The sequence below is a fragment of the Paramormyrops kingsleyae genome, chromosome 5 (genome assembly GCF_048594095.1).
Source record: "Paramormyrops kingsleyae isolate MSU_618 chromosome 5, PKINGS_0.4, whole genome shotgun sequence".
NCBI lineage: Eukaryota > Metazoa > Chordata > Actinopteri > Osteoglossiformes > Mormyridae > Paramormyrops > Paramormyrops kingsleyae.
The window spans coordinates 33,873,968-33,946,056 of NC_132801.1; the positions used below are offsets into that span (position 1 = coordinate 33,873,968).

At 43.5% G+C, this 72,089-nt stretch overlaps 3 long non-coding RNA genes across 3 annotated transcripts; 2 read left to right on the forward strand and 1 right to left on the reverse strand.

Moving 5' to 3' along the window:
• Positions 1-33,746: 33,746 nt before the first annotated feature.
• LOC111847755 (uncharacterized) lies at positions 33,747-39,505 on the reverse strand. Its single transcript, XR_002839163.2, has 6 exons — positions 38,316-39,505; positions 38,155-38,206; positions 35,739-35,851; positions 35,098-35,215; positions 34,558-34,694; positions 33,747-34,114 (listed from the first exon to the last, which is right to left on the reverse strand). It is a non-coding gene; the product is annotated as an uncharacterized lncRNA (long non-coding RNA).
• Positions 39,506-42,535: 3,030 nt separating this feature from the next.
• LOC140590998 (uncharacterized) lies at positions 42,536-44,316 on the forward strand. The gene is made up of 2 exons (XR_011991883.1): positions 42,536-42,712; positions 43,150-44,316. It is a non-coding gene; the product is annotated as an uncharacterized lncRNA (long non-coding RNA).
• Positions 44,317-66,749: 22,433 nt separating this feature from the next.
• On the forward strand, positions 66,750-67,883 carry LOC111847707 (uncharacterized). Its single transcript, XR_011991882.1, has 2 exons — positions 66,750-67,025; positions 67,439-67,883. It is a non-coding gene; the product is annotated as an uncharacterized lncRNA (long non-coding RNA).
• The last annotated feature ends 4,206 nt before the right edge of the window (positions 67,884-72,089 follow it).

Here is a 72,089-nt window from a genome sequence, read left to right on the forward strand (position 1 = left end):
AGAATGACATGACATGGCAGTGAGAAACTTTCAGCTGAGATAGATTGATGGTTGGTCTAGGAAAGGAAACCCCATTATGTAATATTCCTGCATGCAGAAACCTTGCTTTGAAGTTGAATGTCACACTCAGTGTACCGTAGATCTATGGAAACGGTTATTGTACAGACTCAGATAGTCGCAGCAAAGTAGTTCAGGAAATTCCACAATTTCAGAAATTCAAGGATGTCGCAGTAAAAGCAGAATGTGAATTCCTGATAGTTATGAGGTTCATTTTGATGAGAATTTACAAGCTCCTCAAAGTACCTTCCCCAAACAGAAGAGCCAGATTGCTATCGTTGTAGATGAGATTGCGAATCGTAGATCATTTAACTTGCAAATGACACTTACTGTATAACAAATAAGTACAACTGGTTTATTGTGCCATATTAACATTTACTGTGACAATGTTTTGTATGTGTTCATTTTTGGCCCTTGCTTGCAATGGACTGACTTTTTTTTCAAGATAAATGCTATTTTTTCTGTTCCAATAGGTCACTGTCAAGCAGCAGTGTGTTGCCATGCTCTAGTGAAAAATTCCTTCTGCACATGTACTTAAAAAGTTTTTGTTTCTCGTGATTGATATTTTTGGCTCATTTTTCCCACCACAGGAAAGAGAATGAATAGTTTTATATAGTTAATTTCACACCAGTATAAGTAGAATAAGGGAACACAATTTGTATAATGTGTATTTTCAAATTAACGCTTATGGAGTCATTTTATCAATCTGAGGCACTGTTAAAATGATCTCCATTACAGGGCCGCCCCAGCCTATAGGCGACATAGGCTCAGTAGTAAAGCACCAAAACACCCGGGGACTCCATCAGAGTCAATTTAACACTTGCAGTTTTACTGTGCTTGGTTTACTTTAAAATTGTAATTTTGGGTCTGATCCCAGTTAATCAAATCCAGCAGTATGCCTCATCTGCAGCCAAATCCTGCCAGCTTTCATTTACCAAATGGCTTAGCTGACAGGAACAGACATAAAAACAAAAACAGAAACCTTTAACCTTTAAAATCAGATTAACTCTGCACCACATAGGCAAGATATTATACAGAATTTTATAGTCTGCACAAAAAATGAGAGAGTAGACTGTATTCTAACTACTGACTGTGTGTTTTGCAAACATCCTCCTGAGATCCAGGGAAAGAGGTTTGCAGGGTCACAGTTCCAAAGCCCAAACTGTCCTCTTTACGGGACGACAGCACTAATAGGGTGGCAGATATAGTATGAGAGAAGAACAATGTAATGTCCTCTACAGAGGACAAAAATTAATTGCTGGATCTCAAGAGCTTGTATAGTATTATGTTGCCTAAGTTTTAGAAAAAATATGTCAACACTAATGTTTATTACGGTTCAAATACTTGAGACAAAGTGAATCCAATGAATCAACTTCAAGTGCAGCTCTGGTGCATGAATAGAATGACATGTATGTGTAATGCAATAATTGTAAGTCTTTTCTTGTAAGTTTTTGGGTTCCAAATAATAACAAGACACAGCAAACATCAGAACAATCACAATGCTGTGGGATTTTCCATTAAGCTCCTAAACAATGTGTCTTCTGCCTGCTTTGTACAGCTTGTGGCCTGTCCGCAGCACAGGCAGAGCTGGTCAATGCAGCCCCAGAATAAGCTCCCTTGACGGTAACAGGGATCGCCGTCTTTTCACACTTTGTGGCGTTTGTCTCTCTCACAGCATGGGGCCGTTTAGCAGCCTTTCCACATGCAGAGAGCTCCGATATTCTAAAAGCCACCCGGTGACATTTAATGGTGTCGCTGTAACGCACGAATCCAGCAGTAGGTGGAGCGTGGGGGGTAAGTTCAGCCAGTTCACTTCTAAATTTCTTAGCATATGCTAAGAGATGAAGTGACACGATCAGGGACCACACAGAGGTTCTGACCCAGCAATGAACCAAGTGGAGAGCTTTGACCGGCTCTGAAAATCCTTGATCACTTGACCCCAAATGCAATTATCATGGTCCTTTTTTAATATCATAAAATTTAATTCACTTAAATAAATGGCATTGTTGAGTTATATTTTGTAGCGAAAAAGAGTGCTTTTTATTGACTAACATGTGAGGCATTTTGCATACTTGCAGATATATGTACCATTTTAATGAAAGTTTGCTCCAGCCCGATACCAATCACTTAATTAAATATTAATAGCAGGTTATGGGAGTTACTCTGTGTTTCCAAGGTATACAATGTGACAAAGGAAGGTGAGAGTACAGGCGAGAGAGGCACTCCGAGTCCTTACACCACAGGTAAGGATGGCAGGTCTGGCTTTCTGGCAACGAGAGATGGACAGCAAGTGCAATTATGGAAATTAAAGTGTGTAAACCAAGATGCCTGCGGTATGGCAGTGAGACAGAATTACCATATATTATATTAAGGAATGTGTTAATTTATGTTGTAGCAGAGTTGTGACACTGAAGTTCAGATATCAAGGAGCTTGGTTTTGTCACACACTCGGGTGAATTTTTACTCCGTCTTGACTTGGACTCCAACACTCGTGACACAAAAAATCTTCCCTAGTCCATCCAAGTCCAGAGACGTATCATGCCTGACGCCCGTAAGCAGGTTTAGCACCCACAGATTCTTATAATAGCTTCAGTATTTATCAAACATTGTGCACAAACCCACTGATCAGCAGTTATTCGCTTTGTGTACAGTCACTCTTCAGCCCCCCCGGAGTAGTTATGCTGAAACGTTTTAGAGGAGATTGTGGACAACTGATGAACAGGGTCAGTTTAGGCTTGGGTGGTATCTATTTTTTTTTACTGTAGCATGACTCAGACATTATACTGCAGTGTACAGAATTTTAAAAGCAACACCACTGTAGTATTTTAAAATTCTTGGCAATAAAATTGGCTGATCGGGGGTCCCCTGCAATAAATTTTCCAAAAATAAATATATCCAAAATTCCATGGTATAGGCCTACTGTATTACCTTGGTACCACCTAAGCTTATGTCAGTTGTTGAACAGACTTTTAAAACACCTAAACGCCAAAGAAATTGCAACTTGGCATGTGACAGTGTACAAAATTCACGGCTTTTATGTAAAGTTTTTTTTTAAATATATTAAAAGTCTTTTCAATTGTCCCCAGTCTCCGCCTTCAAGGACTAAATGGCGGCATGATTGATCTGCTGGGAGTTGAGTCAAACCAGGAACTTTTCAGATACAGGAGTCTTAACCTGCTGAGTCACACAGCAACCCTTGGCTAAACACATTTAATGTTACATAGCTACACATTGTTATCTACATTGTTAAATAAAATTTTTGTCAACGATGTTGCTCATGATGGCAACTACCAGCTAGGTAGCTGTAAAAATGATGCGATGCCATCATAATGAGACCACATCATGCACGTTTAAGGCATAAAATGCTGACGGCGCTTACATTTCTGAAAAGCAATATGCCATCGATGTAGTGTGGAGAGTCCCAGTCATGACAGAGGTCATGCATAGTCTTACATAATTCTGTGTGCACTTTATCTTTAGCTACATTGCTAATAGCTTTAGCTACAATAAAAAAAAACCCTTTAAAGAAAACTTTGTATTGTTTTATGCATATTCTTCTGGTTCCAGAAGCTATTTTAAATGAGAAAATTTGAGGCATTTGTTTAGTCTTCAGTTTATGTGTTTTGCATTCAGATTCATACTCCAGAACTGAACTTGCGTTTCTCTGGACTCGAATTCTAACTCGGCTACCCAGCTCTGATAGTAGGCATGGTCTTGGCTTGGATTCGCCTCCCTGTTGCACTCGTTTTTGACTTGGACTCGATTTCTTAAAGATATGGTCTTGACTCAGACTTGACTAAGGTGGACTCGAACACGACACTGAGTCGTAGTTCATAGTTCCGGTCCTGAGTACCCAATCTGCCTTGTGTTTTGCCCCAAATGTCTTAATTAGCGAGGTTTCGATCCACTGATGCAGATGTGACACATTGGAAACTACTGTAGATGCTGTGGGTCCACACATTCAGATGTGTGTTTGTAGAATTTGATCATTTATTACCCAGAAACAAACCAATGGTAAACTTAAATTAATCGTAAAAATATTAATCTTTTATAGCTTTCTGAAAGCCTAATTAAGTTACCACTGGCTAGCTAGTTAATTTTATGTCTAAGGTATCTGCAAAAGAAACAGACACAAACTGAATGATTTAAAAATAATTCAACAAATAAATAAATATGTCATAATGCAGAAGCACTTGCCAAAATCACACTTGTAATTTCATCAGCAGTTTGGCGAAGCTCAATTAATTAGCGGCTCAGTTGGAACAAAGACCTGTGGACGCGTGGGGAATTGAGGACTACGATTAGGAAGGCCTGCTTACAGATAGCAAACACATTATTCAAGAGCTGCATTATCGTTTAATTCAGAAATTATTTCAAGGTCGGTCTCAATATTTTTCGACCTTGTGAGGTCATTCATTTATTAATGGAAATCTGTGTTGTTATTTACCTTGATATATCAGTAAAATAGGCCTACAGTTTTTTGCTTTTGAAAACGCCGTCATTCCAATGAATGGTGGTGATGTTGTGTGACCTTTCAGGTGAAAATGACAGATACCAATTAACATTATAAGGAGGGCTTTTAAAAAAAATATGTAAATTTGGGGGCTCAACAATTTTCATCTTAATTGCATGCTTTGGTCGGCAGAGGAGCTGAAAGATTGTAAATGAAAGAAAGTCACTTATAGCGATAATTCATGCAGAACTGGTAAGGCGTGCCTAGCCCAGTCATGTGACCTGCCCAGCCGCTGGCACTCGGCAGATCTGCCCGTGCTCTCGGGACCGTGTACAGGTGATTAAAAATGACTGCACGCCTTCTTTACAGCTCACCCTGTGTGCCTGAGGTCAGAGGGGCGACTCTTCATCTGTAACCCGACGAAGCTATGAAATATTAAGGTGCCCTCCTTTTCATAACATCGGCGTGTAAACAACTGTATTATTTGCATGATTGACACCGTATCTCCTCAGTGCTGGCCTTTGAAAGCCTATATCCGTGTAATAATGAAAAGGGGAGCACAGGGGACAATTAAATGAAACTGAATGCATTTTGTGCTGAATAAAATGGCTGAGGGCCTCGAGCAGCTAGGGAAAAAGATAAGAAGCATGTCTTTTGGCTCTCTGGTGGCCAAAACCCAGGTGATCAGCCCCTAAACAAGTGACCCTGGTACACTGATTAGACCCAAGACTTATCTGCTGGGCCTTGGGAAAGACCCACAGCAATGCAGACACACCCTCAAATTTAGGCCCCCAGAGAATTGCCTGTCTTTTTTCCATTTAAAGATTAATGCCAATAATGACCGAACAGAGACTGTTCTCTGCTTTGATGGTGTGGCTGTAATGGAATTACAGTTTCCTATTCACAGAAACATGACATGATATAAGATGACAATTACCTGATAATTGCTACCATTTTACTGACCATTAAAAGCTGTTGCATGAATTTCTCTCTCTTTTTATGTAACAACGTGCTTTTGGCTCTCACTATGGACACTTTTAAACACTACAAAATTTTCATTTTAAATGTTTAGCACGAATTCCACTACAACAGGAATACGATTTCTGAAAAGAAAAAAAAAAAAACACTGAATGGCCATAAAAAAGTCACCGTTTGAATTAAAATCAGCAAGTACTTAAGAGCCAATTATTGGATAATTATTACAGCTCAGCAATGTTATGCAGCAAAAAAGGAAGTCAGCTGTGTATCTGAATCTACTGAATGGCCAGGTTATCCCATCAATGGATTTATTCTTACCTAAAGGCATGGACATATTCCGGGATGATAACGCCAAGATTCATCGGGCTTGAATTATCAAACAGTGGTTCAGGGAGCATGAGGAATCATTTTTACTTATGAACTGGCCACCACAGAGTCTTGACCTTAACCCCATTGAAAGTCTTTGGGCGCTTTTCCACCGCATCAAGTACCACACAATACTTTTGGTACGGTACTTTTTGTACTTTCGCTTTTCCATTGACTTCGGATCCAGTACCAGCACCAAAAGTTCCAGTACCAAAAGTGCCAAACCAGCTTGGGTACTTCTTTGATACTTCGGTACTTTGGGTTGGGATTTGAAACACTTTCTTTGTCGATTGGTTATGCAAATAGCCTGCCTCTGAAACACAATACAAGAGCGTATACCGAATTGAAAGTAAGAAAAAGCCTTATTTTAATCTGCCTGACTAGTGATGTGAGAAGTGGAAAACCAACACCTTGAAGTACCAAACTTTTGGTACTTTCCCTCCATACTGTACATGGTGCAGTAGAAAGGCACCTTATGTGCTGAAGAAGACTTTATGGAGTTGTTCAACTCACTTATCATCAATACAAGATCTTGACGAGAAATGGATGCAAATCTGGATGAAAAATGTTGCGTAAGCACTTTTTTTACTTTTTATATTTAAGGGACTAAGTTTTCTTTTCCTGGATACTCTGTAAATATGCCAGAGAGCATAAATGTCTTGTATATATTTAAACATGTATGTTGCTTTAAAAAAAAAAAAACATATTCAGCAAACTAAGCAGAGCTTAGTATCCTCGTCGCACTTTCTGGTTATAGACTAGGGCATGCAAAATATGCAGCTGTATAAATACTTTGACAATGAAGAGTGTCAGGATCAAGATCGGCCTATTACAGCAGAGGAAAACAGAGCTGATGGAAGGGTGATTGAACGGAATTGATGCTGATGGATTCTCCAAACGTGTAACCGGACAGCTCGAGCGGGAGGGTCCTGCAAAGACAGTAGTCAGGCGGGGAATGTGTGTGAAGTGGCAACACCAGTGACCTTGTTGTTTGCGGGGCCCGTATCCGTCAAACAGACAGCGGACTGATGACAGCTGGAGAGCAGGTGCAGGCAGACAGACCATTAGGCCAGAAGGAGCTGGCAGGGTGGGTGTGCAAACAGGGTAATGAATTATAAGTGGTTGCTTGGTGACACACTAACTACAAAGTAGCTTCTGGAAACCTAACAATGTTTTCATGTATACTTTCATGCGTAAACTAAATTAATGATTTCTCATAAAATGATTCAACCTCTTTTCTCCTCCAAAATTTGGAAGCTATTCAGCCTCTTCAAAGGTACCTCATTTGGCACTAGTGTGAAATTATGCATGCCAATTTTTAAGCATTTATATTTCAATTCAAAGCCTGAATGCCAAAATTAAACCTTCCTTTTGGAAGCTTTAATTTTGCGGACATTGTATTTGAGTCGATTCTCTGAAACATTTGTCTGGACTAAAGTTCAGGACTGGAGTGGCAGAAGGACGAAGAAGCAATTGTCCTTCAGTTGCCCCTCTAGAGTCGGCGATTGAATCCCTGAGAAACTCAAAAAAAAAAGACCGGAAAGCTGTCTGTCTTTAAGGAACTGTCCACAACATTAGAAGATCTGCACAAATTGGAGGGGAAATGCCGCTACAACCAATGAATCAGGTGCTCACTGGTAAACTGGGTACTTACTGGCGAATCGGGTGCCTACATGGAACACATTACGGTCTGCAGATCTACATGCTCCTTGGTAAGACCCCACCTAAAATATTGACAAAAAAATTGACATTGCAGCCTTAGAAAGGCTTCAACGTAGGGCTACAAGAATGATTCCTGGTCTTAGAGCAATGTCTTATGAGGAGACTAAGGAGGGACATGATCCAGATATATAGGATTCTAACAGGTCTGGATGCTGTTCAGCCAAATGGCCACTTCAATATTTATTTAAATTCTAGAACTTGTGGCCATAGGTGGAAATTAGCGGGAGAACATTTTAAACGTACGGAAACGTAAAAGTATGGAATAGTCTTCCTGTTGGTGTAGAGCAAGCTAAAACCTTGGTTCCTTTAAATCTGAGCTATTAATTCATTTCTCCCCTGACGAAATCGATGGGCTGAACTGCCTCAGCTCGTTTGTAAATTTCTTACGTTATTATGCTATCAAAACACTTATTTTTATTTACATTCGGTGGTGAATGTCAGACAACAAAAAACTATTACCCTTGAATTGAATTGCTTTTAAAACTGGTCTTAAAGGAATTTGTACTTTGCAGAAACGTGACAACAGGTAGGGGGCAGAATGTTTTCATAAAGCCAGCATCTCCTGAGGTTACTCAAGGAAAAGCCTCCTATCCAGACGGCCAAATTTTTCCTCCAGCAGACAAACAAGTAAAAAATTTAAAAAAAATCAAAGTTATGGAATTTTTGATGATGATGAAGGGAATGTGAACTAAAAGCAAGTACATTTTCAGTACAATTCACACCCATGTTATTCTTATCCAAGATACCAGACTGATGACAGACACATCTGTTGAAATGCAGCCCTGAATCTTACACATACATATACTGATAGGTAGTGGCAGCAGACATTTATACAGTTAGGCTAGTCAGGTTATTTTTCGCGCCTTCAGAGTCAGGCATAAAAATAATATTTGCTGACAAATTTACGCCCTTTCTCTGGCCCCTGGTACCTCTCGCTCCGAGTCACTGCTGCCCAGCCATGATCCTTCAGCGGGTCTATTGGAGCAGAGAAATGTCACACATTCAAAGGAAATCGTCTGTCACAGCAGTATGAGAACTTCAGGCAAGGGAATCCATCTCCCAGAACATTTCATGATAACATCTGTACTTTTAGAGAATTTCTGGTAAAAAGAATTTGATGAGCATAGGCATTATATCTTAGTGTTTATAACATCCACTGTACAATGGCATATCTTTGCTGCCGATCATCCCAGCTGCCATGAACATATTAAAACCAACAACAATGGAGCATGGAACTCATATAATAGGATTATGACATGGGTTCTGTGAAATGGGGAAGTTCTGTATGATTTTGGACAACCTCTGCAACTCAGGCACACAGAGCAGGGAGGGAGGATCAATCGCTCTTCTTGCCTCATGATACAACATAGCAACTACTTTGCAAGACAATCCCGAACACGACTATACAGTCATGTGCCGCAAAACAATGTTTCGATCAACGATGGTGGTCCCGTAAGATTTTAATGGAACTAAAAAATTCCTATCGCCTGGTGAAACTGTAGCACAGCGCCTTTCTCACGTGTTTGTGGTGATGCTGGTGTAAACAAACCCACTGCTGTCAGTCATGTAAAAGTATAGCACATATTAAATAAGTATTACGTAAGTGCATAATACTTGATAAGGGTAATAAATAACTATATTACTGGTTTATGCATTAACTATACTGTCCTTTTTGTCATTATTTTAGAGAGTACTCTTTCTGCTTATAAAATAAAGTTTACTGCAGCCTAGGTGAGTAGTGGGCTATCCCATCTTGGTTTGTGTAAGCACAAATTATGGTGTTTGCACAATGACAAAATCGCCGAATGACGCACTTGTTAAAACATATGCCTGTTGTTAAGTGACGCATGACTGGATACTGTTTCAAGAAAAGTTCAGGTAATGGTTCTGAGCAATAATTTTGAAATGTTGCAGCTTTTCTCCCATGATTTTTCGGTCGAAACCTGGGTTACTGTCTCTACATGCTTTTCGTTAAAAGTTTTTTTCCACCTGATGCTTCCATTTCCGATCAGGCAGGTGGCCCTTTTGTCGTGACTAACGAAACGGAATTAACGTAAACTGGCAGAATAAATATTTTCCATTAATTACGGCAGATGTGTTGCAAAGCGGATGGAAAACTCATTAAAAAGCGGGATGAATAATTGAGAGGTGAGTGGTGTAGAGGTAGATCTGCTTACATCTTCGACAGGTCCGTGCACGGGTCTCTGGGGGGGGGGGGGACAAAGGCAGAGCTGAGAGGGGCCGGCAGCGGGCCAGCAGGCCAGTGAAAGTGAGGAGAGGGCCAGCTTCATTACCGGAAGATGGAAACTGGCAGCTCTGGCCATAATGGCGCTTTGTTGTGGGGGGGGGGGGGGGGCACAGGAAGTGCATGGAGCCACCAGAAACGGAGACCTCCGATCGTCAGAGGAAGCGGCTCCTTTGGTCGCCGTTCGGTATTCTGTGACTTTATTTGACACCATTTCGTGCCTCAGTGAGTCGTAGCAGAGCAAAAGCCAAGCGATTTTCATGCCAGCTGGCCAGGGTCACACCTGGGGGGCGAGGGGGCCCGGTATATACGTGCCTTTCATTTTGCCACTGACACTCTGCAAGTTCATATGGGTTTTTCTGTGTTAAAATTTTGGGAGTTCTGCCTTCATTCATATAGTCACATGTCTGCGGGCAAAAAGAGAATTTCCCCATGGGGATCAATGAAAGTATAATAATAATAATAATAATAATTTTATTATTATTATTATAAACATTTGAGATAGAATTGGACTGAAGTCCTCCATGTTATGAAACAGTTTTACAGTTTTTTTTTTTGCTCCACGTGAAAGACTTTAAATACATAAATAAAAATGAAACAATATCTGATAAAGTTCATGCCCTTTAATACCTAAGACACACTAATGAAAGCCAAAGAAGAACATGTTGCATTATGGGATGGTCAGCAGAGCCAGAAAAAGTTAACTGTCTGCTTACAGTTGTGTGTATACGTGTATGAGGCAGGGTTAGAGTTATGGGCTGATTAATCATGATTTTTACCTTTACGAAGGCCTGTGTATTTACATGGTATTAGTGTGAAGTCAGGAATATGGCACCTGGCATAAGAACTGGGTTTAAATGCTCCTTCTGGGAGACAACCGTCTGCCACCAGAGTCCTGTCATCCAGGCCAGTGACAGCTGGACCTGGCGTTGTCACAGCAGGGCCACCGCTATGTCACGCTTGCATTCGCTTGCCCCAGGGTCTTCCTTGCTGCGGGCTGTTTGCATGGGTGCCACCTGTTGTGGATAAAGGACAGGAGGGGGCCCCTACCACCCGCTGCCCAGGTACCACTCCATACCCCGAATGCATCTGTGACATAAATTTTTAGCACTAAGACTGTTCTCTGGCATAAAATGAATTATTTGATGAATAAATCAAATGTGATGCAAATGAGAGATTTGGAGATAAAAAAGCCTGTATCTTATGCAGAGGGAGCTGATGGGAGTCGACCCCCCTGCACAGGTGAAAATGGATCCTCCGAGGTAAACTAGCAGCATCCTTGCCATGCTGCCTGTCCTGAGAGCGTGTTGCTGGGGGCCCACAGCAGAGGGCATGTACCCCTTCCTGGGTAGAACCAGATCATCACTGCCTGAGCGGACCAATCAAAGAGCAGTGGCAAGACGCCGCTCAAACAGGCAGCCGCATTCTTACAAAGGGGAGAGACCCTCATTTATACATCTCTACATATTCATGAATGATTTGTGCAAATCCTCCGGCTGGAAGTCATATTGCTTTTGGGTTTAACTTAAATAACCTCAAATAAATGGTTGACCCTGTGCTTGAACCCGCAGCTTCGCTCTGAGCTGTATGCGTGTGTGACTCAATGGAGAGCAAGATGGCAAATGCAAACCTGTACCTGGTGCCCAGGGGCGTCACTAAAGATTTTGGGTCCCATGAAAGCATATCATATTGGGCCCCCCAGTCCAGACCAATCCAGTTATTTCCCAAATTTTTAGGGCTCCCGCCTGTACTCATGCTTGCATAAATGGCAAATAAGTATAATTAATTTATAGATTATAAGCACCTACAGACGTGGACAAATTTGTTGGTACCTTTCCACAAAAAGACACAACTATATCTGAAATCACTGGAAACTCACAAAATTTTAATGGCATCCCTTATTATTTATTCCACATTTAACACAAATCAGACTTTGCTTTTGACTGTTGATACAGTTGAATGTTTTATATAATTAAACAAATGAAAATGGCATGGACAAAAAAGATGATACCCTTAATTTAATATTTTGTGGTACCACCTTTTGCGGTGATCACTGTCAACAAGCGATAGCCTTTACCTTTAACATGGTTATCTATAATCTTCTTTCTGAGCTCCTCAGACACCTCTCTCCTTTGCTGTCTCTGGTCCATGTTCAGTGTGGTGCACACAATGATACCAAACAACACAGTAGCATGTTCTTTCCCTTTAAATAGGGTGAATCCCTGATGAAAAGCTTAATTAAAGGATAAACACTTGCCTCCTCTCATTTGTAAATTTCTTATGTTCTTATAATGCAAGGATAAACAGTCTCTTTAGGGGTACATACAAATCTTTCCATACAATTTTAGCATATCTTTGTAAACTAAACAACAAATCATTTCATTTCACAATTTTATTGGTACTAAAGGCATACAGGTGTACATTAGACAGTTGCTTTTAATCGAATCACTTTTCAGGAGAAATGAGGCATTGTTTCAATGAGCTGTAAGGGTACAAGTTTGTTCACGTCTGTATGGTTTTTGAATACGAACTGGAGTTACCAAATTGCCCATAGGTGTGCATGTGTGAGTGAATGGTGTGTTAGTGTCCCCTGTGATGGGTTGGTGCCCCATCCTGGGTTGGGTTGGAATAGGGTCCAGACCCCCTGCGACCCTGAATAGGACAAGTGGTTATAGAAAATGGATGGATGGATGGATTAGTTTTTGAATACTAGCTATGTCTGTGTAGAAGATATTCGTGAAAGAGCTGCCAGTTCCCAGTGTAAATCCATAACTTAGCAGACAGGTTACTCCCAGGGGTAATGCTGATAAGGGATGAATGCTGAGAATGAATGAATGTCTCATTCAGTAGTTTGCATGCACTGAAGTACAAGCTATACAAACTAGTATATAGTATATAGTATATAGTGCTGGACTACCCCGGCACTAGCCACTTTATCCAATGGACAATGCACAAGACTGCACCTTTTAATATGTCCCTGTTACATCTGCTGTATTTATTTGTTTGTTTGTTTCTATGTATGTATATATTTATTTGATTATTTTTTCGCTTATGTCATCAAGAATATGTGAGCCGAGTGGTAGCTCTGTGGCTAGGGATCGGTCCCAGCAATCGGAAGGTTGCTGGTTTGAATCCTGCGAATGCCAGCAGTGATCCTACTCTATTGGGCCCTTGAGCAAGGCCCGTAACCTGCAATTTCTTCATCCTGGGTATGACGTTAATCTACATCCAGCCCTGCAAGGAGGTCCTCCAACTTACAGGGAAAATTTGGGGGTTGGTGGAAGGATTGGCTCTCCAGTCACTGGAAAAAACTCGCATTCAGACTCACCCACCACAGGGCTGCACTAAGGTTCTCATCCCTGAGGTGGTTTGCCGTGTGGTGGGTGTGGCAACACACTGTAATCAGCATGTGCCTCCTCTCGTTTGTAAATTTCTTATGTTCTTATAATGCAAGGATAAACCTACCTTTATCAAGATTTCTTTCTCTTATATTGTATGGGTATCCTTAACTCCCTTTTGTATGTATGTATTTTCTCTATTATTATTATTCTCCTTTTTTTCCCTCTCCCTCATGTGTCACACTTTTCTTGTTTCCACTCTCAGCACTTTCTGTATAATATACTGCACTGCAGTCCTGGGAACGTTCTTTCATGCCGCTGTATGCCGTTTGTAAATAAATGGTATGAGAATAAAGATCCACTTGACTATAGTTTCTGTGCTACTTGTGACTTCCGCTTTAAATTTCTATAAATGTCTAAAAACGTCTTATTTCTTTAAAGGTTAGTGCTTTACTCCAAGTAGACAGACTTTTAACTCTGGCATACTTTTATTAATGACATGGTCTTTGACAGCATTACGAAAATGCTTGTGCCACTCACAAAAAGGAAATGTATTTTAAAAAATGGTGATGTAAACAGATCTGTGTGGGTATAGCTACAACATGAAAAGAGTCAGCACCTCTTCCAGGAGACAGTGAATACTTTCTTAAAATATAAAAATGGCAAGCAAAGTGTCCTATTTAGAAACCTTTAGATCTCTGGATGGGTCACTCAACCTTGTTATGAGTTAAAGAATCTCTCACCTGCAACTAACCTAACAGAATCCATGTAGCACAATCAGCATACACCAATGATGGATTAGTAAACTATTTATAAAAAGTGCAAGCCATCTGAATTAGTTTGGTTGTGTTGCATTGTCGATGAACCGATGGTATCAATCACCTGAGAAGGCAGAGCACAGTGTTTTAGGTTTTCTTCCTGAACATCGTCATATTCAGTCTAAGAAAGTTACAGCCTGATTAATATGCACTTTGACTGCACAAGAAAGCCATCTCATTTCCATCCCGGAAATTCATATCACAAATAAACTGACTTTGCCATATACCTCTTTCTTTTGTTCTGTTCTGTGACCATAGGTCCGCCAGGAATTCTCCTTCATTTACCCCTCGGAGACATTTCAAGGAGGAATTTGAAGAAAAGCATTCATAAAAGAGTTTTTATAAAGGAGTTGAGGTGAGGTGTTTGTTTCTTTTAAAAAGGTATATTCCAGTTCATCAAGTCTTCCTACATTTACTCTCTTTTACACACTCTCTTTCCCGTCAGCAAAAATAGGAAATCTAATCTGAAGCGAATCCAGCCTCTCTTCAGATCAAAAGTAATTGTGTCAGACAGAGAGAGAGAGAAAGGAGCTTCACTTTTCTGGACTGTGGAGCTCTCAGTTTTAAATGTCAGGCGAGTCGGGGTTTAGGGATGTGGTGCGCTGCACTTTGGGCTGTCTGGCGGGGTTATTATCGCTGATAAAAAGTTAAACTAAAACTAAAAGAAAACATTTTTTTAACTGAAATAACATGAAATACAACGGAAAAACAACAACTAAAAAACTAAACATTTCTTCTGAAACTAACTGAAATAAAATATAAGTCGAATACTTTTCTGTTCCTGTTTTTTTAAAATACAATTTAGCTTGCTTTTTCTACTGCTCTCTTGCAGTGTTACTTGTAAACCATTAATAATAAAACATGTTTTGCCCATTTTGAGGACATAAGTACATACTATGCATTGTCTAAAGATCAGACACATAAAAGAGCCTTTCAGTCTATCCCTAGAAGTAAAATTTTTAACACTAAATGGAAAGACATCGTAAAAATAAAAACTAACAAAACCACATTGAAAACGAGGTAAAACAGAACTGGGTTTGGAACACATATGTGCATGAATGGTGTATGTGTGCCCTGTAATGGGTTGGTGCCCCATCCGGGGTTGTTACCTTGCCCCCATAGCCTTTAGGATAGGCTCAAAACCCCCCATAACCCTGAATAGGACAAGCAGGTACAGAACATGGATGGATGGATGGATTTAAAATAAAATAGAAAAATAGAAACTAAATAAATTTTAAAAAACTATAATAATACTGTGCTGTATTACAGGAAGTGAGTTGGAAAGTGTCAAATTTGGCTTGGCTGGTGTGTGAATCCAGGCTTTTGTGAACAAGCTGTCAGGCTTACCTATTGTGTTACCTTAGTGTTTTGCACTTATCAGTTATGCTACCCTGATTGCCCTCATGTGCTCCACCAGTGGCTTATCCTTTATATGTGAAGGTGTAGGCCAGAATGGGCCAGTCGAGCATTAGTGGTGTGTGGTACTGGTCGGTGTCAGTGTTAGTGTTGGTATCGGTGTTGGTGTCTTTGGTCATGGCCTCTGTGTTCCCTTGATGGTATTAATCGACCTTGTGTGTGGCTCAGTAAACCCCATGACCTTGCACCTATTTCCTGGAGACCCTGCACCTTTGCCTGGCCGCGATGCGACACAAAGCATGACTACCCCAGCCAAAAGATGCAGCGAGTTCAGTTCAGTCCTGTTGTTGCCGGCCCCTGCCTTCCATGTAACTCCTGTCTCCAGTGTTGTCGAAAGCCCCAGTCCTGTTGCTAGCCCGTGGCCACCTCAGGCCAGTAATCCAGGGACCCCAGGTGTACTCCATGAATTAATGCACACCGCTGACTCAGAGGAGTCACCCGCTAGGTGGTGTTGCTTTACGGTCTTTGCTTTGCTTTGGGAAGGGAGATACTGTGAGGCTCACCAATCGTGTAACTCTAGTGTGGCTCGTGATTATTGATTATCCTGCCTGATTGCCCTCATGTGCTTCACCTGTGTCTTACCATTTATAAGTGAAGGTGTAGGCCCTGGCAGGTGGAGCGAGCATTAGTGGAGCACATAGACAGTCCATGTTTTTGCTCCCTGCCTATCTGGGGGTCCCGAAGGACCCCGTTGAAAAACACAGTCATAGCCATAAGTGCAGCACTGCATTGGAACCATATATTCCAGGAGAGAACTTAAGAACAATGACAATTGAGCCCAAAATAAGTAAAGATGAGGCCTCAGATGAGAGCGATGTCCCTGTAGCATTATTACCAAACAAGTAAGCCATGACTGACTTGATGAGAAAAGCAAATGCAGAAGTTTTTGCCTCCAGGCAAGACCTGACCGAACAGTGATGAGAGATGACCATCCGCCAGAGTCCTGCTCACATGCTGACATAGGTCAAATGTTCTGATTATTGCATCTGTTTGATCACATGGGAACCAGGTGCTCAACAACATGCCCTGCCTGTGTGTCACACCACCTACAGCTTTAATATCTTGGTTACTCATTACACAGGCAGTAGCTGAAGATCTCTCCATGATCTGGACACCAGCAGGGCCTGATTTCCAGCGTTTCTATTTTTTCTATTTTGGGTTTGATGTGTCATGGATCGGTCTGCAACCCGAGCGTTAGGTATAATCAGATATACCTAAAACACAAGAAAAGAGATCCATCCTCCGTGTTCTGGCCGCCTAATTTGCAAAGGTTGTCCTACAGTTGGGGAGAAGTATGCAACATTAATAATTATGCTGGGAGGGGGTGCTGAATGTCTCCATCTTAATGAGATGAACGTCAGCTCCTAGTGGGTGAGAGATAGATGCACCACGCTCTACCTTCGAACCCTAAAAACAATGCTATCTTTCTCCTCACTGGAAGCAGGGAAGGAGCTATGGGTGCTGCTACTTTATTGTTTGTCTGGTCTGTGATATATCACATATCTTTGTTCATGGAGCACTTAACCCAACTTGATGAAGGCTTTCATATAGTCACACCTCTATTGGAGTTATCTAGTGGAGTTTACAGTCTTCTCCTCATGTCACTTGAGTTACCTCTTGGGGTCCAAAAACATGCAATTAGGCTAAGTTAGGATGACCAGATAATCCATGTCAGGAAGGACACTTTGAGCTACTTCAGGTTTTACAAAGTACTTTAGAACTGAAAGGCTCCTGTGCTTGGCTAAATGCTTCAGTTGTTCTTGACTGGTTTGTTTCCTTGATTGAAAGACTCATCCAGCTGTTTCACATTAACATTATTGTCACATACAACATGATTATAAGAGACTGACCAATCAACAGTCCCGTTTCCCTCGCCCGGACTAGGGTCACCGGGGCCCCACCCTGGAGCCAGGCCTGGGGGAGGGGCCCGTTGGCGAGCGCCTGGTGGCCGGGCCTTGGCCCGTGGGGCCCGGCCGGGCACAGCCCGAAAGAGGCACGCGGGACTGTCCCCAGGTGGGCCCACCACCCGCAAGGGGAATGTCAGGGGTTCGGTGCATTGTGGATCGGGTGGCGGCCAAGGGAGGCCCTGGCGGTCCGATCCCCGGCTGACAAAACTGGCTTTCGGGACATGGAATGTCACCTCTCTGGTGGGGAAGGAGCCTGAGCTTGTGCGTGAGGTTGAGAGGTATCGACTAGATATAGTCGGGCTCACCTCAACACATAGCTTGGGTTCTGGAACCAATCTCCTGGAGAGGGGCTGGACGCTCTTTTACTCTGGAGTTGCGGCGGGTGAGCGACGCCGGGCTGGGGTGGGGCTATTGGTGGCCCCACAACTTGGTGCATTAACAACGGAGTTTACCCCGGTGAACGAGAGGGCTGTTACCCTGAGCCTTCGGGTCGGGGATAGGTCTCTGACTGTCATCTGCGCTTATGCGCCGAATGTCAGTTCGGAGTACCCGGCCTTCTTGGATTCCCTTAGCGGTATGCTATTTGGCGTGCCGCGGGGGGATTCCATCGTTTTGCTGGGGGACTTCAACGCTCACGTGGGCAATGACAATGTGACCTGGAAGGGGGTGATTGGGAGGAACGGCCTCCCTGATCTGAATCCGATTGGTGTTCTGTTATTAGACTTCTGTGCAATGCATGGTTTGTCCATAACGAACACCATGTTCGAGCATAAGGGTGTCCATCAGTGGACATGGTACAAACATGCCCGGGGCTACAGGTCGATGATCGATTTTATAATCGTATCATCTGATCTGCGGCCTTCCGTCTTGGACACTCGGGTAAAGAGAGGGGCAGAGCTGTCAACTGATCATCACCTGGTGATGAGTTGGCTCAGGTGGCGGGGGAGGAAGCCGGTCAGACCTGGTAGGCCCAAGCACATAGTGAGGGTCTGCTGGGAACGTCTGGCAGAGGCTCCTGTTCGCTGGAGCTTTAACTCGTACCTCCGGCAGAATTCCGACTGCATGCCGGGGGAGGTCGGGGACATTGAGTCTGAATGGACACTGTTCCGGACCTCCATTGTGGAAGCGGCCGTACGGAGCTGTGGCTGCAGGGTGGTCGGTGCCAGTCGTGGCGGTAACCCCCGTACCCGATGGTGGACACCAGAGGTGAGGGGGGCCGTGAGGCTGAAGAAGGAGGCTTACCAGGAATTATTAGCCCGGGGGTCTCCGGAGGCAGCTGACGGGTACCGGCGGGCCAGGCGGAACACAGCTCGGGCGGTCGCAGAAGCAAAAACCCGGGCGTGGGAGGAGTTCGGTGAGGCCATGGAAAGTGACTTTCGGTCGGCCTCAAAAAGGTTCTGGCAAACCATCCGGAGTATCAGGAGGGGGAAGCAGCTCCTGGTTCCTACTATTTATAGTGGGGGGGGGGGGCTGTTGACCTCACCTGGGGACATCATCCGGAGGTGGAAGGAATACTTTGAGGACCTCCTCAACCCTGCTTCAGATACATCTACGCACACTGCCTTTGAGACATCTGAGGGCACAGAGCCCGAGGGTGCTAGGGAGGGCTTGCCCATCACTGGGGCTGAGGTGGCCAGGGTGGTTAAAGAGCTCCATGGCGGCCGGGCCCCAGGGGTGGACGAGATACGCCCAGAGTACCTGAAGGCTCTGGATGTTGTGGGGCTGTCGTGGCTGACACGCCTTCTCAACAGTGCGTGGAGGTCAGGGACGGTGCCGCTGGATTGGCAGACCAGGGTGGTGGTCCCCTTATTTAAGAAAGGGGACCGGAAGGTGTGTCCCAACTACAGGGGGATCACACTTCTCAGCCTCCCTGGGAAAGTCTATTCCGGGGTACTGGAGAGGAGGGTGAGATCGATAGTCGAATCTCGGATTCAGGAGGAACAATGCGGTTTTCGTCCTGGCCGTGGAACACTGGACCAGCTTTATACCCTTGCAGGGGTACTGGAGGGGGCCTGGGAGTTTGCCTATCCGGTCTACATGTGTTTTGTGGATTTGGAAAAGGCTTACGACCGGGTTCCCCGAGGTGCTCTTTTGGGGGTGCTTCGGGAGTATGGGGTCCGGGGTCCGCTATTGTGGGCGATTCGGTCCCTGTACGAACGGAGCAGAAGCTTGGTCCGCATTGCCGGTAATAAGTCGGACATGTTCCCGGTGCGGGTTGGGCTCCGCCAGGGCTGCCCTTTGTCATCGGTCCTGTTCATAATATTTATGGACAGGATTTCTAGGCGCAGCCAGGGTGTTGAGGGTGTCCAGTTTGGTGGCCCCAGGATTGCCTCGCTGCTTTTTGCAGACGATGTCGTCCTGTTGGCTTCATCTGCTGGGGATCTCCAGCATGCACTGGGGTGGTTCGCAGCCGAGTGCGAAGCGGCAGGGATGAGGATTAGCACCTCCAAGTCCGAGACCATGGTTCTCAGCCGGAAATGGGTGGTTTGCCCTCTTCGGGTCGGGGAAGACGTACTGCCTCAAGTGGAGGAGTTTAAGTATCTCGGGGTCTTGTTCACGAGTGAGGGTAGGCGAGATCGGGAGCTGGATAGACGAATCGGAGCGGCGTCTGCAGTTTTGCAGGCGCTTAACCGGTCCGTCGTGGCTAAGAAAGAACTGAGCCAAAAAGCAAAGCTCTCGATCTATTAGTCCATCTTTGTCCCTACCCTCACCTATGGTCATGAGCTATGGGTAATGAACGAAAGAATGAGATCGCGAATACAAGCGGCCGAAATGAGGTTTCTCCGCAGGGTGTCTGGGCTTTCCCTTAGGGATAGGGTGAGAAGTTCGGATATCCGGGAGGGCCTCAGAGTAGAACCGCTGCTTCTATACGTCGAAAGGAGCCAGTTGAGGTGGTTTGGACATCTGGTGCGGATGCCTCCTGGGCGGGTACCCGGAGAGGTTTTCCGTGCATGTCCTACAGGGAGGAGGCCCCGGGGCAGGCCCAGGACTCGCTGGAGGGATTATATCTCTCGGCTGGCCTGGGAACGCCTAGGTGTCCCCCCCGAGGAGCTGGTAGAGGTAGCTGGGGAGAGGGAGGTCTGGGTGCCTCTCCTGAAGCTGCTGCCCCCGGGACCCGAACCCCGGACAAGCGGCAGATGATGGATGGATGACCAATCAACACATCAAGGACTCTGTGCTTAAGCGAAATCCAGGTCCTTTTAATTGAAATGGTAGTTTACAAATCCTGTACTGGCTCAAAGTGTCCTCTCTGATATGGATTATCTGGTCATCCTAGCTAAGTGGTATCTCTAAATTGTCCTTGTGTGTGTGTGTGTGTGTGTGTGTGTGTGTGTGAGCCCTGCACTGGATGAGCATCCTTCCCATAGTAGGCCTTGTGCCCTACGCTGCCTGGGATAAACTCCACGCCCCCAGAGATTCTGTCAAGGATAAGCAGTTGTAAACATGTATGATCGTTTTGGTCCACTTGAACTCCTCAGAAAGACACCCTTCTTAGATTCCAGTGAACGTAACAATTTCTTCTTTATTTTGTCATTTCATTCAAAATCCTTCCAGTGTGTCCTCCATTCCTCAATGGAAAGTTCCTGAACTTCCCTACCGTTTGAATCATACTTCCTTTAACCACCACTGTCAACGCTCAATTTTTCTTCTAAGTTATGCTAATGGCCCTCACTGTTATGTTAATGTGATGCAAGTAGCGACTTCTTTTCTTCCCCTCAAATTAATAGGTGTCTGCTTTAATATTGTGCCTGGTAGACAGCTGTATCACGTCTCAGATATATCCTAAAATTAAGGCCAGAGAGAATTACTTCTTGAACTCTTCATTGAAGGTGCAAAAGTTTTGTGATTGCCAGTGTTTGGATTCTTCCATTAAGCTCTCTTGGACCATGGAAACTCCCATCATAATTACCTTACCTTTGTTTACACCTTTATCCAGTGATGTTCAATTGCAGCTCCTATCAAGTTAAAAAGTCTAGTGCTGTCCCACAAAGCAGAAGTGACACAATGCCTCTAACAGTGTCCCAGCTTCGGCTATTGGCCACTGAGGGAATAATTAATAAAATAAAGGGAATGATTCTATAATGCTGTAACTAATCAAAACGAGAACTGACTGGCGAGCCGGCAAGGCAAGGCTACCTAATCGGAACAGATAGGGAGGGCGACAGAGAATATCAGCGGCCACTACTTATCTGAGTCAGAACACCGGTAGTGCGGCCGATAAGCTGACTCCCACCTGGGTTGTCTCAGTTGTGCGTACAGAACACCCCCTTCCAAGTTGACATTGCTGGAGATCGGGGGGGTTTCGGCTGGGGGCGGGTCTGTTTGACTGGGATTGAGCTTGTGGGACGTGCCCTGTTCAGGGGGGACACAACAGTGAGCTGCTCTGAATATAGTCTTATTATTTTAGAAGTTGTTGATTTATGTATTGGTGGTGTTTGTTGGTAGGACATTCGACTAGGATAAGGAGGTGTACTAAGTGTGGGTGGCTGAACCCACATCCGGAGGCAGAAGGGCTGTTAGACAAGGGATCAAAACAGTCAGGACAGATTAAAGATGGACCGCGAGTTTGATCGGGAGCTAGATGACGGGGGATGGGCGCCCCCGGAAAATACAGTGTGGAAGCCACTAGTAAAGCAGATCCAGGTGGTGAAGGAAGCTATAGAAGGGGCAAGTGGTGAAGGAGATAAAGAGAAGGAGGTAGCTGATGCCGGGGAGCGTATGTGTGGGGCGGTTCGAAGCGCCGGGTGTCAAGTAGAGGATAAGCGCTCACTGGGAGAACTACTGTGGAAAAAGGAGAGAGAGCATGCTAGCCAAAGGGACGAAGCAGCAAGGCAGAGGGCGACAGCCAGTATAGTGCAGAAAGGGAAGTGGAAAAAAGAGGAAGAGAGGCATGAGAAGGAAAGGAGAGTGTGGGCGAGATTAGCCATATTTTGGCAAGGGACAGACCACCTCCATAGTGAGGAAAAAGGGGAGGGTAAGTCACTCCCTCCCGTAAAAGAAAAACAAGTAAAACATGGGGATCGTCCCTCAGCGTATAAGGGTAGGGAGGTGCTCTCAACAGCGCCCCTGGCCCATATGTGCCCCATGATCAATGTGACAGGAGGAACCCTCCACATTCGAACACAGGATACTCAGGAAGTCTCAGACTGTGTCCGGTCTGGGAAGACAGAGGAGGAGTCAGACAGGGACTCAGACGTAGGATCTGAGTGCTCTAGTCAAGTGAAAAGAGACAGGTCAGATGTCCATGAAAATACAAGGGCACAAGAGCAGCCAGCATTTAGTAACAGAGTATTGAGGGAACAGGCAGAAAACCTAGGGGGAGGGGGATGTGCTAAACCCGTCACACCAGGGAGAGAGCTAGGCCCCAGCGGCCGGACGCAGAAGAAAGTAGAGGTGCTGGGCCAGTTGTTAGGGTTACTTGAGGAGGAGGAGACAGAAGTGGCCCTACAGATAGACGGACTCAGCGAGGAATACATAGAGGGACTGCCAGGCCCGTCTGGAAATAGATACGGCCTGCGCTCCAGAGGCAAGCAGCTCCCCCTATTGGGGGGAGCAGGCAGTGGAAGGGAAAGGTATAAACCTTTCTCTATTGGAGATGTGCAGGCCTTGGCAGATAAAATGCCCCCCCCGGCAGAGGGGGGAGGACAGTGGATGGAGAAGTTAGACCAACTCACTCAGGGCATGACGCTTACACTGCGAGATTTCCGGGCGGTGGCAGCCCGCTGCTTGACTAAACATTCCCTACAGGGCGTAGAAGACAGAGCAGGGACTATTACATATGCAGACAATATGTGTCTGACGATGGTGGTGATGCGCTTGGGTGATGCCATGCGGGAGATGTTCCCCGTCCCTAGTGGAGCAGCCGTCCCAAAGTTTACGTGGGATCCTAAGGTTCACCCTAGAGAATATTTGGATAAATGTAAAGAGGATTGGACCCGTCGAACCGGGTGCCACCCGGGGCAGGAAGGGGTGCAGCGGGAGTGGTTTAGGCGGGGAGTAATGGAGGGGGTCCCAGAGGCAGTTAGGTCAGCTATACTGGGCAGCCCGGAACTCCCGGGAGCAGACTCCCATGTGTGGGACCGGCATGTACTACACCATTTGCAGAGGGCACAAGAGGAGGCAGAAAAGGAAAAGAGTAACCTTAAGGAATTACAGACACAATTACTGAAGCTGCAGGTGGGCAAAGCGAGGCAAAAGGCTAATGAAGCTAAAAGGAAAGAGCAGGGAAAGCAGATGGTGGCGGGGGTGCCCCCAGGGGGACCACCCATATACCCGCCCGGCCCTTGGAACGGGGGAAGGGGCCGAGGCGGTTGGTGCCGGGGATACAGGGGCCGGGGCTGGGGAAGGGGTGCTCCACAAAGGGGACCGCCGTCATGTGTCTGTTTCAGGTGCGGGGTGGAAGGACACTGGGCCAGGACTTGCCCAGCAGCGGTCCCAGCCAATGTCCACGGCAGGGGAGGCCCTCTTGGAAATCAGGTGATGGCCCCCAACCCCCAAGCGGCTCCCACAGCAGGACAATATCCGGCAGTGGAAGCAGGGGAGTGGGACTGGTACCCCTCCTCACCATGACGGTTCCCGCGAGCGGCCCGGGACGCAGGGGAGGCAGACCCTATGCTGTCCCTTATGGTCATGGACAAAGAACTGCCATTTCTGGTAGACACGGGAGCCACGTATTCCACTCTTAACGTGGTTCCACAACAACATCATCTGTCTACCTCAACAGTGACCGTTGTGGGCTGCCAGTGACTAAACCGGTGAAGGTTGCGGTGGGAAAACAGACCTTTCTCCACCCGTTCGTGGTGTCTTCTTCCGTTCCAGTGAACCTCCTGGGACGGTACATGCTGGTGAAACTGGGGGCCTCGATCCTGTGTAGTGCAGACGGACTGGTGGTCACCCTGCCGGAGGGCACTCACCTGCGGTGCGACGCCCGCACCGCGGGCACGGGACAGTGGCTGGTACAGCCGGTCCAGAGTCAGGCCCTAGCAGACATCTATTGGGGCCTGCTGGAACCCAGCCTGGCCGGCATCCTGGCGGCCTACTCGGCGTGGCGGCCCTGGATCTCGCTCCTAGAGCCCTATGTACCCCCACCTGACCCTCCTCATGTGACCCTTTTCTATGATAGGGATAGTACTGATTGGTATGAGGAACTGTTTGTTGAGCAACTAGAAGGCCAGCAGTGGCAAGTTGCCTCTGAGAACTTATATGTGGGTCCCGAAGGGGTAGCCTCAGCCACACTGCTTACCCCAGAACAGCTGCCCTGGTACATGATGGGACAGGAAGCTGTCCCACATGTCTCTCTGGCCCTCCATCCTAAACACCAGGCCAAGGATTTGGGCCCGATGGTGAAACGGGCCAGAGAAACTGAGGACTGGGTACAGACCCAGATCCCACAGGTCTCCTTCTCGCCCTCCTGCAGTACCTATCGCATACAGGTCACAACACAGGACACAGCCCTCCTGCAACATGAGCAGATAGCTAGAGATCACGGGTGTGAAAAGATGGACCACCCAAAGGCGTCGGCCCTTCTGGCGTCTCTGCCAGATTCGCTGTGGTCCACCAGCCCCACAGATGTAGGTCTAATATCCTGCACGCCAGTGCAGTTCCAACTTCAATCAGGGGAGGGTCCCCTCTGGCTCAAACAGTACCCGCACAAGCCGGCGGCGGAGGAAGGGATAGCTGAGACTATAGAGGGCCTCCTGCGGGCCGGGGTGTTAGAGCCCTCCACGTCTCAGTGGAACACCCCCATCCTCCCAGTGGCAAAACCCGGCACAGGCAAATATCGGATGGCCCACGACTTACGCGCCATAAACAACCTCCTGCTGACCCCTACTGTTCCAGTTCCAAACCCATATGTTGCCCTAACTAATCTGACCCCGCAACAGAAATGGTTCACATGTATTGATCTAGCAAATGCTTTTTTCTGTTTGCCCCTAGCAGAGGAGTGTAGGGACATATTCTGCTGCGGTACACCCACCTGCCTCAAGGGTTTGCCCTTTCTCCAGGTATCTTTAACCAGGTCCTGAAGCAGGCTTTGCAGGGGTGTCCTCTCCCGGACGGTGTCACCCTCGTCCAATACGTGGACGATCTTTTGATCGCAGCCCCAACAGCGGAGGCGGCCCTACAGGCCACCCAGTCAGTGCTGCGCCTTCTGTCAGAAAAAGGCTTTAAGGTCAGTAAAGACAAATTGCAGATTGCTAGGACAGCAGTGACCTTCCTAGGACGAGTGTTGTCGGGGGCAGGAACAGGCCTCTCCCCAGCTCATCGGTCGGCTATCTTGCATTACCCAAAGCCCATCACAGTAAAAGACATGCTATCTTTCCTAGGGCTCACAGGTTACAGTCGCACCTACATTCCAGATTACACGGGACTTACACAGCCCCTGAGGGCGCTTGTCCGAGAACACGGCCTACGTAACCTCAGGATGCCCCTTAACTGGGACCAAGCATCTGAGGAGGCGTTTATCACCTTAAAGCAGAGGCTAGCACAGGCCGCGGACCTAGCCCTCCCAGATTACTCTCTCCCGTTTCACTTGGATGTTTCGGAAACAGGAGAGGTCGTCAACGGCATCCTGTTTCAGAAAAAAGGGGGGGAGAGGAGAGTGCTGATGTACGTCAGCGTAAAACTCGATACTACAGAAAAAAGACACCCCGCATGCACAAGGCACGTGGCGGGAGTGGCCAAAATTATTCAGAAAACAGCACACATAGTGATGGGACATCCGCTGCACATTCTGATCTCGCACAGTGTGGTGGCTTATGTGAATTCACAGCCGTTTACCATGACGTCACTCAGGCAACAGAGACTTACTTAAAATACTAGAAGCACCTAATCTGAATTTTTCTCACGAATACTTCAGCCAGACCCCAGCTCTATACGGAACCAGCCCCATTGCATCCCTCGGACGCCTGGGGCTATGCTTGCATGTTAGCCTTGACCAGGGAGGCCACACCGGGGGACTGCACCACGTTGGCATCCCTTTTTCCACCCATAGATAACAGGACTAAAGTAGGACCATTCATCCCTGTCCAGGTAAAGCGGAATACCTCTGCTTTAGCTTCGCGGGTACTGGTCCCCGCGTGGGGGACATTCCCAGCGAGTGGTGTCGTGAGATCATATACAATGGTTCCAGTAACAACTACATAGGGCATTGGGCCCGTTCTGGCCTCTACTGGTTCTGTGGCCGGGATAAGTTGCTAGTTAGAATGCCTCTCAGCGGTCACGGGGTATGCGCCATGGTAAGGCTAATGGCACCGTTAGTCCTGATAGGGGAACGTCCCAATACACAGCAGGTCACTACTGGTGCATCAGGTGGGAAACTGGTGGGGAGGCGACGAGGACGCGTACTGATTAGACGCAGACGCGAGGCACCCAACTTTGACCCCACGGTAGATTCACCCACCTACATCGACGCTATAGGGATCCCGAGAGGAGTGCCAGATGAATTCAAATTGGCTGACCAGGTCACTGCGGGATTTGAAAACATCCCTATTGTGGCGGCCATATTCCCCATCACTCCCAATAAAAATGTAGACCGCATTAACTATGTACACTATAACATTTTGCGCCTGTCCAACCTTACTAGAGACGCAGTGGCAGGCCTGGCTGAGTAATTAGGCCCTACTTCTCTGATGGCGGTCCAAAACCGGCTGGCGCTAGATATGCTACTAGCCGAAAAGGGGGGAGTGTGCGCTATGTTCGGGGAAGTATGCTGTACTTACATTCCCAATAACACAGCACCAGACGGCTCAGTGACCAGGGCACTCGAGGGTCTCCGGACCCTCTCCAGAACGATGCATGCACACTCCGGGATCAATAACATCTGGGATGCTTGGCTGACCTCAGCATTCGGACAGTGGAAAGGCTTAATGGGCTCGCTTTTATTATCCTTTGCTACTTTTGCTGCGATTTTAGTTACTTGCGGGTGTTGTTGTATTCCCTGCCTGCGCGCACTGTCAGTTCGTCTCATCACTACCGTGATAGAGAAGCGGGATGGCACCTATGCGCGGATGATGCCTCTCCTGCCTGTCAGGCCGGAGAGGGGCAAAGGTCATTTGGACAGCTTTGAACTACGACTCCCCCGCCAATAGGGTGATCTCCTTGCGGAGACCAAAAGGGGGAATTGAGGGAATAATTAATAAAATAAAGGGAATGATTCTATAATGCTGTAACTAATCAAAACGAGAACTGACTGGCGCGCCGTCAAGGCAAGGCTACCGAATTGGAACAGATAGGGAGGGCGACAGAGAATATCAGCAGCCCCTACGTCAGACGGCCGCTCCCTGATTATGACAATAAACCAGTGATTTGCAACTTCTCCCCGTGTCAGCTGTGAATCTCTTCTCATCCACGGACCCGGGGGAGACGCCGTGCTCCAACACCTCCTGGGCAGTAAAATGCTTTTAACAGCCAACAGAACTAGTCTCTTACTCTTTTCTACAGAAAATTTCAACCTTCTTCTGTCCCTGGAACTTGAGTCCCCGTGGCTTTTTTAAAAGCATCTTTTATATCATTTTGGTTCATTTCTATTTCCTAATATGCCACTACAGTAACACAGATTCACCCGTGTAAGATACATGTGAAGTATCTGACGTATATTTGGATGATTGTTGTTACCATTTAGTGCATTAATTATCCATAAAATGTGCATTGTATGTGTTTCTTGAAACTTGAAAGAGAGAATAAGTGAGAAAAAATAAAAGGCATTCTTCTGTTGGTCTAATTCATGATCTCTCCACCTTATGACCCATAAAGTGAAGCGACATCCAGATGAAAGGCGTATCAAAGGCTGTTTTGCTGTGCAGTAAACAGTGTCTCCTTACAACCCATAAACAGCATCTCTGAGTGCGTAAATAATCTGTGTGTTTGTGAAGGTGTTTTGCGCTTCTTTACTCAGACCGCAGCGGCAGTGCGGAAGGCCGCTTATGGAGGAAGGATCATCATTTCAGTCGGTGATATGCAGTCCCTGAGATCATACAGAGTATCCAGCAGGAGCTCCTCTCTTACCCCCCTGTGCAGTGAAGACAAGGCTGACAGCCAGTACCTCCGATACCACAGACAGTGTCCTAAGAAAGGAAATAAGTACATTACTGCATGTACACCTGAAAACAAAAAAAAAATCATATATGTAATATAGGTATACACACACACAATCTCACACACATATCTCTGTGGGGACCATCCATTCATAGGCATAAACTCCCAGCAATAAAACCTTAACCACTACCAAGACCTAACCAAATATGACTTTTGGCATTTTTAGTTTTTTGATTGCAGTCACAGTTTTTTTTATATAAAATTGTGTTTCCCTTTGTGGGGAATATGCCCCCTGTAAGATCAAAATTCGAGTTTTTATATTTGGTCCCCACAATGTAACTTATACATACCCCCACATATAATTTACATACTTGAAGCATACATTTTTAGTAGGTAAAACAGGCAGTAAGTGGAAGTTCTACCTGGTGAGTTAGTGTGAATCTGCTTTGGGCAATTTACAGATTGATAATGTATAGAAAGTGCATAAAAACTGAAGCAAATAATGGAAAAAAATTATTACTTAAATGCATAGAAAGTGCAAGTACACATAGAAGTAGCTGTGTTTCATGGGTGGCGCAGTGGTTAGGATTGTTACCTCACAACTCCAGCGTTTGAGTCTCCACTGTGGCTCTGTGTCTGTGGAGTTTGCATTTCCTCGTGGGGTTTCCTTCGGGTATTCTGGTCTTACCCCCCACCACAGTCCAAAAACATGCTGGGGTAAACTGGAATTATCAAATTGGTGCAAGTGTGCCCTGCAATGGGTTGGTGCCCCACATGGGCTTATTCCCTACTTTGTACCTGTAGCTTCTGGGATAGGCTCCAGACCCCCCGCACCTCAGAATTGAACTAGCAGTTACAGGAAGTGGATGGATGGATGGCTATGCTTCACAATTCACACTCAACAATAGAAAGTGCTGGAAAAAGAAACACATGAAGCAGTGCTTTGTCAGAGACATACATTTTAACCTATGATCCAATGATAATCTGGAATACTTCTAACATAACAAATGAAAATAACAAATAGTTGTGCTGTGTCAGGTGGTGAAGTGAAGGGCTGCAAGCAGTGCAAGCCCCCCCCCCCCCCGGAGAGCAGGGTTCAGCAAAACATTATGGGAAAAAAAACTGAATCAAAAATAGGAACAGTGTTCCTTTACAGAACAATATGCTACTGATAAATGCTGACCCAGAAAGGAACCAGCTAAATTGCTAAACGCTCGCTAAACACCACCATCCACTTGAACAGCAAACGCCACTCCCAACTGAACCCTTTTAACCTCTAACGAGGCCCGCTGTCCAATCAGAAGCATCTATTTCTCATTACCCGGCACAAGACAGTGATTAATTGCCATGGTGACGCACCAAACCCAACCCCTTGCTTGTGCTCTGCCTCCCACCCGCTCAAAGTGCAAATTCACAGCGTACGTCACGTCTGTTCCCCATGACTCATCTGGCATTCTCGCACAATAACAGGGTTAAGTGTGATTATCTAAAAATAAACAAGAAAAGGTCTAATATCTTTCATTTCACGCCTCTTTGAAAACTTACAAAATTAATACTTTGAGAATCAATAATAATAATCATAACTGTATTTACTGCAGTACAGACATTTTTTGAAGCTGTTCCTGTGTGCATGTAATGCACAAAACCAGTAGGGTAGCGGTTTTGTCAGGTTAGAGGAGGACAATGAATATTACCAAATGGGTTCAGAAAGTGCATCAGTCCTCATTTCTAGAAGGATCTCATGCACATGGGTAATGAGGTAAGATATTTACACGGTGGAAATGGATTAAGAATTGGGAACAAAATACAAATCATGGGCAGTGAAAATATCACAAGAGCATTGCAGTCTGCAACCTCGAAGCGGGCCTTCTACACCTCGAAATAGATTTTCAGCATCTGATGAGCAAAATTACCTGCTAATCATCTTAGAAATCAAGGATCAAATATTGCTGTTAATCCTGCGATGTCAAGTGTGGCTGTGGTCTTGGGGATTTGATGATGAGGACACAGAGAGGGCCTGCAGCTCCACATGCACTAGGATGCAGGTAACGTGGTAACTGATCACGTGATCATGTGATCAGTCGGGGTTTGATACAGGAGACCTATATGGCCTGTATATGCACATATATGCACCTCAATTTTGCCTATATGTGGCATATATACGCATATATGCAGCATATATATGCATATATACTGCATATAGGTTTCATATATGCGCATATATCCTCATATAGGTTCTTTCCATGTGGGGAATGTGACGTCTGGGTAGCTGTAGATTTGGAGTGCAGCATGACAGTATTGAGAGGGGACCTCAGCGTTCCTGTGGCCCACAGCTGCATCCTACTGCCCATGTCTGCTGTCAGTCCAGTTTGAAAACTTTATTAGGCCAGGGAGCGCTGTGATTAAGGATTCAGGCTTGAAAACTGTCTGGAGAGGCCCGGTGTTTTTACCTGTCAGCGTGGCGTTTAACAAAATATATCCTCTACGATAGATGGATGTGGCTCCCCTAAGTTAGTTGCTAAGAGATGCTAAGCCACTGCAACTTAAGCTCATGGTGAAACTTTTAAGGCTATGTTCACATTACCAGGCTGAAGTGACTCAAATCTGCTGTTTTCAGGGCTGTGTGGATGCAGAAATCTGATATTTTCAAATCATATTTGAATCAATTTCATACAGTATATGGATAGTTGTATTGGAACGCACCTCTTAATCACATGTGTATAAAATCAAGCTCCTAGCCATGCAGTCAGCTTTACAAACAGTTGTGAAAGAATGGGTCATTCTGAAGAGCGCAGTGAATAGCATGGTACTGTCATAGGATGCCACCTTTGCAATAAATCAGTTTGTGAAGTTTGTCCTAGCTAGATATTCCATGGCCAGCTGTAAGTGGTTTTATTTCAAAGTGGAAGCATTTAGAAACAACAGAGAGCTACGAAGTAGCAGACCACATAAAGTAACAGAGCGGGTTTGCCCATTGCTGAGGCGCATAGTGCGGAAAAGTCTCCACTGCTCTGTTGAATTACAGTACAAACTGTTCTGCATTCCTGGTCAGAAATTCAGTCCCACTCCAGTGAAACAATGAACCTCTTCATTGAAATTTTCACAAATTTTGAGCTTCACTGGCTATGATTAAAAGCCGAAATATTATCATATGGCAACCAACATACCTGTAATGCATTACAGACTGAAACCTTTGCCCTTGAATAGAAAAGTATTAGCCTGCCCTAGGCATATCTTAGTACTGAAAGACTTTAACACCTACATATGTACCGTGTTGATGCGGTATAAAAATGCATGTCTACATTGTGAAAAGTTGAACCTTATTGTGAAATATAATTAGATTTTTTGAGTAATCACATTTGCATTATGTGTTATTAACATTTTATAATAATGACGGTCTAATGAAAATCACAACGTTATTGCGAAATAAAATTTAAAGACAAACATGAAATATAATACCTTTTATGGAATTATTTAAAAATAAAAGAAAATATTTATTTATTCATCTATTTATTTCTGGAAGTAGTTTATGTGCTTATTTAAATAAGTTGCAGTAAAGTGAGATCAGATTACAAGTGGTTGGTCGAGACGCATGCAGGGTTGCATGTTAATAGCAGATGTTAACAGATGTATGTAGCTCTGTCTACTTGTGATCGGATCACCCAGGACGCATGTTAATAGCAGGTGTGAACAGGGTCTAAATGTTTCTTATTTCTCTAACATCAGATGTGGAGGCTCCTGGCTTTTCTTTGAGTGGGGTGAGGTCCCCCAATAACGCATGTAGACCCTTGAAGTTATGAGCTTGAACCCCCCCCCCCCCCTTGTTATGCTATTACAAATTACTTTCATTTAAAACTTTACTCAAAACATAATTACATGGAACTGCTGAAAAACAAGATTATTAAAACCATGAGGTGAAGCAGAATAGCCACTGTTTGGTGTTATACAATAACAAGACTGGCGACAAGCAGCAGATCACTAGTTTAAATATGTGGGAGAATAGAACCAGATCCCATACTATTAATTAAACTTAAGAACATACAGGATACAAAGGAAAACGACTTGAAAGTCTTCTTGAATATGGGTGTAATTGTATTTCCTGGATGGTTTTGGGATTGGTCCACAGCTACAGACACCAACTTTTCAGTATGATAACTCAAAAAGTATCTGACAGATCTTTTTCCGAGTTGCACACAAGGAATGGAAGGGCCACCGTAGACAACAGTTTGCAGACAAAGTTGGGCTTTTAATAAAGATTTTTTTGGAGATGTGTACGGTAGGCTAGGGCAGTATTATGGTAATATTTTTGGTGTACTGTGGTATTTTTGTTTGGCAAATTTTATTGTAGGACTCCCTATCCCCCCACCCCCAACCCGGCAAGATCGCAAAATATTGGAAGAACATTGCTTTTGTCAATTTTCAAAATTTGTCAAGATACCATATTCTGCACTATACTGTATGCACAGTATGATGGTATGACAGCTTAGATGCTGCCTGAGCCTAGAGTGTGTGTGTGTGTGTGTGTGTGTGTGTGTGTGTGTGGGGGGGGGGGGGGGGGGGTAGAGGTTGGGGCTGAGAGAGGAGTAGCAATTAGATGGAGGAGGGGGTGACAGGGTCATCTGGGGAATAAATTGTTGTTGTTCTGACAGCATCTAGTTAATAATGAACTTTTCATATTGATAAACTCAAATTAAGAGCCGATAGCTATTCAGAACACGGATCCAGCTGGCATTGTGGCGGGTTCCCTGCGCAGTCTCCCTGGTTCTCTGTCATCCCGGGCCTGCTGCTGTGTTACTGCAGTCTCGTGTGGCCTCCTGACACTGGCCTCATTGACATGCACTTAAGCTGAAGTGTGTTCCTACAGACATCCAAATAGATAAGGGAGGCTGCCTATTTTGTCACTGAGCTCATAACTCTTAGACTAGAGAGCTCTTTGACTAAATTTCACCATAAAAACGTGGACCTTCTTGACCTCTCAGCCCCAATGTTGGTCTTAGAAATTAAGACGGTGAAGGGTGCGTCTAGATTTAGTCGACATCCCACCTTTGGCATATTGATTTCATGGAGGCAAATGAGGCACAAGCGGGGGGTGGGGCTAGGCTTGTGCAGTATTACGGCAATAACGTGCTATTTTCATTCTCACCACTCGGAACATTTTATTGGAAAACACCGGAATAAGGTTGCTTTTTAAATACCATCAAAACATTGTATACCGCAGACTAATTTTGGTATAATGACAGGTAACTTTACTGGTATGTTTCCAAATTAGGTTGTACCCACAAGACATTTACAAGACATTGGGAATCATTTGCTGGTGTAAGGGAGGTTCTGCCGATTCTTGGGAGATTTTCGGTGGGATGTCTGAATTAGTATTTGTCTGATTTAGTATTTTAACACTTAAAACATTCTGTTCTCTTAGTTGTAAATTTTGAATGCATCTCTGTAATTACAAACCTATACTTCTGTCCCATAATGTTACGACAGAACACCCGGGTGAGATCAGAAGTCTTTTATTGGGATGAGGCAGGATCGGATCCAGAAGACAAGCGGGGTCGAAACCAGATATCAGTCCGATACAGTTCACCAAAGCCGAAGGAGCGTCCAGAGGGGATGTCTTGAAGCCGGGCGTTGGGGAGTCAGGAAACCGGGAAATCCGTCCGATGACGTGGACAAGACACACGAGAAGGAACCACGTGGGACGATCAGGGCTGGTCAGGAGGGAGGTGGGGAGGAGAAGGAGGCGCGGGCAGAGGGAGTAGGGAGAGTCGGGCGGAACGGAGCTGAAACAGAGACAGGGATTAGATTCGCTCGGAAGTGTCATAACTAACAATACCTCGCACGGAGCGATCTCACGATGTTAAATATTCAGTCCTCCTGCAAAAAGTCATTCAATATTAAAACCTGAAGAAATGACATAATGTATACATTAACATACCTGCCAACAGCACTACACACACCAAGGGATGCTGGAGCTCATATGTAGATGGTGCTCTGACCAACAAAGCAAAGTTACCTGATCACACGAGATGATACATCTGGCTTTTCTTACCTCAGGATGTGCTGTTTAATTATAAAGGCTTAAGCAGGACTTAGATGGAAAGATGGCTGCAGATATGAAATTTTGACAGGATCTATTTCTCATCCCGAACAACAGGCCAAGCATGGACCTTCTGCAGACTTTATTGTAAGGCGGAGTTGTAGCACAAACCTGCGCCCTAGGTACCTGACAAAGACAAGCCGATGCAGTACAGTATGAGGCCACCGGCTCCATGTGGGGTTTGTCCGCTTAAACGTTGACAGTATCTCCTGCCAAGGTGTTCTCTTGCCCTCATTCTTCTCACCGCTTTCGGGTTCGGGTGTCTGTGGAAGAGAGCCAGTTGGTATCTCTGGGAACTCCAGGCCTGCCTCAGCCCAGCATGCAACCCCCATCTTTATATGGACACCTGCCAAGTGCCCCAGTAGGAAGAACTACTCCATGTCCATGTGAGGTAGGGCCTGACCCGCCCTCAGACTTTAGTGGCATCAGGAGAATAGCCTTTGTGTGTCTGTGTCTGTGTGTGCATTATACCTTTTCACGCAGCATGATATTCTCCTAGCACAGGAGTGGTTAAGCACTTTACAAGTGGTACTACAACTGGTTTACATTGGCAGCCTTCCTGTGTAACCTCCATGGTCATCTCTGCATGGTTAAATTTCAAATTAACCCGTTTCCTTGTAGTGAAAATTGCAGCGCTATGCAATTGGCAATGTTTCCCTCACCCACCAGGAGGCGCTATGTGAGATCAGCCACCAGTGACACTTGCTTTAATCTCCACTGTCTGCTGTGGATTATGCAAAACGCAGCCAAGCACATGGGGCCTCCTAAGGACTCGGTGGCAGGCCTGTAATTAAAATGACATGGATAAATTACAATGCTGTAATTATAAGCAATGACAATACCAACAACAATTGTAATTATAAACAGAAATTATTATTTTGGTGGGCTGTGGCCTAATTTTGTTACATTTGCAATAATTTGCTGATTCATAATGTAGAATTCAGGGTAATCTTTGCACAGACAGCTAACAGCTTCCTGCACAGTACTGATTTGAGACACGCAGAGGGTGAAAATCCGTAAATGAAAATGAGGAACATCCTGTAAAACCCACAAATAACAGACAGGGTTTACACAAAGTATAGACAGTGGGTTTTAGCGAAAAATGCACTTTATTGATCAGCTATTCCTCCATGTCACATAGGGCATCTAGTTATATTTGCATGAACAAAATGTAGTATTAAGATGAGTAAACTTAACAGATGAGGTTAACAGGTTCATGTCTGATTCATTTAACACCACCTTTCTTTCATGTTTTGTATATTAGATAAGTTGTGCACTACTGCCACACTTACATAAAAATCACTGACCAAAAATCACATGACCACGGCTCTGCAGCATTCACAGGTGCAAACCCGGATCGCACTTTAAATCCACGCTGCTGTGACCGTTCTGTGTCACATCAAGGGCAACGGTCTGTCCTCTGTTTTTAAAGGTATAGAAAAACACAGGGAACAGGGAAGTTATTGCTTTCTGGCCAATGGAAAAAAACGAAATCACTGTCCATGGTGCTGACTTATGCACGAACAATTAGAAAAGAAGACTAGACACTAGGGCTGTTTTCGACTAAGGATTTTCATAGTCGAATCTGATTCGTTCGATTTTGCCGTAGTCGACTGATAGTCGAACCTTTTTTTTTTTTTAGATAGCAGCTAGATTTTTTCCATTTCAAACAAAAGAGTTAAAAAAAACTAAAAGAAAAACATGGTGTGTAACAAATACCTTTTATTCATTTAAAGCCAAATTCACAATCAGAATCTAGTGATCCCGGAAAATAAAATAAAATAACTGTCGTATTGCACAGCCTTGTATGCAAGGACAACATAAGCCCCTAGTGATTGTGACGTTGTCTACGTATAAGCCCGTATAAAGGATAGATATGTTTAATGAGGAAACTAACTGCGCAAAGTCATGCACTTTTTATCTAGACGTCTGAAAAATTGTTTGAATCTCCGGTCTCAAATGAAAAAAAGTTGCACAGAAGGACCATTGTCAGCATCAGCTCAAGTAAATGGTAACCACGCTTTCGAACAAACACTTTTCTCCGCCATGCATTGTTCTTAGCAGCTCTGTGTCTCCGAGGACGGCGCTGTCTGTGATCAGGGCAGAGTAACGCAACTCTCACACACGCTGCAGTATTTGAGAGCTGCCTGCTCCGCCCCACACACTCACAGAGTGAAACTCTCCGACACAAGAAAAAAACATAACTGATAACATCGGGCTGATATGGTAATAATTAAAATGTTAACAATTAAAATGATTTTTAACGATTAAAAAACGTCTGTGAGCCCACCAATAAGCGCACAAAACGAACTCTATTAGAATCAATGATCCTTAATGTTACCTGTAAGCTACAGTTGGTTGAAGGCTCATTATCATTACCCCAGTTCCCAATAGCGTAATTCGCGTTTTCTTTTAAAGCAACATTTCATAGCAAACTACTTAAATAAACAGGTCATTGAAAGATCAGAATTTAAGCCTTACCGTTTTATCCCAGGACTCTTCCAAAACTTCTGGCTGTGGTCCTGCACAAGGCAGCATGGGTCACGTGTTCCACAGCAACAATAACACTGGGCTGCCCGCAGACGTGCCTGTCTGAAAATCGGCGTAGTGCACTCGGATATCGGCCGATGCCGATACATTAAAAAATGCTAAATATCGGCCCGATATATCGGCCGGCCGATATATCGGTCGACCTCTAGCTGCTTCTCATTGGTTACATAACACTTTCCTACTATTCGACTATGAGGTTCATAGTCGAATCAGACGTCTACGAATCGAATCGTCGAATCCTCGACTATTAGAAGTCAGCCCTACTAGACACATTTAGGAAATTTGCGGGAGAAATAAAATTTGATGACCTATGTTAACAACTAGCTACTACTTTACAAAATGGAAGGACTGTAAAGGACTGTTTTGTTTCCGAAAGGAAGAGATACATTTTCTGACAACCCTTACTTTAAACTCAAAGCACATTGTCATGCTAATACACAGTGAGAACTGCATATCTGTCTCCATAACGAATAAACCTGCTGTTTTATTAATTATTGCTCTTTTTTGATTAAACGTCCCTATGACAGTCGGATAGGAGGAAGCCAATGAAACATTGAAGTGAACTATTTAGTTAGAAAGAGACTGACTCTGGCTTTAGTGCAAAGTTAATTATATCTGCAGTTAAGATACAGCTTTGTTGGTGTGACCATTTAACTGGAATAAAGAAGCAGTTGAAAAGAACACATTGGTGTTTTTCATCACACTCCAAACTATATTAAGGAATTGTGTCACTTGCTAAATGCGGGTAAAAAAAATAAACTCTATTTCTCTCTCTTTCTCTCTCTCTATACATACAAACACACACACACACACACACACACACACACACATATATATATGTCCTCCTGAGACCCAAGGAAAAAAGTGTCCTTCAATTGTAGGTTATTTGTCTTTGGAGGAAATAAGACATCTTACAATTTAGATTTTTTCAAATTAATTTTTATTTGTAATTTCACAGCATGTCCTCTTTAGTGTACAACAGAAATACATAAGTTTCCTTACATCAGTGAAAAGATGCACTACAGATGCAAAAACAAAATGTCCACTACAATGGACATAAATGAATGGGTGGGGTCTCAGGAGGATATATATATATATATACACACACACACACACACTCTCTATATATATACATATATACACACATGCATTGCATAATATATTTATTGGTACCCCTTGTACAGATCAGTAAATTCACTTCTCGGTGAAGTATCTTCATCTCACACTGTAAAAATGAGAAAAATCACATTTTGATTCAAATTAATTTATTCAAAAGAAAAACAAATCCAGGTCAGGTCAAGCTGGGGAGGATGCACTGAAGATGCCACACCCACCTCATATATGAAACACCTTGGGATCCTGGTTGTTGACCCTTCCAGATCGGGTGGTTCACAGCTGATTGGAGGATCGGCCTCAAGAACTGTGGACCCAGAGATGTCCAACGTCCTAGCTGGAGGGTCATCTTTAAACAGCCACTCCAAGTAGCTGGCCCAGAGGTTCACAACTGTAGTGTTCCTTCACCTGCCCTGATTGCTACTCTCTGAGGAAAAGATTCAGATGCACGTAATGCTTCGATACCTCTGTAAGCAGGATGTGGGTCACTAGACTACAGATGGTGTGTCACCTGCTCACAGATTCATCTAACAAACACGTCTTTATCTGCCCTCAGAGGCCTCACAGCTGTCCTCCTCAATTGCTGGTACAGACGGGAGTTGCCACCGAGTCCTGTCCGGCGCCTCCTCTTGATAATATCTAGGGTGCCCTACGACATGAAAAACCTCCTTCTGGCAAAACCAGTAACACAAACATAACCCATAGCAACCTTCAGGGTCTTGTCACGGAAGGTCTCCCACATCACATTAGAGTAGGCAGTCACACCCAAGTATACAAGTTCCTCACACAAACTACATGCAAACTTATCACAAATAGCTTGATCTTAGAGTCTTGCCAAGTCTACCCTCATTCTCCTAATAAGTGGTAGCCTACTGGATCTAAGCTGAATCTTCAGAGAAGCAACAAGAAGTCTGTGGTCAGAATTCACAAACTCTGCAGGCTGCAGGAACCTCCAGCATCTGCTCACTAGGATGCGATCGATCTCCTTCACTGCACCATCAGTGTACCAAGTCCAATGATGCAGCTCAGGGCTATGGAACCAGGATCCATCACCACACAGCCCCTGACCTTTCTCAAAGTCAAGGAACATGGAGCCACTTTCAGCCCAGGTACCAAACCCGCGGGGACCAACACAATCCTCATAGCCAGCCCTGTCAGTGCCAGTGGCCACACTGAAGTCACCCATGACCAAAGGAGTGTCACCTCATCGCACCTATCAACCACTGAGCGAGTAAAATGTCTCCCTCAACGAGACATCACTCGGCCGGAGCATACATTGAGATAACAGACAAGACACCCAAGGAGTGCCTTAGCCTGAGTCTCATAATACGCTAGTTGAAAGGAGTGACATCAGACACCATCAGGAGGAGCTGATCTGCCACAGCAATAGCTACTCCCTGAGTAAGGAAGGTATCAGAGCAACCAGACCAATAATAGGTATACCCACCTCCAGAGATCGGGCCACTCCTAGGTCTACATGCCTCAGTGAGTGCTGCCACTGAAATGTGTTGTTTACAAAGCACCTCCGACAGCAGGGGAAGATGGTCATCATTCCGGAGAAACAACACTTTCCGCGCACCTACCCAGAGGGTCGCCTCAAACTGGGACCCAAGTGCCGGCATGCAGCAGGAGACACCTCAACACCACACCAGCTCCAGTCTCCAACAGACTTGACCAGACTTGCCTCTCTCTGTAAATGATTAAGCTGTGAATAGTGTACAGTTCTGTGTTTGAATGGGTTCCCTGTGATGGGCTGGCGTCCTCTTAATGGTGCTTCCCTGTCTTCTGCTATGTGGGATAGGACAACAAAATGGCGATGTATACATTAATCATGTAATAATGATAGATGCATTTACAGGCTAGAATTACTTAATGTTTGTGTTAAAGCTAATTATGGTAACACTAATCTATAGAAATGTAACTACCAAGAAGAAGCGACTGCATGATTCTGTTGTCCCTCTGTGAATAACCTACATTGTGATCACAATGATATCAGGGACCAAGGCACAATAGGAAGCGCATACAGTATATAAGCAGAAGAATCTAAAAATAGTGAATAATGAAAAATATATATGTATATAAAAAAGAAAATCATGAAAAAGGAGAAATAGAGAATTCACTAGTTGCTATCTGAAAATTTAGGGCTTTCATAATAATACAATAATCAAGCAGTTTCCCGGTGCTGAATACGAAACGGCATCTGCGCTCAGACCCTGTTAGCTAATATTTGTTTCTGAGATCTGATTGTCAGTCCTTAAAAATGCGGCCAATCTAACACATTGCCTTTGACTGGACTCAGCGTTTCTGTAGATGTCGAGATCATGTTTTATTCATGATCTGATTATCTGAAGGGTAGAAGGGCTCCATCCATGATCCATCACAAGTGTGTGGGCACAGTGCAGCTGCTCTAACTGGGCTTCCTGTTCTTCAGGCAGAGAGGGAACCTCGAGAATCAAACTGAAATCTAATATTTGTTCTCCAGTGTCTATAGATCACACTTTTTTTTGAAAACTTGTGCATTATTTTGAAACCTTGTTCATTATATTAGACTACAAGTTAAGGCCTGCAGAAAATGCCTTGAAACTACCATCCCAGAATGTTAATGTAAAATACTTCTGAATTTCTTTGCCATTCATAAATTGAATTAAAACAGTTAAATTTGCCCAAAAATGAAGCTAAAAAACTGCATCTATGATCATTTTTTACAGTTTTTGACAAGTAATAATATCTGAGATTCCTTGATATTACTAGCATCCAGACCTCATCGAACCACCCAGCCAAATTATGCAACACACAAAAACCCATTCCCTTTCTTTCCTTCAAAAAAATGCAGAGAGAGAATTCACCAATTCACTCCTACTCTTCTGTGAGATGCCCAGGGATTTTTCATGACCTCAGAGAGTCAGGACCTTGGTTTTAGATTTCATCCATAGAGTGGCACCATTTTTACAGCACGTTGTCCCCATCACTGCCCTGGGGCACTGGGATCCACACAGACCACAGCATGGACTAACCTGTTGGCCACACCAACACCTCTTCCAGTAGCAACCCAGCCTTCCTAGCTGATTTCCCACCCAAGTACTGGCCAGGCTCAAACCTGCGTAGCTTCAGATGGTTTACAATGATCACAATGATAAGATATGATTCACTTTGACATGGTAGGAAAATAAATTTTATAAAATGTATAGTATATAAACAAAATGTTGAGCGCCATAATTCAGTGATTTATCTGTACCACAGAAGACTAATTTAATCATAATCGATTAAAATGAGGTGGACAGCACTTCACACCAAAGACCCAACATCTGTCTCTCAGACTAGCTCTCCTCAGCTCTCCTGTATTCATCACTGACGGCCTTTGCATCTTTGGCATTTGCACTTTATGTCTTAATTTAAAAATTGCGTAAGTGACGTTAAACCATGCAGTTTGGAGCTTGCACGTTCTGCCCGTATTCCTCTGGGTATTCCAGCTTTCTCATGCAGCCTGCTATCATGCTGTTAGGTAAATCGACGTCTCTGAATCTCCCACAGTGTGTGGCATTGTGTCTCCAGGGAGCCCCCCCCCCACCCTGGCACCCTCAGTTTTCCGGGACAGGCTCCAGGCTCTGCACGACAGCAGACTGGATAAGCGGTCGGCAAATAGACGGATCGATGTTTCTGGGGATATAAAAGTTGAAATGGTTTAGACACCTACAGTTTGGGACATCAGCACCCTAAGCCATAAATACGGCTAATTAAGCTGATAAATGACCTCCATTTCCAATCCCTTTGTAACAGAAACCAACCCCTTGAGTATTTTTCCATCAATCTTTCCTAACAGGACACATGCTCACAGACATTTTGGGCAATTCAGATACCAATTACCCCACGTGCAACTATTTACAATGGGAGGAGACTGAAGTATCCAAAGAAAGCTGGTACAAGCACGAGGAAAACGTGCAAACTTCACAGGCACAGGGAGCCTCAAAGAAGCACAAAGAAAGCATGAAAGAAGCGACTTTTCACGAGGGTCTGTTCAGCTGCTCTGGCATCTGTGCCCACACTCTCGTTAACAGACATGCTGATGGTACTAAAAGTCTACAGTGCATTTATATGTTTACCTTTCATGCACATGCACCAAATATCATTATACCTAAAAACATACTAAACAGTTTCTTTATGTGGTTCTTTATATATGTACACACGTAAAACCTATGCTTTATTGTTAGTTATATAGTTTCGTTATTCTACATGTTGAGTCTAATGACTATTTTGATAAGGTAAAAGCACAATGCCCTGCATAGCCTTGGCTTGGATTCGTCCTCGGCCTGTTTTTCTGCATCTGGCCTCATCCCCCTGGTAGAGCATTAGCTCTGATAAGTGCACAGTGTCACTTCTCCCAAGGGCTGCGACTGGTCACGGCTTCTATTTTTAGCAGAGGAAAGCCACCATGAGGAAGGCAGCGTCAGTGGAATCGTGTGCGATTACGACTTCATCAGCCGGCAGTTTGAATCGATGTCCTTTCGCTTTCGCATTACATCCGTGGCAATGCGCTCGCTGTGCTCTCCTGAGGAAAGAAGGGGAAGAAAAGCTGCAGAATATAAGCCAAGACCTGCTGTGCTTGCTACATGCCACCATGGTAACTTAATTATATGATTTCATATGATTTGGCAAGAAGAACATTTTAATCAATCTGCCACACAGCTGCCCTTCATAGTGTTTCTCACAGAATGGCTATATGCAGTGCAGACAAAAATGAGCTTTAAGCCTTTTGTTAGCTAAAGAAGTTTTTTTTAAACCTGCCACCTTTGTTTGCCCTAGTGCTTATTTATGACTATATTTATATATAATTATGATAAATAAATGAGGTTATCAGCAATCAGAATAGACTGGAATCACCTGGTGTTCAATGCTTGCTAACTTCAATGCATTTACACCTCACTTGACTTTATGAGATGTTTAATTCATCAAATGTTTGCTTTAATAAGTTGGGTTCAGTTTGTTTTTGATTAATTCATGGGAGATGGAACTGAGAACAGGTCATGTTGTCTGTTGTCTCTCTCGTTACATGCCCAGCTCCTACGTTCCCGGCCACTGTGATCCTCCTCAGCTGCCTGAGATCACACAAAGAACCTGTCGCACATGTCTTGGAAGAACTGGAGAAAAAACAACTAATCTAAGTTTCCTTCCTCTTGAAAATATGCACTGCAGAGGAAGTTCAAGGTTCTTTCAGTTTCTGTAAAAAATCATAGTGTAATAAATATACATATCCAGATTTTTTCATGCTAAATGTAAATTTAAAGCTTTGAGATTAATCCATTATTAAGACACAGTATTGTTTTGTAATAGGCTTGGCTGTCAAGACAAAGATGTTTTGTACACACAGGGAAAAGCATGTTGTAAAAATCAGATGATGGGGGAAAATGTTTTCCAGAGTAACAAAAGGAATTATCTTTGTAGCATAATCAGGACTAAAATAACACTTCAGTGATTTTGTGTTCGTATAACCTAGAGCAGACTACAAGTTTTTATTACATAGCATACCACGATTATACTGTATAAAGCAGAAAATTATCTTACTTGTTGTACTTTATATAACCATTCTGGCTTTTGGTCAAAATTAAAACTTAAAAATGCTGGCAAAAAATGTAAACAAATTCCAAGGCTTCAACTATAAGAAATCACACAATGTTACTTGCAAAAGATCACACTTTTGTGTAATTTTTTTGCTGATATCTTGCTATTTTTTTTGCAAATATTACACTTATAAATCTTATGATGTAGTGATAAAAAATAACTATTGATATAAAGAGCATGTAGATCCCTTTCAAAGGAAGTGGGTGTTTCAAATAACAAGGTAATGACCCAGAATAAAAACTTAATACAGTGGCAGCAATAAAGGGCATTAATTATGAAATCTTAACCAATCATAGATGCGCAAAAAGGTTTAAAAACATATGGTTCGTGGTATTGTACTTTGTTGACTGTGCCAGAGAGGAGTGGAACAGATTTAGTGTTTGCTGCAAGCTTTCACAGATGCACACTATTTAAATAAGAAAACTTCTTCGACATTGTAAACACAGTACAAATGCATGAAACGAGGTACTTAGATGTGAACAAAAGTGGAGACATTTTTTCATCTCTCTGTGATATTATGATTTATTAAGGTCTGATTGTAAGGTTTATCATCATAATAAATTATGCTAATGTGAAATAAATAAAGAACATATCACTCTATGCTAAGATGAATCAATGCCATTTCATTTGCTGGAAGAAACAGAGGAGTGATGCACTTGAAAGGCTAAAGAATGGTTTCTAATGCAGTATAATCCTGTTATAGTGGACTCACTTATAACGGAATATCATCTATAATGGTCGAGGTCTGCTGGTCCCGGCCGTGTGCCTTTATGAACATGCAGAAAAAGCTTCGGACTCACATATAACGGAACGCTTATAACGGACAAACAATTTGGTCCCCAGGGCCTGCTTTTAGCTGTAATTTTGTTCAGCTATAACGCACATGCAGGTTCCGCCTACAAGGTGCATGGCGTGCCGGTGATATCCGGTGCAGATACGTAGTAATAGTCACGCTCTATAAATAGGCATGGCGTAACAGCAGGCAAAACTGATTGGTCTGTGTAGCTGTCCATCACCAGGCACGCTGTGCGTCGGCAAACAACGCTTGCAGCTGGAGGGATGCAGTAACTAATGAGGTCAAGATTACTACTGTACCGTACATGTATAATGATTTACAGTATAGGCCATATATACTTCCAACAGTCAGGTAAAGTTGGATTATTGCATGTACAATACAATAATCTATACCACAAGTGTGTCTGCTGGGGTGTGGCATGAGTAAATGGTGTCCTGTAGTTGTGTTCTGGGCATACAGCAACTCTATTAACGGACTTTGGATATAACGGACTGTTTTGCCAGATCCCTTAAAGTCCGTTTGTACTGTATTATGTTTTCTGTTTTCTTCCCAGTAACCATATAGGTACACTTCCTATGTTTTATCTCTGTTCCTTCCCAGTACACAATACACAAACTTTTGACTGCAAAATACAGCTCTTTTACTAACCTGTGGCCTGAAAGCTGGCCAGCAGTGTTCTCACATGTCTAATGCATCATTTTATACCCACATGGTCTATAACTCACTGACAGCTGCTAATAAAGGAGTATCGCAAGGTTCAGTATTAGGACCCTTTTCATTTATACATCAAGGATGTTTGCTCTGCAGTTAATGCAGCAGGTTGCATTTGTATTGTGATGACATAAATTTGTTCCTGTCACACCCCCTGAGAAGAACGGAAATGTTGCAGTCTGCAAAATGAACTTAACATCATTCATTACTCCGTGAGAAACCGTAAACTTGTTCTGAAATGAACATGATGCCATTTATGACAACTATGCACATTAAGCTCGGAATCAAGACGTCCAATTACCTGTGGACCTGGTTTGGTAGTAATCTGTAATTTAACACACATGTAAATTGTGTAATGCATAAAGGCAGAGTAAATTAAGAACTATTATTTTTAAACGGAACGAAATAGGGGCGATTTAATTGGTTATTAGTGGTTTTATTGGTAATTTCTTTTGCACGCTCCTACCAGCTATTTCAAGAGGCAGAATGTTTTTTATGATGGTGCTTGACGATTTCTCTCAAGAGATGACTTTCACAGCCCATCTGAGAGATTTGTACAATAAGGTCAACTGGACTTCCCTCGTGATGAATTGACATTGATTTCCTAGATAACTGGACAATTTCCTTCATACCTTGCCTCTTTATTACAATTTGACAAAAAATATAGCCCACGTTCATAGACGGTTATTTTGTCCCCAATTCTGATGTGAGATCTGAATAATATTCGGAAACCATAACATTTTATAACTGCATCTTTTTGCAACTACATCTCAGGATTTGAATATGGCTGCCATCTGTGAGTTTGTGATGCAAAATTTTTATGTTTTTATTTTTCATTTATATTTTTCTGTATATGGTCACATATTCCTGTGCATGAGAATGTGTATGAGATATTCTCAGAGTAAATAATGATATCTATGTAAAGTTTTAAAAAATTAACTACAGAAGCCAACTTAAAATATATAATCTTAACAAAACATAATACCTAAATGTTTTTATGACTCAATAAGGTTTTTAAAGCAGCTGGCTGACTTTCAGAACTCATAACCCAGAGAAGAACAAATAATGATGAATATTAGTTCACAATAAAAAGACAAAAACAAACTGGTTTACTTAGTTTTGAATGGCCTTGGGGAAAATAACATGTTTCTACATTGTCATCTTTCATTTAACCAGGTGATATTTCTTCTGCAGTGACACCTTTATCAATTGTGTTTATACTGTATTTGCCAAAAAAAATGCTGAAATATCTTGAGGGCAATACAGAAATGCAGTAGTAATTATTAGTACAGAACTCTGGTACGTACGGTGTCTTGCCTGCCTGGTGCCCAGGTAGGGAACCTTCCAGATCGAGTGGACAGGCTTTTGGCCCCAGCCGGGGTGGATCCAGTGGTCGTGGTGCATGTTGGCACCAATGACATAGGAAAGGGCAGAAGGGCTGTTCTGCAAGATAAATTTATAGAAGTCACGGATAAGCTGTTCTGGATGCTGTTCAGCCAAATGGCTATTTCTATATTAGTTAAGTTCTCCCAAAACGAGCTTGATGGGCCGAATGGCCCCCTCTCGTTTGTAAATTTCTTATGTTCTTATGTTCTTAACTGGGGTGAGCAATCTTATCCGTAAAGGGCCGGTGTGTATGCAGGTTTTTGGAATAACCTTTAGGTCAGCTGTTCAAACCCAGGTGTGAGGACTCTTCAGCCAATCAGTCCTCTAATAAGAACATAAGAAATTTACAAACGAGAGGAGGCCATTCAGCCCATCAAGCTTGTTTGGGGAGAACTTAACTAATAGCTCAGAGTTGTTAAAATCTTATCTAGCTCTGACTTAAAGGAACCCAGGGTTTTAGCTTGCAATACACTAACAGGGAGACTATTCCATACTCTAACTACACGCTGTGTAAAGAAGTGCTTTCTCAAATCCATTTTAAAATGTTCTCCTGCTAATGGCCACGAGTTCTAGTATTTAAACTAATATTGAAGTAGCATATTCACTGAACAGCATCCAGACCTGTTAGAAACTTATATACCTGGATCATGTCCCCCCTTAGTCTCCTTTGCTCAAGGGTATACAGATTCAGCTCAGCTAACCTCTCCTCATAAGACATTCCTCTAAGACCAGGAATCATTCTTGTAGCCCTACGTTACACCCTTTCCAAGGCAGCAATGTCTTTTTAAGGTATGGTGACCAAACCTGCACACAATATTCCAGGTGGTAGTATTCTAATTAAAGAGTTGCAGTGAAAACCTACATACACAGCAGCCCTTTCTGGATAAGACTGACCACCCCTGGTGTAGAACATATCTACTTCTTCTGAAACCTTTTTTTTTTTTTAAAAAAAAAAAAAAAAGCATGGGTTTGAATATACAGACTCGAGTGTTAGCTCTGTGAAAGGAATGTGTCAAATGGTCAATGTTCCATCATCTGTTCTCTGTGATTTACTGAAAGTAACTAGGTAACAACACGATGTGATTTATGGCAGTGTGATGTGCTCTGTGGAAACTTCAGTTAAGCATAAAGCAACACAGGACAGAAGCCCCCGTCACAAGTTCTTAGGGTACATTGTGTGCAGGAGAGATTTAAGAAAGCTATCTTTCCACTCACTTCTGCCCCATTTGCCTCAGCTGATGAGGGTCTATCTACAATTCCATCCATGAGCACCTCCCTGAATCAAAGACAGTGCATGCATCAGCTGGGTGGCTGCAAATTAGAAGTCAGCCTTATGCCCTATAATAGACTGGCATCCCATTCAGGGTGTACCCCAGCCTTGTGCCCTACAATAGACTGGCATCCCATACAGGGTGTACCCCAGCCTTGTGCCCTACAATGGACTGGCATCCCATCCAGGGTGTACCCCAGTCTTGTGCCCTATAATAGACTGGCATCCCATACAGGGTGTACCCCAGCCTTGTGCCCTATAATAGACTGGCATCCCGTCCAGGGTGTACCCCAGCCTCGTGCCCTGTAATGGACTGGCATCCCGTCCAGGGTGTACCCCAGCCTCGTGCCCTGTAATGGACTGGCATCCCGTCCAGGGTGTACCCCAGCCTCGTGCCCTGTAATGGACTGGCATCCCGTCCAGGGTGTACCCCAGTCTCGTGCCCTATAATGGACTGGCATCCCGTCCAGGGTGTACCCCAGCCTTGTGCCCTATAATGGACTGGCATCCCATACAGGGTGTACCCCAGCCTTGTGCCCTACAATGGACTGGCATCCCATCCAGGGTGTACCCCAGCCTTGTGCCCTATAATAGACTGGCATCCCATACAGGGTGTACCCCAGCCTCGTGCCCTATAATAGACTGGCATCCCGTCCAGGGTGTACCCCAGCCTCGTGCCCTGTAATGGACTGGCATCCCGTCCAGGGTGTACCCCAGCCTCGTGCCCTGTAATGGACTGGCATCCCGTCCAGGGTGTACCCCAGCCTTGTGCCCTATAATGGACTGGCATCCCATACAGGGTGTACCCCAGCCTTGTGCCCTACAATGGACTGGCATCCCATCCAGGGTGTACCCCAGCCTTGTGCCCTATAATAGACTGGCATCCCATACAGGGTGTACCCCAGCCTCGTGCCCTATAATAGACTGGCATCCCGTCCAGGGTGTACCCCAGCCTCGTGCCCTGTAATGGACTGGCATCCCGTCCAGGGTGTACCCCAGCCTCGTGCCCTGTAATGGACTGGCATCCCGTCCAGGGTGTACCCCAGTCTCGTGCCCTATAATGGACTGGCATCCCGTCCAGGGTGTACCCCAGCCTCGTGCCCTGTAATGGACTGGCATCCCGTCCAGGGTGTACCCCAGCCTCGTGCCCTGTAATGGACTGGCATCCCATACAGGGTGTACCCCAGTCTCGTGCCCTATAATGGACTGGCATCCCATACAGGGTGTACCCCAGCCTTGTGCCCTACAATGGACTGGCATCCCATCCAGGGTGTACCCCAGTCTTGTGCCCTATAATAGACTGGCATCCCATCCAGGGTGTACCCCAGTCTTGTGCCCTATAATAGACTGGCATCCCATACAGGGTGTACCCCAGCCTCGTGCCCTGTGATAGACTGGCATCCCATTTAACGAATCTGCTTGAGTTCTTTGAGGAAGCTACAAGTGAAATTGATCACAAAAAGGCCTATGATGTGATTTACTTAGATTTCCAGAAAGCCTTTGATGTTGTCCCCCACCAACGGCTCTTGTTAAAGCTTAAAGCTGCAGGAATTTTAGGAACTGTGGCAGCTTGGATCAAAAACTGGCTAACTGATAGGAAGCAGCGAGTAGTTATTAGAGGCACTATGTCACAGTGGGCCTCCGTTTATAGTGGGGTACCGCAGGGTTCAATTTTAGGACCACTATTGTTCCTAATTTACATTAATGATATTGACACGAATACATACAGTAAACTGGTTAAATTTGCAGACGACACTAAGGTGGGCGGGGTAGCAGATACTAATCAAGCAGCAGAGAGGCTTCAACGGGATCTGGATTTAATTAGCGAATGGGCTGATACTTGGCAGATGAAATTTAACACAGATAAATGTAAGGTAATCCATGCAGGGAGCAGAAATATACAGTACAGATATTTTATGGGTTCCACTGAAATAAAGGTAGCTGATTACGAGAAAGATCTCGGTATGTATGTTGATGCTTCCATGTCCCACTCTCGCCAATGTGGGGAAGCAATAAAAAAGGCGAACAGAATGTTGGGTTATATCTCTAGATGTGTGGAGTTTAAGTCAAGGGAGGTGATGTTACACTTATATAATTCCTTGGTAAGACCCCACCTAGAATACTGTGTGCAGGTTTGGTCACCATACCTCAAGAAGGACATTGCTGCCTTAGAAAAGGTGCAACGAAGAGCTACGAGAATGATTCCTGGTCTTAGAGGAATGTCTTACGAGGAGAGGTTAGCGGAACTGAATCTGTTCAGCCTTGAGCAAAGGAGACTAAGGGGGGATATGATTCAGGTCTATAAGATTCTAACGGGTCTGGATGCTGTTCAGCCAAATGACTATTTCAATATTAGTCTAAATACTAGAACTCGTGGCCATAAGTGGAAATTAGCGGGAGAACATTTTAAAACAAATTTGAGGAAGCACTTCTTTACACAGTGTGTAGTCAGAGTATGGAATAGTCTTCCTGCTATTGTAGTGGAAGCTAAAACCATGGGTTCCTTTAAATCAGAGCTAGATAAGATTTTAACAACTCTGAGATATTAGCTAAGTTCTCCCCAAACGAGCTTGATGGGCCGAATGGCCTCCTCTCGTTTGTAAATTTCTTATGTTCTTATGTTCTTATGTTCTTATGTTCTTATGTTCATCCAGGGTGTACCCCAGTCTCGTGCCCTATAATGGACTGGCATCCCGTCCAGGGTGTACCCCAGCCTCGTGCCCTGTGATAGACTGGCATCCCATTCAGGGTGTACCCCAGCCTCGTGCCCTATAATGGACTGGCATCCCATCCAGGGTGTACCCCAGCCTCGTGCCCTATAATGGACTGGCATCCCGTCCAGGGTGTACCCCAGCCTCGTGCCCTGTGATAGACTGGCATCCCATTCAGGGTGTACCCCAGCCTCGTGCCCTATAATGGACTGGCATCCCATCCAGGGTGTACCCCAGCCTCGTGCCCTATAATGGACTGGCATCCCATCCAGGGTGTACCCCAGCCTCGTGCCCTATAATAGACTGGCATCCCATACAGGGTGTACCCCAGTCTCGTGCCCTATAATGGACTGGCATCCCGTCCAGGGTGTACCCCAGCCTCGTGCCCTGTAATGGACTGGCATCCCGTCCAGGGTGTACCCCAGCCTCGTGCCCTATAATGGACTGGCATCCCATCCAGGGTGTACCCCAGCCTCGTGCCCTATAATAGACTGGCATCCCATACAGGGTGTACCCCAGTCTCGTGCCCTATAATGGACTGGCATCCCATACAGGGTGTACCCCAGCCTCGTGCCCTGTAATGGACTGGCATCCCATACAGGGTGTACCCCAGCCTTGTGCCCTATAATAGACTGGCATCCCATACAGGGTGTACCCCAGCCTCGTGCCCTGTAATGGACTGGCATCCCATACAGGGTGTACCCCAGCCTTGTGGACTGGCATCCCATCCAATAGCAATGTATTTCTCAATATAGTTCTCTCTTATAATAAGATGTAATTGCGCCAGCTGTATCCATACCCTCCCTGAGTTTTTACAGCCTTTCGACAACTCCCACTCCCCTGTTGTGTAAGTGATTGGTTTAGATATATCTGTTTGTTTACCATTTCAATTTCCTGTCAGTTTTATTCTTATTTTTAAAATATGCACAGATCATAATTGTAAAAATTCATCAAAGGTGTGTTGTGTCTTCAGTGTGCATCTCAATAGGTCTAGAACTCCTGAAATTTGATAAATTTACTTTCCAAAGATAAAATCACATTTACTAGTAATAAAGTTGCTGCTTGCTCCTGTAATGAGATTGCTTACTGCCTCGATATAGAGAAGGAAGAAAAAATGTTGACACTGCACCCCCCACGATCACGTGACCAGCCTTCATTACACTGACATTGGTCAGACTGGCTTTAATATGACTAAAACAATTTCAGATAGTATTACTTATATAAATGACGTATTGCTGGTTTGTTTTAACTTTATCTCAGTTTTATGCCCAAGCTTAACTTTTAACCGAAGACCAGTAAGTATGGCATTTAAGGATGACTCCAGAGAGGGCGACATTTATGTTACATGAGCAGGCATGGGAGCAATGTCACAGCAGCGACAATATCATAGGAAGGTCACTGTAGGCTTGCTGAGCAAAATAGCTTAAAACAGTATATAACTGCTGCTTTGGCATTTATTCTTCAGGATAAAAAAAGTCCTAATTTTGAAATTTGAAATAAATGGCCTAATAACCACTGCATAGATAATTATTACAAAATAAGCAATGGTATATTTTGGATATTGATAAATAATATCATTAGGGAGTGTGGGTTGGCATCCCGTCCTGGGTTGTTCCCTGCCTTGCGCCCTTAGTCTCCAGGATAGGCCCCGCCCCCACCCGTGGCCCTGAGCAGGACAAGTGGTCACAGAGAGTGGTTGGAAATATGGATAATTTTAGGGATATTTCCTTTGTGTACCTTTGTGTAATAGATGGATATGCCACCTATGTGAGTCCTTGCTGCTCTCTCACCCCCATGCTGCTGTCTCTGCAGGCTGCAAAAAGCATGCAACACTTCACTTGAGAGAGGAAAAAGTAACTTAGTAACTCACTAACTACTCAACTACAAATCATAAACACATACACTAACTACAGGAAATAGATCAACCGTCATGACTGATTAATGATGAATGAACATGGGATCAGTACGTGACTAATACTTAGTTATTGGTTAATTAAAACGTTATGTAAGAATGTACCACTACATTATTTGTGCCCCCTCAAGTGTAACCAGAAAGAATGTGTGAAAGCGAGCTTTTGAAATAAAGTTTTCCTCCGCCGCAAAATGGCCGCCTGAGGCGTGACCCTGTCTGCTGCTGAGAGGAGTCATTAGGGACCTATTTTTTGAGAGCTATGGGGTCTTTCCAGGCTATTCCAGGACATTGCTGACATAGGACTTTTATACAACTCCACAAACATTTGACATAGGAAGAGAAATGGTGGGAGAGAGATTTGCCCTGTCACCTCATCAAAAGACTATAATGATGTCAAGTTAAAGAGGTAATCGGTGTAATTTAATTCAGTTGAACTATCTATCATTCTTAGTTATACACAAATTAAATGGCATCATTTGGAATGCAAGCAATACCTACTGCAAAGCAATAGCAGCTCATTGCTTGTCATCTTAGTAGTGCCTCTAAGCTTGTTGATTTACACCAAACTTTATCCATGCAGGCTTTGCACCATATGGTTTGCTTCTGAGTACCATTTTTCAGATAATACAAGCGAGTGCTGTTATTGGCTGACTGGTGACTAAACTGACTTTTGTAGGAATATGTAAGCATGTGCACATTACTGTCTGACAGAAGTCCAGGGGATGTTCCACAAAGCAGGATTTCTTGCTTAGCCAGATAACCAGTTGTATTTAAGAAAGGCTGGACTAATCGGACTTTATCTTCATTCACTTTTAGCCCAGACTACCTTAAATCTGACAACCCCCCCCCCCCCCCAGGTCAGAGTGTACCTTGTCCTACATCCTGGAATAGCCATGTGGTTCCATTGATACTCCACAAATGGATGAAAATTCTGTAACACTTTGATTAAGACCATGTTTTTAGTAATTTATAAAATCATTCATAATGCACAATAATGCATTCATAAAGCATTATAAGCATAGCTAGAAAGATATACAAAGGCCTAATACATTATAGTCATCCTTATAATGCATTATGACTGCCTTATGAAGCTTTCATTTATAATGCACTATAGATACCTTTATAATGCTGTACAAAGCATCCTTAATGCTTATACAGTAAAATCCCATTATAGTGGACTCGCTTATAACAGAATATCGCCTATAACGGACGAGGTCAGCTGGTCCCGGCCGTGCGCCTTTAAGAACATGCAGAAAAAGCATCGGATATAGCGGACTTGCAAATAATGGAATTTCACTTATAACGGACAAACAATTTGGTCCCCAGGGCCGCTTTTAGCTGTAGTTCTGTTCGGCTATAACAGACATGCAGGCTCCGCCTACAAGGCATGTGGCGTGCCGGTGATATCCAGCGCAGATACGTAGTCGGGATTATTAATAGTCACGCATCTGCTCACATAAAGTTCGATTGCTACATGTACAATATAATAATCTATATCACAAGTGTGTCTGCTGGGGTGTGGCATGAGTAAATGGTGTCCTGTAGTTGTGTTCCGGGCTTACAGCAACTCTGGATATAACGGACTTTGGATATAACGGACTGTTTTGCCAGGACCCTTGAAGTCCGTTATAACGGGATTTTACTGTACCGACCATTATAATGCATTATAAAGGTATCTATAGTGCATTATAGATGAGCCCTTCAAAAAGCATTCATAATGCATAATCAACATGGCTATAATGTGTTATTCCTTTTGATAAATATGTATAGCCATGTTTATAATGCTTTATGAATGAATTATTATTTGTTATAAATGTGTTTATAAACTACTAAAAATATGGCCTTAAGTAAAGTGTTACTGAAAATTCTTTAAACATCTATTCATAGAATATTCATATATGCCTTTAAATTATTACACTTCATTCTTCATTTTAAGGGATTACCAAGAGACTACAGAAGTCTTTGGTTCTGATGACTTATTATATAATCCGTCCATTTGGGGTCCCCTAAGGTGTCTCTTGTGATAAAAGATGAGGGAGATGCTTCAGGCTTTTCCTTTTCTTCTTAGGTTTGAAATGGTGTCTAAGGACAGAATATAGCATATGGCCAAAGACTCTGGCTGGAACTTGAATTTAAGTCCCAGCCGTGGGACACACATTAAATCGGGGTCTTATGTAAACTTTATATAATACTTAGATTAACGTGCTTCAACTATTGAAGGCTGAAAAGTGGTCATATAAGTAAAGTAGATACTTGACCCTAGGTTCACTTGTAGGGGCCCAGGAAACATCTGGAATCCAATCTCTGATCCACGTATTTATTTCATTTGGATGGATGTGGGGCAGGCAGGGAAAATAATTCCGAACGATGTCATTGAGAGGACAGTCAATATTTGATGTGGACAGTGTGTTGACATATTCTGAATTTTCCCCTTGCAGTCAGACTTTTTGGGAACTCCTGCAGCTGTGACCACAAAGACCCAGCGAGCCTGCCAGACGCGAGCTCCGGAACGCCGAAGACACAGAACATCAACTCGGGAATGATGAGCGCGGAACACTCCCATTATGCGAAAGATACCTGCAACACTATTAATAGAATTTTAAAATAAAGCAGGATTTATAGGGGTGAACTAACCCCTAGGGAGATGAAGTTAACTCAAGTTGGATGAAAGGTGTTTCAGAAAAGGGATATTATTGCATACGTCTGCAGATCTTAGCTCTATGTTTTGCTCGTACTCTGTCACGGGGAGGTCACTCCGGGTAGGTCACTCCGGGCAGGTCACATGTCTAGCAGACATGAACTCCAAGCAGCTCTCAGGGCACATGTTGCTCATCTGCCAAATTGCCTGATCCTCTAGAGGTGCATTTTTAATATAGTAAGTGTTCATGAAGTTTCTCTGCCACTCACTTGTAACTTAATTTGATGGAAATGGGTCTTTGCTACTCAAAAAAACATCATGATATGTCCTAGGAAAAAGGACGATGTGCCGCATATCTACGGTCTCGTTCTGGGGCTGCCTTAAGACAAATGCAGCACCTGCAGTGATTTGCATGGACTGTCTCCAAATAAAACAGAAGAACCAGAACAACAAACAGAGAAGAAGCCCTTGATGTTTTCGTTCGCTTCTGACCGACTGTGCAGCAGAGGACCTCAGGAAGACTGCACACATACATTGTTTGGCCCTAAAAATGAAATATTAAAACCACGCAGTTCAAGGGCATAACTTTGGGTTGAGTATTGGGGCCGGTTGACATCTCCTCCCATTTAAGAGGGTCCAGGCATGGGCGTAAATTACAGGGGGGATGGGGTTGTAGCCCCCCCAATAAATCAAAATCAGCTAACACAACCCCCCCAATAATCACGTTTCCCCCGTAATGGGTGGAGACCTCAACCCCCCCAATGTTCCAGCCAAAGTTATGCCCTTGGGTCCAGGAGATTGTATTGGCTGGTTATGATTATTGGGAGTGTTACAGTAATTCCCCATAATTTATGCCAATGGTGCAGTCTTTCTGAAAAATGTCTGTCCCCAACATTGAGCGGTAGAAACACTGAATATCATGAAAGCCCAAAACACTTTTCTGTTCCTCCTGGGGAAGCAGGCATAAACACAATGTGACACCCCCACATCTGTAGGACAAGGAGGAAGGAGGAGATAAAAGATGTCTGACATGTGGTATATTAAAACAATCATCTTTTTCTAAGTCAAAGAAAGGAAATACTGGTAACACTTTGCTTGACGGGGCACAAATACGTAGTTTGTAACTCAGTTACTACTGAAGTAAAAATCATGAACAAACCATGAACAAGTATAGTCGCTACTTGAGATATGCATCACGATTCATTAATAATGAACAAATGTGAGGTCAGTATTTCACTTGTTAACTTCATAACTTGTTCCTTCAGTAGTTCCTTCAGTAATTCACAAGGTTTTACAGAATTAGATACAGTAACAAATATAGAAACATCTTGGGATAAAACATGCACCATAATTCATTAATGATGATTTAACATGAGATCAGTATGCAACTAAGACTTAGTTTGTGGTTAATTAATAGATAAGTAACAGCATACTACATTAATTACCCAGGCAACAGTTGGTCACACAGAATAACCCTCTGCAATACAAGGTAAAAACAATGGACTAGAATGCAGTTTCCCATAAATATTTCACACTTAATTGTTAATAACAATACTGGATTTAAGGGATGCAAATAGGGGTGCAGAAAAACAACAGAGGATGTGATGAATTGTGCAAGGAAAAAAACACAAGAAATGCAACAGAGGATAAAGGAGAATACCTAAAAACAGGGGCTGCCGGTGTGAGCATAAGGAGCGGCTGGTATGCTTTCGAGTAAACTGCAGTATACCAACACACTGAAATACAGGCAGGCGTCTACACAGCAACACAGTTTCCAGGAAGTCTATACCCATAAATACTCCTCAATACATTTAAAACCGTATAACCGTATAACAGTAAAGTACAAATACATAAAGGATCTGCCTTCCAACCAATTATCTTAATCAGGGTGGCTTGGAACCCATTCAGCACAGAGCACAAGTTACATCTAGGATAGCAGTCCATCGGAAAGCATTGGATAGCACGTTACCCTAACTACATGGCTTTAGGCCAGTGTGTCCCAATCCAGTTCTTGGAGACGCATAGACAGTCTACATTTTTGCTTCTGGGAGCTGGGAGGGTGTAAAAATGTGGACTGTCTGGCAGTGAGCTGGGAGGGAGCAAAAACATGAACTGTGGGTCCCCGAGAACCGGATCGGGAAACACTGCAGTTTAGACTGAAGGTGGAGACCAGAGCACCTTACTGAAACCTGTACAACTCAAACAGAGAGCATGCAAACTCTACCCACAGGGCAGAGGGGGGACTGGAGCCCACAACCCTGGACATGTGTGACAGCAGTGTAATCCACTGAGGGACCAAGCAATACTCTCTGATACGCTCTGAAGTGCTGATTTAGTATGTTTCTCAAAGTACTTTATGCTAATTGCATAAACACTGTATGCTGTGAAAATGCTTTCAAAATATATACATCATAATATATAACATAGATGTTCCAATTGTAAATAATTTATTGAAACATTCATGCATCTATCCATTTATCTTCTGACTGCTAATACAGTGCCAGGCTTACACAGTTAGTAGGACACGTACATCAACATTAAAAAGACTAATCTAATTAGATACACATTTACAGTATATCATCACAGCGACCTCAAGATCTCTCCTCACCTAAACATATTAAAATGTGATTTAATAACACACTGCACAGGCTGCTGTCTGCACATCTTTTATGTGAAACAGTCCATATGGGATTTTATTGGCTGAATAGAATCAGTTTGTCCACAAACCTTGCAGTCAACCCTAACCCACACGTATGATACAGGATCACCACAGGGTACACTATACTACTACTGTAAATGCTACTGAGTGCTCTATGGGGGCCATCCCAGATTATAACTTTACTAAAACACACCGTCTTCTGACGTGGTTGGTAGGACCAACCTGGTTTGTGTGGCAGCCCACAGATAAGCCTGAATGGAGAATTCAATGGGGAAATCTTACTGATCCAGTCCTCAGGGGACCCACAGTAAATCCATGTTTTTGCTCCCTGCCAGCTCCCTATGTGGACTATCTGGCAGGGAGCTCGGAGGAAGCAAAAACATGCACCGACTGTGGGCCCTCTAAGGACCGGACTGGGAAACACTGTGCTAGAGAAGAACCGAATAACCCTACAAGAAGGTGGGAGGGAGCAAAAATGTGGACTGTCTGGCATGGTTGCTCAGAGGGAGCAAAAACATGGACTGACTGTGGGTCCCCTGAGATCCAGATCAGGAAACACTGTGCTAGAGAAGAACCGAATAATCCCACAAGGAGCTGGGAGGGAGCAAAAACGTGCACTGTCTGTGGGTCCCCTCGGACTGGATTGGGAAACATGGCTCTAACATAAACAAGCCAAACTGTAAAGATTTGAGCCTCTGTTCCAAATCTCTCTGTACACACAGTGAATTCAACATAGTTAGCTACAGGTATCCCACAGCCTCTACACCTTTGCCCAACTGGTTACCACAGGTAGGGAATGTCTGACTACATTTTCCTTTAGAAGTCAGTTTTTCAGGTCAAGTCCAAAAGACTAATAAAACACTAAACAGTGCTCATGTACACCATTATGACTCCTCTGAGACTTAACAGGTGGCCGAAATAATGTAAAATATTTCTATTTAAGAAGTCCTTAAAATCACTGCAAGCATTAAGTGGCACAATCAGCAGCTATGTGGGTGAGTTTAACTGCGGTTCCAATAGGAATACTGGTAATGTGGAGGTCTTCACAGTGCTCTCAGTCCACACATGCTTTGGGAGCCGCAGTTCGATTGCTTTTCATTCTGTGCTTCATTTTTAGCTTGTATGAGGTATCATTAAACTGTGCTGAGATGGTTCTGGTTTCTTTAACATATAAAGGAGCTATTTCATCTACAGCCTGTTTGAACACCGCCTGTGATTTCATCGATATAATTACCAGCAATAAAACAGACCTTATTTAAAATTAAACTTCAATATAATTTGTCCCCCATTTTCCATAACAATGGAAGGTTGCACATGAAGCTTACCACAGCTTTATTCTCAGCCATACACTCACATATGTCGCATACTTCAGAGTCACCAACTCACTTTAGCTGTATGACTCAGGAAGGAACCATGTAAACACAAGAAGAACATGCACTTCCACACACACATAGTGCCAGTACTAGGAACTGAGCCCTCAACCCTGAAGATGTGTAACAAACTTTTCCAGGACAATCTTTAGGTAACAGAAGTTCAGCAGTATTTTTTCTGATTTACTGGGCAGTTAGTCATTCACTCGTTGAGCGAAAATAAGTCTCTGTGAGTGGAGTGTGCGATTATGCAAGTGTGTCGGGCCAATCAGATGTTAACGGGGACAACCAGGATCAGAATGAGAACCGCACATATCTCACTTAACCTCAGAGTGTGAGTTCAAATGAAGAAACATCACAACCTGGCCAGAGCTAATGGCTACGTCAAACGAGCGGTCACCGAATTCATTTAAGAATGATGAGTATGGTCCCCAGGATCTGTATATTAAGAGCATGGATGTGAGTAATTCAGATATTATATTAAACATTTGTGCCTCAAAGGAGAAAAATTCATTCATTTTGCTTTTGTTCTAGCTGTCATGATTCATTAACGGTAGCTGCAGGCTCCCACTGGGCTGTGAGCTGTGGGCTTTCTGTAAGGATGTAAAGCTATCAGGTGAGACTTTTGTGAAATGAAGGTATAAGGCAGGATTCTTTAAGCAAGCATGACCTGGTGCTTTCTATCATATAATTAACCGCAACAACGAATGTACATCTACAGGTGAAACCTTCATGATAGCCTAATGTAATTGCTTCAAGTTTGTTTTTACCAATATTAAAGATATTATTCATACCAAGTTATGTAGTGTGAGCAGTATAGCTGGATTTTTCCATATTGTCTCCATATTCAGCCGTTTCTGAGCCTGACTATGCTTGCGATGCGGCTCTTTGCAGAGACGGCAGCTGAGTGCATACAGCCAGCCAGTGATCAGAGTGCCAATCACTAGATGATGCTCTGACTTACACTAGGCAGCCATTTGTACTGTAACTTAACAGTAAAACTGAAAAAGTGCTACATGTATTATATTGAAATGAGCATTCACGCATTTCCATTTTAGTCAAACTGCCTTTTAAATGTGTACGTATCCAGCATTAATTTTCCCGTTGATCTAAATTGATCATATCTTGAAAGGGACTTACTGCTAGTAATAAAAAAGATATATTTTTATAAGACATGGTATTGTTTAAAATAAATGTATTTTCCTTTGCAAAAATACATGGCATGCATGGTACAAAAGGCATTTGAAAATATATATGCATACTTTTCATATAGGCATGCTTATAATCTTTGCCTTATGTCTGCATAACACTGAATTATTTTATATGCATGGCCTCAATTCACTAATGATGCAATAAGAAACAGAATGCATGACATGAAATAGAGGACGAGATTAATTCAATATCAGCACTAAAAGGCTGAGTTTCCTTTATGGGAGAGACATCCTGGTTGGGAGTACATTGACATTGAATACTCACACTTAAAATGAAGCTAGTTGTGAAGTGCTACTATCAATATTTGTGAAATGAACATAAAAATATCCAAAGAGAAGTGCAAAGGGCAAATACGACTCTGGTAGGAAATTACACACAAGTAGGCAACAGCAGGATTCGCTCTGTTAAAACAGCTCAGCCTCTTTGCTCATCTCTTTGAGGAAAATGACTCAGCTCTAAACCTCCGTAGTGTTGCACAGGGTCTGTATCTTTGGCTGAATCATAAAAAGTACAGAAATATTCTATTTAGAGAGAAAAACCACATCTGAATGCTACATGTGTTGCCAAAATGATAGATGATCCAGAACAATTGCTTGCTAAATATGAATATACTTCTTTAATAGATGTGGTCTACAAATGCTTCCTGTGTTTTAGGTCATTTTCCTGCTTTATGTAACTGAGCAGCTAGGGGATTGCAGTATGTAGATGTATGTATGCATTTACAGTAGCCTGTCCAACTCATAGGACCCCCTTGCTCTAGTTTCCCCTATGCAATCAATCACGATGTTCATTAAAAGAAACCTGCTGATGGTAGCACTTTGGATAAAGGAGGGCAGGTGGGGGGGTGGGGGGGAGGATATCACAGGAAAGCTCCGGACAATAGACTACAGAGAGACCGCAGAGGACACATTAAGGCATCATTATCAGTTTCTACAATGTATAACTTCATGCAAAATTAATGTTCAGGAGTTCGTAAGTATCACCCTGTTACTGCCAGTTAAAGACTGCAATTTACTATGCAAATCATATCACACAAATATTTTTGACATGTACTTTAGGTCTTAAGTCTTTGCAGACTGATTACAGGAAGCTATATAACACTACAGGACAGGAAAAAACTGCAAAAGCATAATAGGTCCCCTTTAATGGAAAGTGTTATTACTAGAAAGTGATTATGAAATGTTAGGTAACCACGAGAACTATCTGTAGCTTCTTAGCTAGTTGACTTTTTTTCTGTGTGAGACATCAAGCATGCTCTTAAGCATGTATGTATTAGGCCACGGCTGATATGAAAATTGTGTTTCTCATGCTATATAGATTTTAAGGAGCCAAAAAATCCAATGACTGATAATATTGGCTGATATAATTTTATAGAAATTAAACTGATTTCAATAGTTTTACTTAAGCAGTGCTTCGCTGACTGATATGATTGCTAGAGGCTTATAATATAAATATTTTTTCATGGCTCATCCCAAGACTACATCATAAGACCTACTAATAATGTCAGGCTAAAAGTGCTGAGTAATAAAGCATGAAGTATAGCTCATCAGCATTATCTCCAATGACAGAGCTCCTTTTCTCATCATAGACGTGTAAACACTCATTACTGGTGCTGTATCTGCAGGCTCTCTTGATGTCAATAAATTTATGGCACCTTAATATCAGCTAATTTTATTGCCTGACTGAAAAACCTGACTTGTGCATCTTGGCTTTGGTATTTTCGCCTCAAAGCAGCTCATGTTGGGTGTGAATCAGGCGAGCTTGTTGCTACATTAGCACTCTGTCGTGGACACCTGCACTGCTGTAAATAAAGAGCACCGGTCTGGTCACCCGATCCTTGCTTCAGTGCACCTCAGTGCCCTCTGGGCATGGCACCTGTCACTGCTACCGCATGGGCCAGGATGCTGGAGAACGACTCTGCGGTGACATTTTCAGCAGTTTGTAGGGGTTGACAAAGCCTGCCGCCAAAATTGGCCTGGATTCACCGATGACTCAATTCAGTACTGCACTCAATTGATCACATTTCAAAGCAGCTGCTGAACTGGATTGACACTAACTGGTACTTTTGTCACTCTTCTTACTTGCTGAGTGACACCTTGCTCAGGTATGGAGGTGACCCAGTGGGAAGTCCACAATTTCTTGGCGCAAGTCCAATGGCTGACAAGGAAAAGCCATGAACACTTATTTTTGGTATTCTTTATGTTGGCTGGCTGCTGCGAGTTTTATGAACAAATAACCTTCCAAAAACTACTGAAAATGCTTGTGTACCCTAGTAAGTGCTGCTAAAGCAAAACTGCAAAACAAAGCAACTGTACAGACTGATATGACATATTTCCACTTAGTTCACATTAGATTACCACTGTTTGCCACATGGGATATTTTTCAGTTATTAGTTTTGATGGACCATATGTCCTTTTAACTAATGCCCACTTACGCAGACATCTGATATTCATGAGCTTGTCATGTGACTAGGGCTCATCCTATGGGGTTCCCACAGATGAAATAAAACAAGACGACCGCAGTGACACTTTATGGGGAGCCGGATGAGGGTCTAGAAGACAATCTTTCCCATTGATTTGTCCATGGCTGGCTTGTGCTTTTTGCTTCCTTTAATGCCCCCCAGGGATGGTCTTTATGGGTTTTTAAATCAATGATACACAACATGGTTCATCATCCCTTTGTAAGCATTGCTGACATGGAGCCCCACAAGTATGGCAGCTGCATAGGGCCTGTTTCTTTAGCCTGGCCTGCATTAGTTGCATCACAGTTGCACGCCCTTGATGCTCACAGTGCAGGTGAAACTGGCAGTAATGGCAACATCTTTATATGGGGGGGGGGGGGGCTTCCACATTCACTGCAGATATGTTGCTTAGAATCATGACGAAATTATCTATATGGGACATTGAGTTCCCATTGAACTCATGTATTTGTGAGAGATACATTCCAGACCAACTAAGACATTTGAGTTTACACTAAAGTGTACAGGCATATGAATAGGAAATATTTATTTATTGTACACTAAACTGTAATACAGTATAATTTATTGTAATTACTAAATAAAAGCAAATTACACTACAAAATTAGTTAAAATTTTCATCCTATTAATATTGCTCCTCCCAAGCACTTTAAGTCCCTACTGCTTCTGTGACTAGGTGTTCAAGTTTCCTGAAGTTTTTCCTGAAGTATCCATCCATCCATCCAATCATTTCCATTTTCTGTAACCACTTGCCCTATTCAGGTTCGCAGGGGGTGCAGCTGTTGTAGTTTCCTGAAGTTTTTGTTGAAGGTGTCTAACTTTATAAATCTTCCCTTAGTAAGACAAACCATTTTTTATAAGATGTTAACAGCCAATAGAAATTCATTCAAAAAATGGAAATACGACATGTGTGAATGTATTCAACGCATATATTGAGGTAACCGCCCTTAATAATCAACGACATGCATATAAAACAACTATATCACTAATATCAGTGTAGAGTATATGGAGAACACTCTGTACTGAGTGATGAGTGAAATCAATATTCTAAGGAGCAAGCTTAACATGTGTGTTTGGTGTGCAGTGTCCATATTACTGCTATATAATTTACTGTTAGATGTGGGGTAATATAAACCCAGTGGGTTTCTAGAACTGAGTTCCTTATAGAGTTCGAGTTCATTATAGAGTTTGAGTTCCTTATAGAGATGCCTACAAATTAAGAATACAAAATCACAATCAACCAACATTAATGAAAGGCATGTTCTTATTAAATCAACAGGAAGCAGAAACAACCACAAAACTAAACAACAACAAAGTGAACCTTTACTTATACAGTATTTTAATTCCTTACAAATCAACAGGAAGCAGAAACAACCACAAAACTAAACAACAACAAAGTGAATCTTTACTAATATTTTAATTCCTTACAAAACAATTACCTTAGTGTTCTACGTGTGCTATCTAAACTAGTACAGAAAAACAAATCAGAAAAAAATGTCTTGCTGCTTTCAACTGACTTCAACAGCAAGAATATTTCAGAAAAAAACACAGCATGGACAGTGGCATAAAGAATAACTGACTGAATCTTTATCTTACATGAACAGTTTGTATATAGCATCAAGTATGTAGTTAGCTAAATTCATATGGTAGACATTACATACAAGGCTATGCACAATTTCTCCATGACTGATTTCTGTCACACCATATACTTGGAACTGAGCTATGTTTGTGTTGTACTTTGACCTTTGACCCTTGGATTAATATATTTTTAGCTTAAAAGAGTGAGATGATGAGGAAAACAGCAGATTGTCCTTCTCCCGATATTTGTTACCAAACTCTATACGGCCTGCGAATGCGTTATGCCATAAACGACCGCCACGCTTCCGCTCTGCTGACATGCAATTTGACACTGGCATATGCGTTGTGCATTTTGTGCCACCAGACGGTCTTAGCCAATCACATGCAGGAACCTGAAACATGGTAAGTGACACGGACGGTATGTCTACATATCCATTCGCAAAAAGCAGTAAATAGACTTGATAATTCAGTGTTGCATGATTTTCTTAACATAAGTCTTAATGGTGAAGCCTGGTGTGTCTAGGGGGACATGTTTTCCGTGCTAATCAGTCACCCCTGGGGGTAATACGATCTCAGCAGGAATTCATCTCTGCGGTACAGGGCACAGGTGCTCCGCTGTATTGGTTTCACACATTAAATCTAAGGCTACAGTGACTGCAAATTATCCATCCATCCATCTTCCAGCCATCTATCCAGGTCAAGGTCATGGGGGGTGTATCCTGAGCAACACAGGACACACAGCTGTGGTAAATCATGGACAGAATGACTGTAATACAGGCAGTCCCCGGGTTATGAACGAGATCCATTTGTCTGTCTTTATGTGGAATTTGTAGGTAAGTCGAAAAAACAACAATACAGTACATAATAATAATAATAAAAATAATAAAAGTGACTACATACAGTACAGTACTGTAAGTTGAGCTGACGAATCACTGAAGCCACGCAATGTTTTCACAAGCATCACAAAGTCGTGCATTTGTTCGTTATTATGAATCACTGTATTCATTTTTAATATAATAGGCTTTATGACAGTCCGTTCATAAGTATGAGTTCTGGAAAAAATTGGGAGACCACTCTATCTGCATTAGTTTAATCCTGAAGGCTACACTGCGAGGCAGGCTGCTTCCTAAGTTCAACGTTTCTAAGAGAGCAGGACACAAAAACAAGGACAAGCAGGAGACACTAGGAACAACCAAAAAACAGCCTGGTAGAGGGTGAAAGCAACTTTCTAATGCCACAGATGACCATCAACTTATCAGCCAGTGCCTCATAAATCAAAGGATGACCTCAAGTGACCTTCAAAGAGAAGGGGAAACATTATGTGGTGTGAAGTGCACGACTAGGACAGTTTATAACAGGCTCCTAGAAGCAGGACTGAAGACCTATAAAGCAAAGAAGAAGCCCTTCATTAATGAGAAACAGGGAAGAGCCAGGCTGCAGCTTCCAAAATAATGTATATTTTACACAGACACACATCCATAAATTGAGAAATGAGTGAAACTGAAAATTTTGCTGTGGTCTCTTAATTTTTTCCAGAACTGCATCTGTACATTGGTTCATAGATGAAGGCAACTGAGTAAAGAAATACTCTGGATATTGTAGGAAGTTGAAATTGGTTTGGTCGAGTTACGTTCAGGTCCGCAAACATTAGAATGTAAAAGGAGTCATTAAAGTAACAGAAAAGTTGCACAGAGTGGGATTCTCACAGAAGGTGCAATGGCAGGATTCCTGTAGAGCATCCGGCTCCTTCTAGATGGCAAATGGTCTAACAAGACGGATCCAAAATCCTAGCGAAGACACAATGCTCAACAACCTGTTCTCAAGCTATAAATAATCATTTAAAAACTGCAGGAAAATGGACAACTGCATAAAGTCATGAAATTCAAGCAGCCACTATACAAACTAATTGCCAAAAATGCAACCTTAAAAGGTTCCCGTTGATTTATTCATTCGTTCGTATAGGCTGACTGTCAGCAATGCTGTCATTGCTGGAAGTCACATGCGGAGGATTGGATGCAGGGTTCGTTTTCGTAGCACTGATGGTGGTGGGGGTGGGGGGGTTATTTACTGCCGCAGAATTGAGGTACTGAGAGGTGTTGTTTGCCATAGGGAAGATGGAACCAGACGTACTGGTGTCCGGTGCAGACGTGCTGTCAACATGGGCCATTATTAATGTGAGAGGGTACAGGCTGAGCAGTTAGGCTATCCAAGACTCTTTGCCCTCCCCATCAAATTAATTAAATTAGGAGCTGTTACCGCACTATCGACTGCTAAAAAGCTACGCCAAAAACTACATGCCTTGGCTTAACTAGCACCTCCAGAGACCTTTCGCAGTTATGAATCTCCAGCTAAAGTAAACACCTGCTTCCCTTCAGTCTGGGGTAGATCCCATCTGCTGTATCGACACCCTTCCCAGGAAGGAGATGCCTGAACGCCCCCTCCTGAGGTTCGGGTAATAAGTTTGTGTTGGAAGTCAGCGTGATGAGCTGAGGACAAGATCAAAACGACAATGATTGGGAGGGAATCCGTGTGGAAAATAAAGTGTGAGAACATCCAGAAGTCATCCAGGAACATTGCAGAAACATCTGAGCATCTGGCAAGTCCTAACGACACCTGGAGGCCAGGAGCTGGGTAGCATCTGCTGGACGTGGGGGCTCTGGGACTGCAGCTCCGATGTGTGAATTTTCTTAAACTCTTAGAATAATACCCACCAGAAATCCATTTCAGAAAGCCTTCATGTTCATGCTACAGTGTATATACAATTGGTGGTGTCCTGTTAAGGATGTACTGTTACCGATATTCTTAGTCATTATACCAGTATAGTACATATAATAGTGATATTGCTTAATTAGCTAAAAGTAATAACAATATAGGGCATGAAATTGTGATGAGATGCATATCCACCGGGGAGTTTGCAGTCAGCTGAAGTGCTGGGATGTCATATATTATACATCTCTAGTGCATTGTAACACAAGATTCAAACTGAAATTGTGGATTTTTTTTTTGCAGGACAGAGGCACGATGCTGACAGGGCTGGCACTCTGCAAAAGCAGGGCTCCATAATCAAAGCACCTGGGCAGAAATCACAGCTGAGTGTCAGAGCGAGGGCACAGTGGTGCAACACTGTCTGTTTGCTTGTCATGATGGATATACAGAGACACAAAAAAGCAACCGGCACAGAGAAGGCTGTAGGAAAACAAGAATTACAGATTTTTCCCTGTTATGCCCAGTAGACATACCTCTGTCTTAAACACTGGATTTTAGCCTGTCTTACCTACCGTTCATCCATCTCTGTCTTAAACACTGGATTTTACCATGTCTTACCTACCGTTCATCCATCTCTGTCTTAAACACTGTCGATCCTTCCTTGAGCTTAACATTGTTTTTTCCTCCTGTCTTATACACTGTGGATCCTTCCCTGTCTTAAACATTAAATTTCCTTCCCTGTCTTAAACATTAAATGTCCTTCCCTGTCTTAAACATTAAATTTCCTTCCCTGTCTTAAACATTAAATTTCCTTCCCTGTCTTAAACATTCATTTTCCTTGCCTGTTTTAAACAAATAAGTTGTTTGGCCATTCCTATTCTAACTAGGGGTTTATTTGAAGAAATGCCGGGGATTTCTGCTGCCAAGCTGGCTGTGCTTACCTCTGTGTGCTGCCTATTCACGTGTTTTCACTAATTTTAGAAGCCATCTGGGGCAACCTGATGGTTGTTGAATGATGATGGCTAATTTATTCCGTTGGCACCTTTCAATTTGCTTAAGATAGAAGCTATTGATGATCTGCATGCAGACTGGTTAGCTAAAAAACAGGAGAGACAGTCAAATGTCACATGATCTCTCTGCTTTCCTCGGAAATGCAGTTGAGCAATAGATGGAGCTGCGCGCGGCCAGGATATCAAAGTGCTTCTTCCGTACAGTTGTGAAGGAGGAGCCAGACAGCTAAACGATCACGCTATGAATCAGCCATTGCAAATGGACTGTTTAACTAGCTATGCACTGCGAATCCGGCATACTTAGCTACATATTGTCCCTCCTGTCTGCCTCCTTGCGAGACACTTCCTGTGAGCTCGAGAGTGAATGTCAGCCGCGATCAGGTGCCGCCGGCCCTTAACGGCGAGCTCCCCACAAGACCGCAAACGCTCCTCCGCCCGAGAATCTCTAACGACGCGCCCTTCTGTCGGCCGGTCTGCTTCCTCCAGACTCCATGAGCTGTTTGGGACATCATCAGGTCTGATGTCTTGCTCTTCAGAGACACATTTTACCCAGAAAACAAAAAATGTCTGATTATTAGCTGCAGCATTATTATCTTGCTGGCAGGATTGCCTTACGGACATTATTTAAACAAAAGAAGGGAAAACAAAATGGACTTAAATTCACTTAGCATTCCTATGCGTGGCTTAGTGCAGTCATTCTAAATCTCAGCATGTTGTGATTACTTTTACAGCCCCTGACTGAAAGTGTTTACCCAGATATTTCTCTTCATACAAGATGTTTATAATTAGATTTTTAAATGAGGAATTAACCTCAGGTGCTTGCTGTAAAATCTAACTCTTCAGTGTAATAGTAGGGATCAGAATAGAAATTTTTCTTCCAGTTATTGTATGGACAAGTTATTATAATACGCAAGAACATCGCACATAAAACCACAGCTGCAGTTAAAAAATCATCTGAAGTAAGATTGTTTTTAATATTTAGTAGTGCCTTTTCATTTACTGCGGCGGTTTTTAGTCAATTGATGGTTCAAACTTGTAATAAATAACAAGCTATTTAATAGGTTCATTTGAGTCAGTTTGAATTACAAGGGTAGACTTTATGTCAGTCAATCACAGTAACTCATAAGCAAAGTATTCTTTGTGCAGACCTTCATCGCCATGACAATAATCAGGCCCTCGGTTTGGACAATGTCACTTTCAATCCACTGAACACTGAGACTAAGTGGAAACTTTCCTGGAAGGAATTCTTAGCTCACATCAGCTAAAGAGCAGAAAAAAGACCAATAAATAAAAGGAGAAAAGTAGCCTTGCCTTCTTACAATAGATCATGCGCGAAGAAAAAAAAATCAGGCACAAAACACTGCATAAATGGCCTGAAATGACTTACAGTTCAAATATTCACTTTGTGAAGGGCGAAGGACAAACTTCTGAGTAGTTCTCAAATGGCACAGCATTGAAGTATATATATATATATATATATATATATATATATATATATATATATATAAATATATATATAAATATTCACCTTTGTGAAAGAACTGCAATAGACGGTGACATAACACTTGAACGATGAGGATGTGCAGCAGACATCATATAGGTTAGGAGCACAGACCTGCTATTTTCAGTGTCCCTAGAGGGGAATCTGTGAGAGAAAGCTTAGGATGGGTACTTAACCTGAAACGCTCCCCAAAAGACGTAGCTGTGTAGAGGGGAATCTGTGAGAGAAAGCTTAGGATGGGTACTTAACCTGAAACGCTCCCCAAAAGACGTAGCTGTGTAGAGGGGAATCTGTGAGAGAAAGCTTAAGATGGGTACTTAACCTGAAACGCTCCCCTAAAAGACGTAGCTGTGTAGAGGGGAATCTGTGAGAGATAGCTTAAGATGGATACTTAACCTGAAACGCTCCCCAAAAGACGTAGCTGTGTAGAAGGGAATCTGTGAGAGAAAGCTTAAGATGGGTACTTAACCTTAAACGCTCCCCTAAAAGACATAGCTGTGTAGAGGGGTGAGATCTGAAATCGCTCTTGGCTTGGTAATGCAAAATTATCGATGACTGAGACACAAAGCTATTGCTTGTCAAATCCATGACGTTTCAAATGATTTTTCCCTGGCAAAACTTTGCGGGTTAAAAATAGTACGAGAGTATTTTTTGAGAGATGAGAACCTGTTACCACAGAATAATCTGTCATGTGGCTGCTGCAGGTTGAGACAATCCAGCACCAAACCTCCAAAAACCCGGAGATAACCCCCCCCACCCCCCTTCACTCCGGCTCCCAAGTTACAGCGAGAAGCTGAGCAGCGGTCTGCAATGTTGCTCCAAAATGATTATTAGCACTAATCATTTTCATTTACTATATATGTCAGCTGACACCATCCAGCCTACATCACCAAGCTCAGCTTTAATTTAATTCTAATCTAATTTTCAAAGCCGAGGCACCGTTGGGTGGCGTTGAGTCAGCACCGTCAAATGAAATCAAGTCCGCAGACTTTCCGTTTTAGCCTCGGATAAAGACGAGCCACTCCCCCAGGAAGAGAAGGTAGAGCGTCGTCAGTGAAAACCAAATTGCTCAGGGGAGGACTGTCCATCTTTGTGGACATTGAACGTGCTCTGTAATGAGTTTGTGGAAAAAACAAAATGCTTCTGTTGCCTAAGTATGAACCAGGTAATGGGAAAACTCACATTAACACTAGCTAGTGTTAACAATGTCACTCACCAGGATGAACCACCAAAATCCAGAATACAGGAAGAAAAGGGAATAAAAATGAATGGGCAATTAACAACTAATAGGAACAATTAATCCGGGGGAATGGGTCAAAATAAAAAATATGCATATTATGAACATTTTTTTCACGGAGCAGAAATTACGTTTTTTTTTTAAGCATCATTTAGTTAGCGCTTGATTTATTAAATGAGAAGGAATAGATTATTAGATTATGAAAGCTGTAAAATTATGTTATTAAAACAATGAAGGGATGTAGCTGAATTAAGTCCTGAGCTCCTGGCACATTTGCTTGTAGATTATATCTGGTCTACAGCCTCACACAGACTACTTGAGGCTGTGAAGACTGCCCTGGCCTACTTGTCTATCAGCAAGAAAGGGTCCATTTCAAATATATCATCCTATATGTGTATGTGAATTAATATGTATAATGACTATATGTGAAATGCATGTATAACGTGCCATAGTCATGGTTTGAATGCTGCCACTGGAGACAGCATAAGGCACAAGGCTGGGGTACACCATGAATGGGATGCCAGTCTATCATAGGGCATGAGGCTGGGGTACACCCTGAATGGGATGCCAGTCTATCATAGGGCACGAGGCTGGGGTACACCCTGGATAGGATGCCAGTCTATCATAGGGCACGAGACTGGGGTACACCCTGAATGGGATGCCAGTCTATCACAGGGCACGAGGCTGGGGTACACCCTGAATGGGATGCCAGTCTATCATAGGGCACGAGGCTGGGGTACACCCTGAATGGGATGCCAGTCTATCATAGGGCACGAGGCTGGGGTACACCCTGGATGGGATGCCAGTCTATCATAGGGCACGAGACTGGGGTACACCCTGGATGGGATGCCAGTCTATCATAGGGCACGAGGCTGGGGTACACCCTGAATGGGATGCCAGTCTATCATAGGGCACGAGACTGGGGTACACCCTGGATGGGATGCCAGTCTATCATAGGGTACGAGGCTGGGGTACACCCTGAATGGGATGCCAGTCTATCATAGGGCAAGAGACTGGGGTACACCCTGAATGGGATACCAGTCTATCACAGGGCACGAGGCTGGGGTACACCCTGAATGGGATGCCAGTCTATCATAGGGCACGAGGCTGGGGTACACCCTGAATGGGATGCCAGTCTATCACAGGGCACGAGGCTGGGGTACACCCTGAATGGGATGCCAGTCTATCATAGAGCACGAGGCTGGG